The 71,853-nt window shown below is 45.1% G+C and overlaps 1 protein-coding gene and 1 long non-coding RNA gene across 3 annotated transcripts; both read left to right on the top strand.

Moving 5' to 3' along the window:
* The first annotated feature begins 21,697 nt into the window (after positions 1-21,697).
* Positions 21,698-67,555, top strand: LOC311603817. 2 transcript variants are annotated; one of them, XR_014781274.1, is made up of 5 exons: positions 21,698-21,848; positions 41,875-41,975; positions 48,081-48,246; positions 65,463-65,633; positions 67,459-67,555. It is a non-coding gene; the product is annotated as an uncharacterized lncRNA (long non-coding RNA). The 2 variants fall into 2 exon arrangements; XR_014781275.1 differs by lacking the exon at positions 21,698-21,848 and adding an exon at positions 39,474-39,539.
* Positions 54,332-59,081, top strand: LOC311604094 (uncharacterized protein). Its single transcript, XM_084793633.1, has 3 exons — positions 54,332-54,458; positions 57,305-57,881; positions 58,326-59,081. Exons 2-3 carry the CDS (start codon positions 57,407-57,409, stop codon positions 58,721-58,723), a joined length of 873 nt encoding a protein of 290 aa, XP_084649759.1. The 5' UTR covers positions 54,332-54,458; positions 57,305-57,406; the 3' UTR covers positions 58,724-59,081.
* Positions 67,556-71,853: the final 4,298 nt, after the last annotated feature.

Genomic DNA, 71,853 nt, shown 5'->3' with positions numbered 1-71,853 from the left:
AAGGCTTATTTTGTGGCCTAGAATGTGTTCTATTTTAGACAAGTTTTTATGGGCTACTGAGAATAATTTATGTTCTACATTTATTGGGTGGATATTTTTTGAGTCCATTTAGTATATAGTATATTTTTATCTTAGAAGTTTCTTTTTTTGTTGTTTTTCTTTTCTTCCTCCTTTTTTCTAGGAGGAAGCATTTCTGAAGATTCACTGTTACTTTTTAGTTTAGATGACACATCAAAAAATGAGAATAACATATTGAAATTATCCACTTTTGTTATATCAGGACCCATTTGACCGTTTAGGTTCAGCCTCTTTGTTTTACAAAATTGGGAGCTCCATTTTTCAGCACATACATATTTATAATTGTTAATCTTCTTGATGATTTGTTCCTTTTAATATATAATGACTTTGTCTCTTCTGACTAATTTTGTTTGACGTTTTCTTCATCATATGTCAGTAATAGTGATACCAGCTTGCTTTCAACTCGTATTTGCTTGATAATTTGACTTCCATCCTTTGCTCCTTAGTGTGTGTCTGTCATTGCCAGTGAGATGTGTTTCTTGGAGATACTAGCTTAGCTATTTGGTATGTTTTAATTTGGTCATCCAGTCTGCACCTTTATTTGTGAGTTGAAGCCATTTATATTTAAAGTTGTTACTGAGAGATGTTGGCTAATTTCTTTGATTTACTTTTTATACTTAGTTGGATTGTTATTTTTTCTTTTATGTATATTGTTTGTTTTTCTAGTTTTTGTTCCTTTACTTGTGTTGATGGTTTGCTAGCTTACTGTATTATACATGATAGAGTCTTCCTTACTCTCTTTTGTTAATCCATTCCTCTCTTGAAAATTTTTCTTATACTTCCATGATTGAGACTATTTGTCTTCCTAGTCTGTATATGTTCTTTTAAGTATCTGTTATAGTGTTGTTTTCATAGTCATGGTCTTCCTGTTCTTGGTCTTGTTCTGAAATATTCTCCTTTCTATTTCAATTGTAAAACATAGCTTTGTGAGATATAGCACTCTTGATGGCCAGTTATTTATTTTCACATTTTAAATATGTTATTCTATGTTTATCTGGCTTATAGGGTTTCTGATGAGGGGTTTGATCTTATATTGATGTATTTGCCTTTGTAAGAGAGTTGGCACTTTTTTCTTACAGTTTTGATATTTTCATTTGACTTATATTTTTATGTCTTGGTTATAATATTTTATGAGAATTTCTTTTCTGGTCATGACTATTTAGGGTTCTGAATGTCTCTTATGCTTATATATCCAACTCTCTCTAGATTTGAAAACAAATCATGGTACAGTTTTATGGAATAGACTATATCCATTGTTGCTTTATATCTCAGCTTCTTTTTATATCCCATAGGTTTTTAAAGTTTGGATTCATAACAATAACCCTTAATTCTTCTAAGTATATGATAAAGTATAAATACTACTAAAATATAAATAAAAAGAAAGCATAAGAGCCAAAAATAGATTAACTGAAGAAAAGACTGAAGTGTAGAACAGTCCCATGTCCCTCCTCTCCCCCAGGGAATTTGAAAATTGGAGACTAGTGGAATTGGACCTGTGGACTCTTATCTCTCCTATGGTTTATTATGGTACTGAGCCTGCATCAGACAAGTGTTCAATGTCTGCCAGAACTTCATTTACTTTAGCACTTCCTTTCTTTGCATACATGGGCTTGCTACTAGACACACTTAGTTTTCATTTTGTGCTGAGCAGTTCTCCCACTCTGTCAAGACTCCCCAGATCCTAATCCTCAGGATGGCTGATTGTGTGTGTGTGTGTGTGTGTGTGTGTGTGTGTGTGTGTGTGTATTGTCTTCTAAGCACACTGAAAGTAGAAAAAGCAACTACAGCACCCAGATCTGTCTCTGTGTCTTTTTAAAGCCCCCAAGCATTAATTACCCTGCTAGAGGTACACAGCTGTGGATGTAACATAGTTTTCTGGAGCTGAGTGAACTTCATGACAGATACGTGGCTACAGAGGTTGATCTAATCACTGACCTCAGGACAGGCTATGAGACACCAGCACTGTTCTCAGTTGAGGAGATCTACTGCTGGACACCAAGCCTGGAAATGCATTTTCCTACACCTTTCCAGTCTGGGATAAGCCTTCTGCCACCCTTACATTTTTGTTTGCCAGTCTCCCGCTCTCTACAACAGATTTCTGGGGTTGTCTTTCACCCAGGGCATGTGGCAAGTTCATTTCAGGCTCATTAAGTTGTGGCTGTACCCTGTTGTCAGGCTTCTGAGCCAGGCCATTTCTCTCTACTGTTGACCTTATGAGCCAGAGAAGTCGCTGTTTGAGCAAGCATGCAGCTGAGTTTAAGGCTTGTGTGGGCTGTGAGCTTGTCCTTTTGTAAGACTGCCAGTCTTTTCATAGGGCCACCAGCCTTAACTTCAGGATGAGCTTTCTGCCTTTCCACCCTTTTCTGAGCAGCCATGTGGCTGGAGGTGTTTTGGGCTCGGCTTTCTTCTTTTCACTGTTGTTCTTCCGTTTCTACGCACCTTTCAGCTGTCCTGTGGCTCATTTTGTGAATTTCCAAAGCTGTTTTTCAATTTCTTTCTCTGGATAGAGTTAACCTTTTCATAATCTTATGCTTTTGCTCCTGTAGGTCACAAAGCATCAGCATCTAGAACCAGTGTGTATATGGGGGGTAGTGGGGTGTGGGGAGTGGATGTGTGTGTCTCTATGTATGTGGTGTGTGTGTGTGTGTGTATTATATCTGTATGTGTATGTCATGTGTGGTTGTGTGTGGTTGTGTGTGTGTGTGTGGTGTCTGTATGTATATGTCATGTGTGGTTGTGTGCATACGTGTGTGTGTGTGTTGTGTGTGTATGTGGTATATGTACTTGTGTAGTGGTGTGCAGGTATATGTATAAGTATGTGTGCATATGTGTTTCCATGTTACAGAGGCTAGGTGTTGACATCTTTCTCAGTTGCATTCTCCCTTGTGTTTTGAGACAGGGTCCTTCCTGACCCTGAAACTCACCGATTAGGCTGCTTGTCTAGTAGATTGTAGGGATAAATCCATCTCTGCCTTACCAGAGCTAGGATTGAAGGCACACACTGCCACATCTGGTTGTTGTTGGGGATCCTAACTCAGGTCCTCATGGTTCTGAAGTAAGCCACATCACCAGCCTCTAGTCTGCCATCTTTACTCAGAAGTCTTGCTGGGAAAATTCTTGTATGTGTCTTGTGGTACATACACACCTGTGTTTTTATTGGTCTTATGCCTAGGAATAGAACTGCTGGCTCATGAGGATGTGTGTTTAACTTGAGTGGGTGTGGCCACTTTCTGAAAATGAATATCCTGGTTGACACGTTTGTCAGCAATTCAGGAGAGGTCCAAATGGTCCCCATAAACACCAGTACTAAGAATAGCCAGCTTCATACTTAAGGAGGTATAATAGCATAATATGGATTTAATGTGTATTTCCTTGAGTTTTATAGAGTTTCAGAAATGTTTGTATGTTTGTTGACCACTTGGATATTTCTTCTGTTAAGATGATCATTTGTTGTGGAGCTCTGCCCTCTGGGCAGGCTGTATGAGAATTGAACTTAGGACCTCTGGAAGAACAGTCAGTGCTCTTAACCTCTGAGCCATCTCTCCAGCCCCACAGCCACTCTTCTAAAGGAAGGAAACAGCAGCTTCTAATGTAGATGAGTTTCTTCTTCATTGTCCCTCATGGGCAGGGCTGTTTCCTTGTTTAGAGGTCCCAGCGTTAATTCTCCTACAGGGCCGCCTAGAAGCTTTCTGGTTTCCCTTTTCATATACAGATCTACAATGCACTTGGACTTGACTTTTATCAGTGGTGTGAGTTAGAGATCATTTTTTTTCAATATCATTTCCCAATCAATTCAGAAAATGGAAAGAACGGATGGTGCTCCCCTTGGCTTTGCTCCCGGTCTCAGAGGGAACGCCTTCATTAGTTCACACTTTACACTGTGTGTGGGATTTTCAGTCAGCAGCTTTCATCAGCTCAAGTCCTATTTTACTACTTCCTGGTAAAAAATGTTATTTTTTCTTCCTTTCAGTTATGAATTGGCCTTGGATTTTATCAGTTGCTTCTTCTTTTAGTTATTAAACTAACTGTGTTTTCTTTCACTTTTGTTATTTTAAATTGGCAAACTATACTGATGTTTTCAAAATGTTTTCTTTTGGTAAATGATTCTAACTTGGTTGTGATGACTTCTGACATTCTCTCTCTGCCTCTCTCTGTCTCTGTCTCTCTCTATCTCTCTCTTTTACTATTTTTTATTATAATTTATTCAGACACATCCCGATGTTATCCCTTCACTTCTAATATTCTTATATCCTTTAATTTTATTATTTTTTCTGATTAATCAATAAACCAATTTTAAATATTTATTTTAGGTGGTATCTTCCTGTCACATGTTTCAAATTATTTTGCTCTTTGACAATTTTGTAAATGCTCACAGTGCATTTTGATCACTTTAAGCCCCTTTTTACCTTCTTTTTTATTCCCTTCCCACTCCTGCTGAACCCCCTTCTTCTAAGCAGTCCCAATCCTGTTTCCACATTTTTTTGTTTTGTTTTGGGACACACTGAGTTTAACTTGGGTTATTTGCATGAACATAGGTGGGATTACTTATTGGTACATGGACAACTTAACAGTGACTACACTACCAAAGAAAATCATTGTTCTTTCCACTTGCCTGGTGTAATTTGTTTTATGCTTGTGGGTCTTGCTCCTGTGCCCTTCAGGATTGGAGTCTGCCTTGCATGGCCTTGATGACCTCTTGCAATAGTGCTGAACTACTTGTTGGATGTAAGGTGCTGTTAATCAGTGTGGAGCCACTTTTCTATCGTGCAGGAGAATAGGTTTGACAGTTCAGATGGTGTGATTCTCCCACTAGCTAATAAGCAGCTGAGGCATGCTAATGAACAACTTCCTTTGGTTGTCTCTTGTGAGTCAGCAAATGAGCTCTGTAACTTGGAGAGCCAGAAGTTAATTAGCGACCTGTTAGAGGCAGACCCAGATGGAAATATGAGACTTTAGGTCTGTCAGAGCAGGGAGCTGAGAAGCTTTGAATGTGAGGCCATGACTCAGGACATGAGGTGAAAAGCAAAGGGAAGCACACACTAGGTTCATGAATGGGTGTCAAAGCCAAGACCCTATAAAGGAAGCCAGGAGAGGTGCTCATGGCCTGCCTGGAAAGAAGAGCAGCTCAACATCTGGCTGTGGCTGACCCTGGAGAGAAGCTCTCAGTCCAGAGTTCTCCCTCGTAGCAGAATAAAAGGGAGGAATGCAGAACTGTGCACAGTGAGAACAGCTAAGTCACATCGCCCGCCAGCTGACCATGATGGAGGAGGGTGCGTAGGTGTCTTGTATCCCTTATTCATTTTTCTTTGAGACAGGATAGAAAATCTAAAATCCCATCTGCTTACAAGTTTACTACAATAACCCAATGGATAAGTAATTTGCCAGGCAATACTGTGGATAATGTCCTACAAAGGAAATCCAATAGGCTGTAGCCCATCAGGCAGAGATGAAAGGTTGGAGCTGCCCCTGTCACGCTGCATAAGTGATGTCCACCATATGCACTGCATTGGGCTCAGATGTGCTGGACAGGCTGGTGGTCCTGGGAAGCCAACTTTGGCCAGGAAAAAAAGTGTCACTCCCTTGGCTTAGGCAGGTACCTAATTAGGTTAGGAGAACTGCCAACAGGCAACCGATTGAAAGCTAAATGACTGCAAGGCATTGTGGGTAAAATATGCAAAATGTCACTGAGGCAGAAGTAAGGAAGCCTTCAGAACAGGTGTGACATAAAGCTAACCTGCCAGGGAAATTGTTAGTTTTGATTCCTCCCGAACCCCGTTTTATTGTTTTATTTCCCCACTGTGGAAGCTATGCTCTTCTTTACTGTTGGAGAGTCGGTAACAAATGCTCCTGTCGTATCTCCTTCTGAATTTCAATAGACCGACAGTGGAAAATGGCTCCTTGTTCTACCGTGTGTAGGGCCAGTGGTCCAGCCTTTCTGTGCTCACTGGGAAATGGTGCCGAATGGGATGATGCATTAAAGGCTGCTGAAGCCTGTTCTTTGGAATTTTAACTTTTTGAGTCTAACGTTCCTAATTCATCATACTTTCTTCTTATTGCAGTGGTAATCTCATTGTTGGTACCCCCCCAGGGCATCCACAGCCTGGCTGTCCACATGGTTTCTTCAGGGTCTTGTGGATTCACCCTCTTTGTCGTCTGAAAGCATTATTGGAATGGTCCGCTGTGATGCAGCCTCAGCTCACACCCTGAGTGCTGTCCAATGTCACTGGTGCACAGTGCCTTCCAGTGGGACAGGATGGCTGTGGGGAGGGGACCTCCTCCTCCTCCTCCTCCTCCTCTTCCTCCTCCTCTTCTTCCTCTTCCTCCTCATTTCAGCCTCTCACCAGCTTCCCAGATCCCCTTCTGTTGTCTACAGAGAAGCTATATTCATTTTCCTGAGCCTGCAGGACCAACCCCACAGGCTGAACATAATTCAAGGACGCTTGCCAGGGAGGTGGTCCTACGGAGGAGACTGTCCCTTTAAACACTTTGAAGTAGGCACCATGATCCCCACCTCACACTCACTGAGGCTTGGAGTGAGTTGCTTGAGACAATACAACAGGGCCCCCAAAGGAGGACAGTGGTGCCAAATTCCTTGCTGTCTGTTATTCATTCATGCTGTTTTTATGGGCCACCTGTGAGGATTTCAAAGCCTGTTGCTAAGACGATTTCTCTCGTGGTCAAGTTGATGTTAGGTGTCTCCCTGATGCTGGCTGAAGCTTGACTATTTGGCTAGAGTGGCTGGGCAGTGAGCCCAGAGGAGCCTCCTGTCTCCATTTTTTTCCAGAACTTAGATTCCAGGCGCACCCCACCGTACTTGATTTTTAGCATGGGTGCTGGGGATTTGAACTCAGGTCCTTACATTTGTACGGTAAGCGCTTGGTTGACTGAGGCTTCCCCTACCCCATGTGACTTGTCTTTAAAAAGAGAAGGCTGGAGTTCACCGAGAGACGTGCCTTGGCTGAAACCCTAGATCCAGGAGAGATTAGATTCCCATCTCAGACCTAAGCTTCCGCTCCCAAATACATCGGTGTTCTTTGTACATCAAACGGCAATGCTCACAGGGAGAAGTCGGGATTCGGTAGGATCTTAGTGATTTTGACTTGGCTTTTCAAGACAGTGTTTGGCTGGGACTGGGAAGGATAATTAGCTCAGCCACAGATTTGGACTTATCCTGCGCCTGCCCATGGCATTCAGCTCTGGTCTGACGCCAGTTCACATCCGGGAGCAGCCGGTGGGCCAGGAGAGAGCTGAAATGCCTGGGCCTTCACAGTTATTACGCACCCCCCCCCCCCCCCCCCCCCCCCCGCTTTCCTTGGCTTTATGTGGAGCTGAGCCTATCATTAATCAGGCTGTGAAGCAAAGAAAATAAAAAGCTGCCTTGGAAAGAACTCTTATTTATTTAAAATTGGAGGGGAAAAAGAAACCAATCCCAGAATAGACTGAAACATGTTTCCAATATACTGAATTAGATTATCTGGCTGTGAAAAAAAAGGGGGGGGGCCTAGTCATTTAAAATTAAAGTTGAGATATCTAGCACGTTTGTTTGACAAATCAATTGATGAAGGAGGGGTCCCCCACCTACAGCCTTGGTGAGACTTCCTTCTTCTTTTCTCTATAAACTCAGGGCATTTTGCTAATTTCTCTAATTCTCTTGTGCCATTGTCATACAAGCTCCTTGCTGTGGAGGGGGTGAGTCAGAGAAGCCCTGCCTGTTCCTACTTGTCAGGGCTCTACTGAGGGAGTCTCCAGGCTGCTGTAGTGGTGACCGCTACACCACCCAGCTCTCCGGCACAGTCGCTTTGACCTTTGATGTTGAGTCTCAGTCAAGGAGCAAAGCCGCCTCACTCAGATGCAGAACTGAACGGAGGCCAGTGGGAAGCACAGGGCATTATTGTTCCCCAGGGCTGTTCATTGGGTAGAAACTGGCAGTGAGCATGCAGGAAGCCATAACTGGAGGATGTAATCCTGGTAATATGAACACCGGGGCATATTGTTTATTTCTTTAGTCTAATTACAAAGAATTGGTGGGTAGGGGACCTTCGCCCCTTGGACATATGCCTTTTTCTTGTATGGCTAACTTCTAGTAGATCTTTTAAAAAGACATATTTATTTTATATGTATGAATGTGTTCTTTACATGCATGCATGCCACATATATGCCCGTTGGGTCAGATTAGGGGTTACAGATGGTTGTGACCCATCACTTGGGAACTGGGAATAGAATCTGGGTCCTCTGCAAGAGCAACAAGTGCTCTTAACCACTGAGCCATCTCTCCAGCCCTTGGAATAGGTTCTTTTTTACCCTGTTGCTGACTGCTTCTAAGGTACAGTTCTGATTGTGCCCTGACTTGTTGTGGTCCGTGGGGTTCCTTTTGTGTGTAGGAAGACTTAAGTTGCCACTCCATGAGTGGCACGGAGTGCATATCCCATGATTTCAGAGCCCCAGTGAGATGATGTCATCGCCTTTGATCCCTTTCTCCTTTCCACTTTAGACTTCACATTAGTGTTAACGGTATCGCCGCACAGCATGCATCACCTGCTGCTTAGTACTGTAATTTCTTGGTAGGGTTTCTTTCCTGCAGACCCTACTTTGTACACTCAGTGAAAGTAAGAATAAGTGATCCCTTGCTGGGTAGAATTCGGGGTATGCAGGATATTGTGGTAAGAAAAGGCGCCTGCCATGTGTGACGAGGTTTATTGAGACAAGGACTGGTTTTTTATCTGTTCATCCTTTCTCCCTTCTCTCCAGCTCCCCATTTCCCTCTCTGTTTTATCCTTTTCTTCTTTATGGCTTACTCACCTCCAGGTGGTGATATTTGACAAGGCCTTCCAGGGAAACCCTGACTCTCCAGACTGCTATTCCTGCTCCAGGTGGATCTTGCCATAGACTCACACAAATTTTGTGTGTGTGCATGTGTGTTTGGGTTGTGCATATGTGTGTGGAGGCCAGAGGTCAACACTGGATGTTTTGTTTTCAATGGCCCTCTGCCTTCAGTAGGAGCTCTCAGGGGGCTGGTAGCTCATTCATTCTATTTACTTGCTGGCCATCAAGCCCTAGAGAGCTGCCTGTCTCCATTTCCTTATTATAGGCTAGCACCACGGCACCCATCACACCCAGGTGTTTCTTCTTTCATTATTTAGAGTATACTTTATTAGTTTCTGTAATCAAATACATGTAGATAAGACTTTACATATTTAATGCAGTGCCTTCCCTCTGTACAAATGGAAAAAAAGACATTTAATGTTTCTAAGCCAACAAGGATGTTATTTCTGTTCCATGCCAACTCCACATAGTAAATTGGAATAGTTTCCCCCAAAGCTGGCTGCACAGCTGAAGTGTAAAAATATCTTTTAAAAATCTGGGTGCTGCAGATCAGTCTCGGGTCCCCACGTTTGTGTAGCAAGCACTTAACTTAATGGACATCACAGTCTATTATTAGGAAAGTAAAGACACTCTTCTCCTTGGTGCTTGTTTGCTTTGGAGATCGCTGCTTGAAAACATTTCTTTATGATACATTTCCTTTCTCATCTCTGAGAAGCGACAAGTGCTCTTTCCTGGCTGTGCTTCTGCTACCTTCAAAGGAGGGCTAAGGCTGAGGAAATCAAGTTGGCCCGGTCCTGAGTGGAAGCCAGGGTAAGGAGCTGTTTGGTTTGAAGATCTTTAGGGACTGATGGGATCTTTAGCATGATCTGGCTCACCAGATGGGTGGGTGTGATGCTTGCTTTTAATTGTGAACTTGACACATTCTAGAATCACCTAGGAAGACAGTCCCAATGAGAGATTGTCTAGGTCAGGCTGGGCTGTGGACATGTCTGTAAAAAAAAAAAAAAAAAAAAAAAAAAGCCTTGATCACCTTAGCTGATACAGAATGGCCCAGGTGGTGGCACCATGCCCTGGGTTTGGGTATAAAAGGAGAAGGCCAGCTGACACAGTCCTGCCTGTATCCATTGCTCTGGTCCTGATTACGGATGTGATATGACTAGATCTCTCAAGCTCCCGCCACTGTGACGTCACTGTTATGCAGCCTGTAACTTGGTATTATGAGCTAAAAATAAATCTTCTTTCCACTAAATTTCTTTTGTCAAAAAAAATTTTTTTAAATCACAGAAACAGAAAATAAATTATACATGGGGGAAGAAAGCTGAGACCCCCCCCCCCCAAGGTGCTTAGTTTCCTCTCTGCACAGTGGTTTTACGTTCAGCCTCGCTCAGACCATCCTGCTTCTCAACTTGGCCCTCCTGCCCTTTCCACCGGTCACCCACACCTCGAGTTACATCCAACGAAGGCCAAGGATAAGCTCTGTGCGTTTCCTTCTCTGGGATAGCTACTCCAGAATTGCTGTTTTGAGACTGCAGATCATCTGAAGAGTTCTGGCTTAGTCCAGCTGCATCCAGGAGGTGGCAGCACGCGCTCCACTCTGAGCACTGCCAGGGTTTGGACGGTGACTCCAATGGGGCCAAGTGTACATCATGCCTGTCTATGCAGGCTCTTCCGTTACGTTACGTTCCGCTGCAAATGGCTTATACTCTTCCAGGTCGGGCAATGGGCTTCAGGATGACTGCTAAGCTCTGGGCACAGGAGACACTTTAAAGCCGCCTCACTGTCTATATCCGACTTTACCTGCGGCTTAAGTACGTTGGGTCACACTAGTCCCCATTGAGGCCCTAGTGAGTGGCTCATATCCTGGCTGTTGCTGGCTGTCCTTGATGCAGGCTGGGGTCCCCCCTAGGGTGGAAGATTGCGTCATACATGAGCGACTGAATGTTTGCCTATTCTGAATGTGCCCTCCTGTCTCCACGCCTCCTGTGCTGCCTCTAACAGCTGTATTTGCTCAGGGCAAAATGGAAATGCGAAATAGGCGACGGCTGAGCCAAGCACAGAGAAGATGATGTGGAGGTGGTCCATCAGACTTTCACGGAGCTCCGACTGAGGAGGGATGGGAACGGATATTTCAGACACAATAAAATGTCTGAAGAGCGGGCACCTTTGGCATGATGCAGTTCTGTGGTTCTTAACGCGTCAGGACATCACCTTGGTAGTGTGTTAAGAAACACATGCTCCTGTGCCCAGCTGCAGCCCCGCTGAGTAAGAATTTTTCATTCTGGAACCCAGGGATCTGCACTGAATGAGCTCCTCAGATACGTTAAATGTCTGTATAAAGGCACGCGGTCCTGACCTGCTCTGTTTCTTCTATCTCTGTGCACACTCTTGGGTCCCATTCTGAGGAGTTCAGGAGTCCACTTCAGGATGGTAGCAGCACCCTGTTTAATCTGACTCCAGAAGTTTGCTTGGCACTGTTAGCTCCAATCCCAGGAGCTGCCTTGGTCCTGGACTGTTGGGTTGGCTTTATGCACTCTGAAGTTTAGGAGGTACTGGACGAAGTTCATTTCATTGTTGAGGGAACGGGGCCAGAGGTGTGCAGTGAGTTAATGAGAGGCAGCAGGATGCTCCAGCCCTGCGTTCCTGCTGCCCTTGAAACCTTGAAAGCATTTTTCTCTGTGAGGCGCTCTCTCTCTCTCCTTCTCTCTCTCTCTCTCTCTCTCTCTCTCTCTCTCTCTCTCTCTCCCTCCCTCCCTCCCTCCCTCCTTCCCTTCTTCTCTCTCTCTCTCTCTCTCTCTCTCTCTCTCTCTCTCTCTCTCTCTCTCTCTCGTTCTCCATCAGGAGCCGGTCCTGGAGGAGCTCATTATGGAGTGGCCATATTTGAGACAGATCATCTGTATGCAGTGGCAACACTGCAGTGAGGTGTGCAGCATTGGCAGGTGCCATTATACTTTAATGAATCCTTCCAGGGCTTCTTCTGGCCCACACGGGGAAGATGATTTACAATTTAATGTATTTCCCATTGGCCATAATCCCTGGACAGCAGAATCACTGAGATGGAGAATCCTCAAGAAGGCAGTATACACCAGGAGCTGTGGGTACAACTGAGTCAGGATCCCTGGTGATTCTGCTGCCTCCGGCATCTTCTCTCCAGGGACCCCGGAATAGATCCTAGCGTATCTCTGCTTTCTTTCATTGGCCACCTCAAATTTTCAGGCTGTGCCTGATTATCAGTTTAAGGTTTGGCTTGCTTATTTCAGGGTGCTGTTGTGTTACCCATTATCTAAGAAAGGCGTCAAGGGCCAGAAAGCTCATGTAATACAGTGCTTTGCAAACTAGATCCTGCACAGGAATCATCTGGACAGTGCCTTAAAGTACCCAGTGTTGGGTCCACTCCTAGAGCAAGCATAGACTCTTATCTGATGAGCTTTGCACTCTCTGTGGTGGGAGACTCATATTGATGCCGCCAGGCTGGGCACAAGATGATGTGTAGGGGGTTCCTCTAGCAACCGTGCTTTACCTATTTTGAAGAAGTAGGTATGGGTTTACGTGAGATGTAATGTTGACAGTGTTTCCCTCTTCCCAAGAATTACTGTATGGGGGCTAACATTTAACCTTCTCCCAAAACAAGAAAAGGAAATCTTTTAATTAAAAAATTTAATTTACTCATAGTAATTTTACAAAGAGAAACAACTGTACCATACATCACACACACACACACACACACACACACACACACACACACACACACACACACAGTATATATTTGTGTATGTATGTAGGTATGTATGTATAATGGAGTATTAAAACAGTCAATTTAGGTGAGGTATCCAAGACTCAGAAAGACAAATACCACATGTTTTCTCTCATATGGGATGTTATTTTTGAATTTTTGCATATGTGAGTTTACACTGGAGTACACATAGAAGGCAGGAAAACAGCAAGCGGCCATGGTGGGGGGGGGTTCAAGGAAATGGAGATAGATGCAGATGGTAAGAAGTGGGGGAAGGGGAATAAGTGAACCACAGAGGGGTCAGTGGGGAAGCAGGGCTGGGAATAGGAGGGGAAGCGTGGAGGAGGGAGTGCTGGGAAGGCTAACTTTGAAAATGCTGTATGGAAATCTACTGTTGCAAAGGCTTCTTGAAATCTCTACATCAATATCACACACACACACACACACACACACACACACACACACACACACACACACAGTTTAAATAGGACTACTCCTCAAGAGAGGAAGAGCAATTCTTCTCCCAGACACCACTACCTATCAAATCAAAAGCCCAGTGCCTAGGTATGGTTACCTCTTCCATTGGTCAGTGGGCCATGCAGCACCCTAAACATCACAGGCTAGTGCCATTGCTCTTGGTTAACCTCCAAAACTTCATGTTAAGATCCTATTGCTGTGGACACCACAAACCCAAATTATAGGGCATGGAGAAACCAGCTGGTGCTCACCTGGAAGCTTCATTCCTACTGGAAGGTTCTATGCATGCTACTGGGGTGGAGATCATTGCTGTCTTACTGAGTTATGAGCCTTGTAGGCTACAATAGGGACCAGCCTATCAAAAAATTCCCAGTGGATTGAAAGTGGCAGGAATTTTATAGGAGCAACCAACCTCTTTCTGGTTGGATTTAAGTCTGTTCCATAAGATGGACTCCATGTCTGTTACCACTAACTGGACCCCAAACCCATGTCTGGTTAGGTCATAGTCCCTAGGGGAAAACCTAGTACTACTATTTCACCAAATGGACACAGGAATGACCTGCTCACAAAGTCCTCATATTTATACCCAGACATTAGCAAACCTCTCAACACTCATCAGATAAACCCCTAGTACAGTAGATGGCAACAAGTGCAGAGAATGAGAGACTGTAGTGTGTGCACATAAAAATAGGATGTTTATAAAACTCTTCCACCAAAGGATCAAGGATCTTGGTGAAAGAGAGGGCAGAAACAGTACAAGCACCCAAAGGAGCGGATGTTTGTAGTGAGGCAGTATTTGATGAACATGATAATGCTGTTGCCCATGTGAACTCACAGTGGCTGGAATTGTGTATACAAGACTTGCACAGGATTAAGGCAGCCAAAATCTCAGCAGGAGGGGCTCGTGAAGACCCACCCCTACTTGAGGTGGTGGTTCCTGGCTACTGGGAGACAGAGAGTCATTCATTCTTGAGGAATGCAGCACCCAAGAGGCTGACCACCGTGCTCTAGAAGGTCCCACACCCATGCATATACAGACTCATGGACACTGTGCTAAAACAAAGGAGAACACCTGAAATTAGGAGATAATAGTGGGGAAGGAAGGGGAGGAGTAGGAGGGGAGGAATGGTAGATGGAATGGGTCCAGATACATTATATACATGTGTTAATAGTAAATACAATAGTCTATAAAAAGATGAAATTCTGTCATCTGCAAAAACCTGGATGAACATAGAAGACATTACGTTAGGTAAAACAAGCTTAGGTTTCAGGAAAGATCTCTTGTGATGTAATATCTTAGCTTCATTAACATATAAATATCTAAGGATAGAGGAGGAAATATCTAAAAGGTAAGGATATTGTGTATATGTGCGTTCAGCTGTCACGGAGACGAATAATTAAGCCTTATTAGTCATCTGCACTTTAAACCTTTCTGTTTGAATTCTGTGGCATTGGCATCTCCCTGTTTCCTTCACCTCTTCCCTGGCCACCCTTCTTTGTTTTTTTCAAAACTTTATTCATTTTTAATTTATTCACTTTACATCCCAAATGAAACCCTCTCCCTCATTTCCTCCAGGTCCTCCTCCCTCCCCTTCCCCTGCTCTCCTTCTCCCCTAGTCCTCAGAAAGGGGGAGCCCTCTTCTTCTACCCTCTGATCCCAGCCTATCAAATCTCATCTGGACTGCCTTCATCCTCTTCCTCTGTGGCCTGGCAAGGACACCCCACCAGCGGGAAGTGATCAGTGAGTGGCCAAGAGAGTCCATGCCATAGGCAGCCCCTGCTCTCCATATTATGGGACCCACATGGAGACTGTGCTGCCTATCGACCACATTTGAGCAGGGGCTCTAGGTCTTCTCCATGCATGGTCCTCGACTGGTGCATCAGTCTCTGCAGCCTGCTGCCATCCCCAGATTTGTTTGCTCGGTTGTCCTCCTTATGGAGCTCCTGTCCTCTCCGGGGCCTTCTATCCCCCAACTCTTCCACAAGACTCCCAGTGCTCTGCCCCAAAGTATGGCTGTGAGTCTCAGCATCTGCTTCGATCTTCGCTGGGTGGACTCTTTCAGAGTCCCTCTACGGTAGGCTCCCTTCCTATTCCCTCTCTTTGCTTCCAGTGTCTATTCTGTTTGCCCTTCTGAATGAGAATTAAGCATCCTCTCTAGGGTCCCTCATTGTTATGTAGCTTCTTTATGTGTGTGGTTTGTAGTATAATAATCCTGTATTATATGGCTAATATCTGCTTATAAGTAAGTGCATACCGTGCATGTTTTTATGGGTCTCGGTTACCTCACTCAGGATGATTGTTTTTAGTTCCATCCATTTGCCTGCAAGTTTCAAGATTTCCTTGTTTTTAATAGCTGAATGGTATTTCATTGTGTAAATGGAATACCACAGTTTTTTTTATCCATTCTTCAGTTGAGGGACATCTAGGTTGTTTTTCCAGATTCTGGCTATTACAAATAAAGTTATTATGAACATAGTTGAGCAAGAATCCTTGTTGTATGGTGGAGCATCTTTCAAGTATATGCCCAGGAGTGGTATAGCTGGGTCTTGAGGTATAATTATTCCTAATTTTCTGAAAAATTGCCAGATTCATTTGCAAAGTGGTTGTACAAGTTTGTACTCTCACCAGCAATGGATGAGTGTTCCCCCTTCTCCACATCCTCGCCAGCATGTGCTGTCATCACTTGAGTTTCTGATTTTAGCTATTCTCAAGGGTGTAAGATGAAATCTTAGAGTTGTTTTTATCTACATTTCCATGATGGCAAAGGACATTGAGCATTTATTTAAGTGTTTCTCAGCCATTCAATATTCCTCTGTTGAGAATTCTCTGTTTAGCTCTGTACCCCAATTTTAATTGGATTATTTGGTTTGGTAGTATTTAACTTCTTGAGTTCTTTATACATTGTGGATATTAGCCATTTGTCAGATGTAGGGTTAGTGCAGTTTGTAGGTTGCCATTTTGTTCTGTTGACAGTGCTTTGCCTTACAGAAGCTTTACAGTTTCATGAGGTCCCATTTATTAATTGTTGATCTTAGAGCCTGAGCTGTTGGTATTCTGTTCAGGAAGTTGTCTTCTGTGCCAATGAGTTCAAGGCTCTTCCCCACTGTTTATTTTAACAGATTGCATGTGTCTGGTTTTATATTGAGGTCTTTAATCCACTTAGACTTTAGTTTTGTGCAGGTTGATAAATATGATTCTATTCACATATGGATCTATTTACATTTTTCTATGAGTGGACATCCAGTTAGACCAGCAACATGTGTTGAAGATATTATTTTTTCCCATTGTATGTTTTTGGCTTCTTTGTCAGAAATCAAGTGTCCATAGGTGTGTGGGTTTATTTCTGGTTCTTCGATTTAATTCCATTGACCCACCAGTCTGTTTCTATGCCAGTACCATGCAATTTTTTATTACTGTTGCTCTATAGACAGCTTTAGATCAGGGATGGAGATTCCTCTAGAAGATCTTTTATTGTACAGGATTGTTTTTGCTATTCTTGTTTTTTTTCTTTTTCCATATGAAGTTGAGAATTGTTCTTTCAAGGTCTGTAAAAAACTGTGTTGGCATTTTGATGGGAATTGCATTGAATCTGTAGACTGCTTTTGGGAAAATGGCCATTTTTACTATGTTAATCATAACTATCCATGAACATGGGAAATCTTTTCCTCTTCTGATATAGTCTTCACTTTCTTCAAAGACTTGAAGTTTTTTTTTCTGTACAAGTCTTTCACTTGCTTGTTTAGAGTTACTCCTAGATACTTTATATTACTTGTGGCCATTGTGAAGGGTGTTATTTCCCTAATTTCTTTCTCAGACCTTTTTTTTGTATTCAAGAGGGCTACTGATTTTTAAAGAAATAAATCTTGTATCTGGCCACTTTCTTGAAGGTGTTTATCAGCTGTAGGACTTCTCTGGTGGAATTTTGGGAGTCACTTAGGTCCACTATCATATCATCTGTGAGTAGCAATACTTTGCCTTTTGCCTTTCCAATACAGATCCTCTTTTGTTGTCTTACTGCTCTATCTAGAACTTCAAGTACTATATTGAAGAGGTATGGAGAGAGTGAGTAGCCTTGTCTAGTCCCTGATTTTAGTGTAATTTCTTTGACTTTCTCTCCATTTAATTTGATGTTGGCTTTTGGCTTGCTGTATATAGCCTTTATTATGTTTTGGTATATGCCTTGTGTCTCTGATCTCTCCAAGACTTTAAACATGAATGGGTGTTAAATTTTGTCAAATACTTTTTTCAGCATCTAGGGAGATGATCATGTGGTTTTTTTCAGTTTGTTTATATGATAGATTACATTAGTGAATTTCCATATGTTAAACCATCCCTGCATGCCTGGGATGAAGCCTACTTGGTGATGGTGAATGATATCTTTGATGTATTCTTGGATTCAGGTTGCAAGTATTTTATTGAGCATTTTTTGCGTCAATGTTCACAAGGGAAATTGGTCTGAATTTCTTTCTTTGTTGGGAGTTTGCGTGGTTTAGGTATCAAGGTGATTTCTGGCCACCCTTCTTAGCCTTTCATTACCAGCTCCTGTCTGCCTGACTTGATAACAGCACAGCAAGAGCTCAGTCCTGGACTTACATGTCTTCCCTGGAGTGATAGCATCCATGTGCTTAGTTCATAACTCCTTTTGTGCCGGTGCCTCTGAACTTCCACCTCCTGTGTGGGCCTCTCCATGTTCCAGCTACCTGACAGCTTCATTTCAGCATCCAAAGACACCGTGAATTGAACATATCTAGAGCCACGCTATCTACAAAACTGAGGCAGAAGAGTAGGGTAGAGAGTGAGATGTAGAAGGCCTTACAAAATTACCATTATGAGAGAAACAAGTTGGCAAAAGGAAACCTGGAAACCCCTGGCTGCACAGGCACAAGAGCAGAAGCGCTCCAGACTAGAAATGACCTCTGCCTCTTTACACCAACGTGTAACAGGTAGAACATGGGTCCCGCTCAAACTATGGCACCAGCCAAGGACAATACAGGCCGTAAACTTCAAACCCCTACCCAGATCTAGCCAATGGACAGGACATTCTCCACAGTCGAGTGGAGAGTGGGGACTGACTTTCACACGTACTCTGGTGGCCTCATATTTGACCACGTCCCCTGGATGGGGAGGCCTGGTGGCACTCAGAGGAAGGACAGCAGGCTACCAAGAAGAGACTTGGTACCCTATGAGCATATACAGGGGGAGGAAGTCCCCCTCAGTCACAATCATAGGGGAGGGGAGTAAGGGGAAAATGGGAGGGAGGGAGGAATGGGAGGATACAAGGGAGGGGACAACCATTGAGATGTAATATGAATAAATTAATAAAATAAAATTTAAAAAAAAGAAAAGAAAAGAAAAGAAAAAAAACCACACACATTATGAATATGATCCAACCCAAGCATGGTCCTTGACTGGTGCTTCAGTCTCCACAAGCCCCTTTAGGCCCTGTTTAGTTGGCTCTGTTGGTCTTCTTTTAGAGATTCTGTTACCTCTAGGTCCTTTTATCCTTCCCCCCACTTTTCCACAAAAATCCCTATGCATCGCCCAGTGTTTGGCCGTGAGTCTCAGCATCAGTTTAGAACAGCTGCTGGGTGGATCCTCTCAGAAGACAATTCTGCTAGGCCGCTTACATGGATGTAGCCAATGGGCAGCTGAGGCTTCATGTGAGTCCTCTACTAATGGGAGCTGGGGTTGTCTCTGACATGGATTCTGTTGTCTGCTTTTTGATTACTTCCCCCTGACAGAACTGCCTTGCCAAGCCACAAAGGAAGAAGGTTTGCTCAGTCCTGATGCTACTTGATGATCTGGGGTGAGTGAGTGGCTCCCCTTTTCTGAGAAATAGGGGAGGAGGATGAGGGAAAGGAGGAGGAGGGTGGGGTTGGGGGGAAGAGGAGGAAGCGGACAACAACCGGGATGTAAAGTGAATAAATAAATTAATTAATTAATAAAAAAAGAAAAGAAAAGAAATTGAAATGATCCAAGAGCCACATGGTAAGGTGACAGGGATGCTCCTGCCCTCTGTGCAGGGGGCCGCTGAGCTGCCGGAACTCTCCTGCTCCAGTTTCCATGCTTCCTTTCCCCTCCAAATGCACTATCCCTGCTTGGAAGTGCATCCTCTCTCAATAAATTCTCCACCTTGTTCCTCACCATCTATATGTCTGCATCCAGATCTTTATTCTGTGGTGCTAAAAACTAGATACCATTGTGTAAATTTCAGTGTCACCATCATTATCTGTTTTCTGGATGACACGCTGGCCTCTTACTGGTTTATTCCACACAGCGGGCAGAATAATAACCTTGAGATGAGACGTATACTGTCTCTTCTCTTCTGGAAAGTTTCCAGAGGCATCCCATCAAATCCTCGCCATGGTTTACAAGGCCCTGTGTCATCTGATCTACCCCTTACCCATCAAGTTACATTCTCCCAAAGCCTTCATTCTCCAACTATGTGCTTCCTTTTGATTCCTGGAGCACAGCAAGCTGTGTTCCACCTCTGCACTCGCTGCTTCCCTTTAACTAGTGATCTGTTCTCCCCTCATCTCAGCTTGGCTGGCTCCACGGCATCCTCAGGTTTCAGCCTAAGCATTACATCTCAAGACGCCTTGCGCTGACTAACCTACGTAAGGAGGCCTTGCCTCTCTCTTCTCTTTGTGTTTATCTTTGAACTTAGACTCTGGAATTGTTTTCTGCCTCTAGTCTGACTCCTTATCTTATTCTCCTGCCTGGGCTGTGAGCTTTGGAAGGGCACTGGTGCCCAGCTTGGCTCTGCTTTGCTGGGCGGGAATGGTAGGGAAGATGCTGACTGCCTTCCACGGAACAGATCTTGGCGAATGTACATACTTCCATTTGGAAAGCTAATAACCGTGCTCGGGCATATCACCAGAGCCAGGAAGGCAGGAGAGAGGTGGAAGAAGAAAAAGAAAGTTTAGACTTGAGGAATCACAAATATGGGTGACAGACAGACAGTGCCTGGCTCAGGACTCTGTTTCAGTCTAGCCTGACCTGCCTATCACATAGCAAACACTCAGGAAGTGATAGCCGTCATCACTATTGGAGTAGATATTATAATTGACTTCAGTTATTTTCCTCTCCTTTCCTGGCATGCTAATTAAGCATCCTTCTCATTGCCATGTGACTCAGCGTCTTCCTGATGAAGAAGTAAACATCATATCCTCAGTCCAACAATGTCAGGACTGTCCATGAGACATACCATGAGACATAATAGAAAGGGAGAGGATATGATGTGTACTTGGTCCAAACAGAAGTTTTAAGGGTATCCGATACATTTCTACCACGAGAATGCCATGTCTGAGAGTGGAGATGCTCCATCATCAGCCTGCATCCTAAAATGAGAAGGGACACAGAGAAGAGCTGGCATGTAGCTGCTGACATGAAACATCAGAAAAAAAAGTCGGTGCTCGTAATTATACACCACAGAGATTTGGTGATTGTTTGTTATGACAGCAATGCTAACTAACAATATCATCATCTCATAGGAAGAGAGAGCAAGGAAAGACTTTTGTTAGTATTACCTAGTTAGGAAGATTTTTTAGGAGTATTCCTAATTTGATCCCAATGATGATATAAATAAGATAATAGAGATCTGAGTGGGTGATATTCCAGGTAGAAGATAAAGACACAGAAAAGCTCATGCATTCAAGAGAAAGTGTTGCTTGGTGGAGGGATGGAAGGTAAGTTTAGAGGTAACAGAAGTTAAGAGGAAAACGATCCTAAATACAGCTGGAGAGCTACTTAGGGCGGGTCACGGAGGGCCGTTCGAAGCAGCATAAAAAACATTCCACTTCATCCAAGTAACAGTGTGACACCATCTTAGGATCTGTTTTTGTCTTTTAAAAGCCTCGCTCTGGCTGGCTATGGAGACCAGGTCAGAGGGGGCAAGAAGCCCCTGGAGAAGGCAGGCAGGAGTGCAGGTAAAGATGGAAAAGGGAGACGTGTAGGAGGTGTTGGGGAAGTCTCGACAGCCCCTTTCCTGAGGCTGGAGGACAAGAAGTCCACACTAAAAGCTGATATGAGACTCAGGTGGGTGTGTGGATGGCGAGCGCTGGAGGGGAGCAGCTTTGGGGTCACAGAAAAGAGTGTGTTTGGGGCCTTTGGAGCTGCAGGCACCTGAAAACACTGTGACATCTCTTCTGACAGTGTACCCAGCTAATGTCCCCAGCTTCCCTTGCAGCTAAGGGAAACCACTAGAGTCTTACATCCATTAACGGAGTCAAGATTTTTTAGAGTTGAGGAAAAATTTTATTATCGTTGTAGGAACCACCACGACGTCTTCTTTCCCTTCCTGTTTCCTGCAATGAAAGCTAGTGAACTAAAGCAACAAGTAAAAAAAGTCAACAGGGTTTCAGCAACCTTGAGCCTGATGTCTTGGACTTGCTCAAACTGAGCTGGAGATATAAACTTCAAGCCTACAGGTGGTCTATAAGTTTAGAAGAGCAGGCAGTGTGTTTGGAAGGAAAGTTGAATGAAAATCTCCAAGAGAAAAGGACAGAACCCTGATGATTATCACCATAGCATGATATGAATAACCTAACAATATGTGGTTTTTTTTTTTTTTTACCTTTTACAGAATAAAGTATTATAAAAATAAGGCCTGGGTTGGAAAGATGGATGGTAGAGTGAGTTCCTACCCTGCAAGTATGAAGACCTGAGTTTGGCTGTTCAGCATCCATGTTAAATACTGGCTAACACCAGAGTTGGGGGAGCTGGTGGGGGTGAAGACAGGTGAGGCCCAGGAGCTTACTTGCCAGCCAGCCTCACCTTATAGCTTGGCTCTGTTCCCATGAGGCACCCTGTTTATTTAAATAAGGTAGGTTGAGGAGGCCATTGACCTCTGACACCCCACATGCACACACATGCATGGATGTGTAGACATAAGCACAACATACACATACACACATGCATGCACATGCACATGCACCTACATGCATTAAAGGGCTTTCAAGAGCCATCTCAGATCTTAATCTTCTTAGATTACCTTGTATTCTTTTAAAAATACATTTCATTTCTATTTTACGTATATTGGTGTATGCAGTGCCAGAGATCTGGAGTTACTGATGATTGTGAGCTGCCATGTGGGTGCTGGGAATCAAACTCAGGTCCTCTGGAAGAGTAGCCAGTGCTCTTAACCACTGAACCATCTCTCCAGTCCTGTGGTTTGTATACGTCACCAACACATCACTTGGTTCCATATTTTATGATGACAGTAACAGGTGTCAGGTTGTGGTTTTTGTTCAAATGGTATACTATCTGTATTGTTCTGTGTTTTCTTCGAAAAAGGTTTCCTTAGGCTATCCATGGTATCACACAGACTAGATCACTTCTTTGAGCTGCTTCATGGTCCTTCAGTGTGATGTGTATCTGTCCATCCCCTTCCATGGGATGCCCCAGCGATCCAGTTCTTCCAACTAGGCCATGCCTCCTAAAGCTTCTTTTATCTCCCAGTAACACCAGCAGTGGGGGGACCAAGCTTTCATAAACGCAAGTCTTGGGGAGACAACTAAGATATTTCAGATCCATTATCTGCCCCCTTTCAGTCTGCCCATGGCTGTCCTATTTGGACTATGAAAAGTGCATTGAGATGCTCTCTAGCCCTCGGCCTTGCCACTGAGAGATCTGTGGTGGAAGATGCCGTAGTAGCTGAGGGCATGAGGCTGGGTGTGTTGAGATAGTCACTTTTGTGACTTGGCCTGCGGAGTCACTTTGGGATGGCCGTGTTTCTCTATGAAGGGACATGTCTTTTCATGGTAGCCATTTTTTAAAAAGTTTTTGTTTTTTTGTTTTTTTGAGACAGGGTTTCTCTGTGTAGCCTTGGCTGTCCTGGACTCACTTTGTAGACCAGGCTGGCCTCGAACTCACAGGAGGCCTCTGCCTCCCATAATGCTGGGATTACAGGTGCCACTGCTCTCGGCTCACGGTAGCCATCTTTACCAACTCCTTTTCTGGATTCTGGTAACTGCTCTCTCCTCCTTGTCTCATTTCTACCCTCCCTTCCCCTCTACTCCCCTTCCCTCCCCTCCCCTCCCCTCCTCTACTCTCCCCTTCATCCCATTGTTGCTTACTCTGGGGCATGGCACGATTCCTTATGATGTCCCTAGACTTCCCCATAGGGCATGTGAAGACACCTTGTACTAAACCTCTTTGAACCATCCTCATCCCAGCCCGCTGTTACTTTCCCACTGGGATTCCAGCAGACAGCACATTGAGATTTTGATTGAATTGTATAGAATAGATCGTTTGGTGGGGGGCGGGGGGGGGGAGAGATGAACACAGCATTGAATATATCTCCTTCTGGTTTATTCATGACTAAAAAAAAAGTCTTTTAGGCAGTGCATGCGATACACACCTGTAGTTCTAGCGGAGGCAAAAGGGCTGCTGTGGTTATGAGGCAAGGCTGGGCTGCATAGCCAGTCTTCATCTCAAAAGCAAAACAAAGACAGACGGAATGCACAGAGAAGTTCAATGAGTGGTTTTTTTTTTTTTAAATCATTTTTAAAATCACTTTTGTTAGATTTAGTTATGGATTTTGTTTCTTTTAATGTAGAGGACATCTCTGCTATGCTGTTAGCAGGTAACGCTAGCTTGTGGGAAAGCCATTGACTTGGGGAGACGCGATGGTCTTGCCTCTGAGCACTTGGCAGAGCACTAGCCATTTCCAGCTCATGTCCTCCAGGTTTGCGGCAGTTTCATGCCCCCTCCAATAGTTCCTATAACTTTCATTTCATTGTCTTGTTTATATGCCTGTTTTAGGGTTCAATTCACAGGCTATGCTGGAGAATACTGTTAAACATGGATTATTCCCCTCCCGCCCCCCGATACTGATAGTTGTCTGCACAAAATTAAAAAAAAAACTTCAGCTTCTTATACCCAATTTATTAAAAGTTTTAAGGATAATAAATAGCTGCTGGAATTTTATCAAATGCCTTTTCAGCAATTTCGGGGCACAATCATATGTTTTAATTTTAATTCCTATTGAGGTTTTACACACACATTTGTTAAAAAGAAAAATGGTCTATACAGCTTTTAATAAAAAATGGTCTACCCTAACTCTCTACTCTCACAATCCTTACTCTTCTGATTCAACCATTTTCGGTTGTTTATTTATTTTTTTAGATTTACTTTATGTGTCAAAGTACTTTGCCTACATGCATGTCTGTGCAGCACATGTGTGCCTGGTGCCCTCAAGTGTCAGAAGAGGACATTTGGTATCCTAGAAACAGGGTTGTGGATGAGCCACAGTGTGGGCGCTAGTGAATAAACCTGGGTCCTCTGTAAGAGCAACAAATGCTCTTAACCCCTGAGCCATCTATCCAGCCCTCATTTTAAATTTTCCTTTTGATTATCTGCCTTGAACATTTTAATTTCATATGTAATACTCTTGCTTTTAGTTTTGAAAGGTTTCTTCTACCTATTAGAGGCTAATACACTTTATTTTGATTTTTCTAAGTTCTTCTCCCATTGTGACATAATACACAAGGAAAAGATTTCCCTAATGAAGTTTAAAATTAATTAGTATTTGTAGTATCTATCTGCATAGAGCCAAAAGAGCGTGGCTTTATTTGTCTTTGCATTATCTGAACCCCATGTTGCTATTGATTCAAATTTCATGTTCAGATTTTTATTAAAGCCTTTCTTTATGTTTTTAAAATTCAATACTTATTTAAGCCTAATGATAAGCTTTTTTGATTTGTTTCTTTGATCTTTCTTCTTTTTAAAACATTATTTAAAGTTTTTATCAAATATTAAGTATACATTTCATAATACTTATAAAATATGTATAAAGTACAAAATGAAAATTCAGTGGCTGCATAAGTACCCCAAATCCAGCACAGGCAAAGGAACATTGCATTACTTTGGAATCTCCTTCAGGACATCCTCCTGTTCTTTTTCTTTTCTTCTTTCTTTCTTCACTTTACATTCCAATCATAGGCTCCTCCCACCTTCCCTCCCAGCTCTAGTCCCAGCCAGCCTCCCTCCCTCCCTTTTTCCCTTGACCCCCTTCTTCTACCCCTCAGAAAAGGGGAGCCCCACTCCCAACCCACCCCAGTACATCACGTCGCATTAGGACTGAGTGTGTCTTCTTCCACAGTGGCCTGGTAAGGCTGCTCTGCCAGAGGGAAGCGATCAAAAAACAGGCAACAAAGTCCATTTGAGAGACAGTCCCTGCTCTCCTTATTAGGGGACCCACATGAAGCCTGAGCTGCCTGTCGGATGCATCTGTGTAGGGAGCCTAGGCCTAGTCCACGCATGGTCCTTGGTTGGTGCTTTGGTGTCTGCAAACCCCCTGGGCTCAGTTAGTTGGCTCTGTTGGTCTTCCTGTGGAGCTCCTGTCCTCCCCAGGCCCTTCTATCCTTTCTCCAAGTCTTCCACAAGGCTCCCTGTGCTCTGCCTTATGTTTAGCTGCTGAGTGTCAGCATCTGCTTCGTCTGCTGCTGTCTCAGAGGACAGCTATGCTAGGCTCCTGTCTGCAAACATAGCAGAGTCTTTTTATTTTCTAGTGCACTTTTTTTAATTAGCACGTTTGCTATTCCCTTCTCAGCTGAACTGTCTTATTTAAGTAAGTGGTAAGTTATTGTTACTTTTTATTTTATTTTTTAAAAACTGATTCATCATATTGGTGCATATACACAGGACAGAGCATGCCTATAACTCAGTACCTGTGTTCAGTACGCAGTGATCAAAGCAGGATGCTTAACATTTACAAATGGAGCATTTACCATTTTTGTGTGTAGAGAACTTTCAGAGTCCTCTCCTAGTTGCCTTGAAATACATAATAAATTGTTGTAGAATGTAGTGAACTCACTGCACTATAGGAACTTACAACTAATTATCTTTATGCTTTTTACTCACTCAAGCTTTTATCCACATTTTATGTTATCATTTTCTTCTTTTCTTTTATTGATTTATCATATATAGTTTATGAGACAGGGTCTTGATGTGTACCCCTGTCTGGCCTCAAACTCTTAGAGATCTACATTCCTCTGAGTCCTCAGATCTGGGATTAAAAGTGTGTACTGCAACAGTGGGATCAATTATATATTTATATATAATCTACAAATTACATGTTTCCTAGGTTTCATTTTAGTATTTAGGTAAGGAAAGTTATCTTTTAATATATGTTTTCATATTTAAACCTTCTTCAGTTTTATAAGTTTTACAATTTTGGTAAACGAATTTCATAGGATATAGTCTTTTACAATGAACTCTGCTTGTTTAGCGTATGGTTCGCAGCTTATCAGTATTTTTATGTGTAGTCACCTCATGCATTTACACTGCTGCTTATATTGTATTCCGTGAACCAGCACTCAGGAAGCAGGCTAAATTAGGGATTTAAGAGTACAGACCCTATAGCTAGCTCTCAAGTCTTGGTGTCTGCTGTTTGTTTATTGTTATGATTCATTTTTATTTCATGTGTTTTGGTGTTTTCCCTGCATATATGAGCATTACCCCTCCAGAGGACGGCTGTGGATCTCCTGGAACTGGACTGAGGAGCAGCTGTGAGCAGCTGTGTGGGTGCCGGGAACCAAACCTGAGTTCTCCGCAAGAGCAGCAAGTGCTCTTAACTGCTGAGCTGTACCCATGCTCTCCACTGTTTGTTAACTCTGTGGCAGTGGACGGAGTTTTTAGCCTCTTTCTCTTGCATTGTTCTCATCTGTAACATGCACATAATACTGTTCACCTCTCTGGAGTGTGGGGACTGATTTAAGAATGTAATAGTAGTTAGAACAATTCCCTGTACTGTTGTTCACCCTTATCCATGGCTTTATTTTCTGTGGCCTCTTTTATTCACAGTCAACCAACCACAGTCTGAAAATATTACATGCAAAATTCTAGAACAGAACTCATACAGTGTTTCAGAGCATATTGTAAAGAAAGAACTTTGAACATTGGATTTATCGCTTAAGAAAGATCTCAAAATACTCTTTTTTTCAAATATGGTACTTAGGAGTCAGTGATAATCATTCTGACAGAACATTTAGAATTTTAGCATATCAACTATTTTCTTTCTCCACCCCCCCCCCCGCCACCTTGTTTATTCATTTAATATCTTTACAGCCTGATCCCATCTCCATCCCTCATGCTCTCTCTCCCCTCCCTCCTCCTTTTTCTCAGAGAAGGGGAAGCTCAAGGGGTGTCAATCCACTCAGGCACCTCACATTGGCAGCAGGGGCCAGACAAGGCAGCCCAGCTAGGGGAACGGGATCCAGCAGCAGGCCACAGGGTCTGGGACAGCCCCTGGTCCAATTGTTAGAGGACCAAATGTTGACCACACTGCACATCTGCCACACATGTGCAGGTTAAGTCCATGCATGCGCTTCGGTTGGCGGTTCAGTCTCTTTGAACCCTCGTGGTCTCAGATTAGTCGACTCTGTATGTTTTCTTGTGGTGTAGGTGACCCCTCCAGCTCCCTTTATCCCCTCCTCCCACTGTTCCACAGAACTCCTGAGCTTGGCCTATTGTTCGGCTGTGGGTCTCGGCATTAGTCTCCATCAGCTGCTGAGTGATGCCTCTCAGAAGACAGTTATGCTAGGTTCCTGTCTGTAATCATATCATTAGGGTATTATTAGTAGTGGCAGGGGTTGTCTGTCTCCCTTGGGATGGGTCTCAAGCTGGACAGTCACTGCTTGCCATTCCCCCAATCTCTGCTCCATCTTTACCCCTACACTTCTTGTAGGCAAGACAAATTTTGGGGTTTTTTAATGGGTGGTATCTCCCTTCCTCCACCAGAAGTCCCACCTGGCCTCAAAAAGTGGTCACTTCAGGCTTCTTAGACTCACTTAAAGTTTCAGCTCATTCACCCCCATAGACTCCTAGGAGCCTCCCCTCTCCTGGAGATGCCCCTCCACCAATTTCTATTCTTTTTCCCGGTTCTCCCCGCCACCCTTCCACCCCTGCACCCCAAACACCTGATCTCTAACCCCATTACTCTCCCCCTTCCCATCTACTTCGATCCCTCCATCTACTTCTGTTTTATTTCCTGTTCTGAGTGATACTCAGCACCATCACTTGGGCCTTCCCTGGCATCTTTGGGTCTGTGGATTTAGCATGCTTATACCACACTTTATGGCTAACATCCACTTCTAAGTGAGTACATACCATATGTGTCTTTCTGGGTCTGGGTTACCTCACTCAGGATGATCTTTTCTAGTTCCACCCATTTGCCTCTAATTGCATGGTTTTTTTTCTTGTTTTCTTTTTCTTTCTTTCTTTCTTTTCTTTTCTTTTTTTGACTTTTTAAATCTGAACAGTATTCCACTGTGTAAATGTACCACAGTTTCTTTATCCATTCTTCAGTTGAGGGACATCAGTGTTGTTTCCAGTTTCTGGCTATTACAAATAAAGCTGCTGTGAACAAAGCTGAGCAAGAGTCCTTGTGTGGTAGAGCATTTTTTGGTTATATGCCAAGGAATGATATAGCTGGGTCCTGAGGTAGAGCTACTGCCAATTTTCTGAGAAATCACCAGATTGATTTCAAAAATGGTTGTATCAGTTTGCACTCCCACAAGCAATGGAGGGGTGTTCTTCTTGCTCCACATCCTCACCAGCATGTGCTGTCACACGAATTTCTGATCTTAGCCATTCTAACAGGTATAAGATGGAATCTCAGAGTCGTTTTGATTTGCGTTTCCCTGATGACTAAAGATGTTGAGCATTTCTTTAATTGCCTCTCTGCCATTAGAGATTCCTCTGTTGAGAATTCTTTATATATTTATGAGTTCTTTATATATTTATGACATTATCCCTCTGTCAACTTTTTTTTCCATTCTGTAGGCTGCTGTTTTATCCTATTGACGGTGCCCTTTGCCTTGCAGAAGCTTTTCAGTTTCAAGAGGTCCCATTTATTAATTGTTGATCTTAGAGTCTGAATTATTGGCATTCTGTTCAGGAAGTTGTCTCCTGTGCCGGTGAGTTCAAGGCTCTTCCCCACTCTCTCTTCTATTAGATTTAGCGTATCTGGTTTTGTGTTGAGGTCTTTGATCCACTTGGACTTGAGTTTTATGCAGGGTAATAAATGTGGATCTATTTGTGTTCTTCTACATGTAGACATCCAGTTAGAGCAGCATCATTTTTTTGAAGATGATTTCTCTTTTCTATTGTATGGTTTTGGCTCCTTTTTCAAAAATCAGATGTCCATAGGCATGTGGGTTTATTTCTGGGTCTTCAATTCAATTCCACTGATCAGCTTGTCTGTCTCTATGCCAGAGCCAAGCGCTTTTTATTACTATTACTCTGCAGTACAGCTTGAAATCAGGGATAGTGATGCCTCCAGAAGTTCTTTTACAGTACAGAATAATTTTAACTATCCTGGATTTTTAATTTTTCCATATGAAGTTGAGAGTTGCTCTTTCAAAGTCTGCAAAGAATTGTGTTGGAATTTTGATGGGAATTGCATTGAATCTGTAGATTGCTTTTAGTAACATGGCCACTTTTACTATGTTAATCCTACCAATCCAGGAGCATGGGAGATCTTTTCATCTTCTGGTCTCTTCTTCAATTGTTTTCTTCAAAGACTTGAAGTTCTTGTCACACAGTTCTTTCGTAGAGTTATACTAAGATTTTTTTAAAAATAATTTTTGGCTGTTACAAAGGGTGTTGTTTCATTAATTTCTTTCTCAGCCCATTTATTATTTGTTTAAAGGAGAGCTACTGATTTCTTGTTTTAGTTAATTTTGTAAGCTACTCTGCTGTAGGTGTTTATCAGCTGTAGGTGGTCCTTGTAGAATTTGGGGGCTCACTTATGTATAGTATTATATCATCTCTAAATAGCAATACTTGGACTGCTTCCTTTCCAATTTGTATCCCCTTGATGTTCTTTAGTAATTTTATTGCTCTAGCTAGAATTCCAAGAACTATATTGAATATATATGGAGAGAGTGGGCAGCCTTGTCTTGTCCCTAATTTTAGTGGAATTACTTTAAGCTTCTCTCCATTTAATTTGATGTTGGCTGTTGGCTTCCTGTATATCACCTTTATTATATTTAGGTATTTGCCTTGTATCCCTGATCTCCCCAAGACTTTTAATGTAAAGGGGTGTTAGACTTTGTCAAAGGATTTTTCAGCATCTAATGAGATGATCATGTGTGTGTGTGTGTGTGTGTGTGTGTGTGTGTGTGTGTGTGTGTGTGTGTGTGTTTAATTTCAGTTTGTTTATATGGTGGATTATATTGATGGATTTCTGTATTTTGTACCATCCCTGGGATGAAGCCCATTTGATCTTGGTGGATGATGTTTTTTTATGTGTGCTTGGGTTCAGTTTGTGTGTGTTTTATTGAGTATGTTGCATCAATGTTCATAAGGAAAATTGGTCTGAAATTCTCTTTCTTTCTTGGATCTTTATGTGGTTGAGGTATTAGAGTGACTATGGCCTTATAGAATGAATTTAGCAATATTATGTTTCTATTTTGTGACACAATTTGAGAAGCATTGGTTTTAACACTCTTCTTTGAAAGTCTGGTGAAATTCTGGTCTGAAACCATCTGGCCCTGGGCTTTTTTTGCTTGGGAGACTTTTAATAACTGCTTATATTTCCTGTGAGGTTTTAAGTCCATTTAGAGTGTTTATCTGATCTTGATCTAATGTTGGTAAGTGGTATGTATCTAGAAATTCTTCCATTTTGTTTAGATTTTCCAATTTTGTGGAGTACAGGTTTTTAAGTAAGACTTAATGATTATTTGGATTTCTTTAGTGTCTGTTGTTATGTCCTCCTTTTTATTTCTGATTTTGTTCATTTGAATATGGTCTCTCTGTCTTTTGGTTAGTTTGGCTAAAGGTTTGTCTATCTTGTTGATTTTCTCAAAGAGCAAGTTCTTGGCTTTGTTGATTCTTTGTGTTGTTCTCTTTGTTTCTAATTTATTGACATCAGCCCTGAGTTTGATTATTTCCTGCCATATACTCCTCTTGGGTGTGCTTGCTTCTTTTTCTTCTAGAGCCTTCAGGTGTGCTTTTAAATTGTTAATATGAAATCTCTCCAATTTTTTTATGAAGGCACTTAGTGCTATAAACATTCCTCTTAGCTCAGTTTTCATTGTGTCACATAAGTTTGGATATGTTGTGCCTTCATTTTCATTGAATTCTAGGAAGTCTTTAATTGCTTTCTTTATTTCCTCCCTGACCCAGTGGTCATTGACTAGAGAGCTGTTCTGTATCCATGAGTTTGTAGTCTCTCTCTGTCTCTGTCTGTCTGTCTGTCTGTCTGTCTGTCTGTCTGTCTGTCTGTCTCTCTCTCTCTCTCTCTCTCTCTCTCTCTCTCTGTGTTCATTTTACATTTTAGTCATTGCCCCACCCCTCCTCATCTTCCAAACCTCCTCCCCACTCTCCCCCCTATTCCTCATAAAAAGGGGAGCCTTCTTTCCCATCCACCCCAGCACCTCAATTTGCATCAGGAATGAGCATGTCCTCTTCTCCTGTGGCCTAACAAGGCAGACCTGCCAGGGGTAAGTGATAAAAAATTTGGCAACAGTCTATGTTAGAGACAGGCCCAACTCCTCTTACTAGAGGATCCACATGAATCTTGAGTTGCCCATAGGTTGCACCTTTGTAGGGGGCCTAGGTCCAGTCCATGTATGGTCCTTGGTTGGTGCTTCAGTCTCAGCAAGCCCCTCTGTGCCCTGGTTAGTTGGCTCTGTTGGTCTTGTGAAGCTCCTGTTGCCTCCAGGTCCTTTTCTCCTTCCCCCTACTTTTCCACAAGATGCCCTACAAGTCACCCAAAGTTTGGCTGTAAGTCTCAGCATCTGTTTCAAAGGGCTGGTGGGTGAAGCCTCTTAGAAGACAGCTCTGCTAGGCTCCTGTTTCTATTGGTTTTGAAGTCCAGCTTTAATCTATGGTAGTCTGATAATGTACAGGTATTATTTCAATTTTCTTATATCTGATGAGGCTTGCTTTGTGACCAACTATGTGGTCAATTTTGGAGAAGGTTCGTGAGGTGTGGAGAAGAAGGTATATTCTTTTGTGTTTGGGTATAATGTTCTGTAGATATCTGTTATGTCCATTTGATTCATCACGTAGGTTTATTTCTTTATTTCTCTGTTTAGTTTCTGTTTCGATAATTTGTCCATTGGTGAAAGGGGGGTGTTGAAGTCTCCTACTATTAATGTGTGGGGTTTGGTGTGTAATTTAAGCTTTAATGATTTCTTTTTTAAGAAATGTAGGTACCCTTGCGTTTGGAGCATTGATGTTCCGAACTGAGATATCATCTTGGTGGATTTTCCCTTTGATGAGTATGAAATGTCCTTCCCAATCTCTTTTGATTAATTTTGCTTGAAAATATTTTATTACCTATTAGAATGGCTGCCCCAGCTTGTTTCTTGGGACTATCTGTTTGGGAAACCTTTTTTTCCAGCCCTTTACTCTGAGGTAATGCCTATATTTGTTGCTGAGGTGTGCTTCTTGTATGTAGCAGAATGTTGGATCCTGATTTTGCATCCATTCTGTTGGCCTGTATCTATTTATTCAGGAATTGAGTTGATTGATGGTGAGAGATATTAATGACCAATGATTGTTAATACCTATTATTTTGATGGTAGTGGTGCTGCTGTGTGCATATGCGCATGCATGTGTGTGTATATGTGTGTGTGTGTGTCTATGTGTGTGTGTGTTTGTGCATGCATGTTTCCCTTCTTTTGTTTTTGCTGATGTGGGATTATTTAGTTTCTGTCTTTTCTTGGGTGTAGTTTTTTCCCTTGGGTTGGAATTTTCCATCTAGTATTTCTGTAAGGCTGGATTTGTGGATAGATGTTGTATAAATTTGGTTTTGTCTTGGAATATCTTGTTTTCTCAATCTGTGGTGATTGAGAGTTTTTCTGCATATAGTAGTCTAGGTTGGCATCTGTGATCTTTTAGAGGATGAAATACATCTTTGCCAGTCCTTCTAGCTTTTAGATTCTCTTTTGAGAAGTCAGGTGTAATTGTGATAGATCTGCCTTTGTAAGTTACTTGACGTTTTCCCCTTGAAGCTTTTAATATTCATTCTTTGTTCTGTGGACTTAGTGTTTAATTATTATGTGGCAGAAGGATTTTTTTTCTGGTCCAATCTATTTGGTGTTTTGTATGCTTCTTGTATGTTTATAGGCATCACTTTCTTTATGTTGGGGAATTTTTCTTCTATAATTTTGTTAAAAATATTTTCTGGTCCTTGGAGCTGTGACTCTTCACTTTCTCCTATTCCTATTATTCTTAGGTTAGGTCTTTTCATAATATCCCAGATTTCCTGGATGTTTTTTGTCAGGAAGATTTTAGATTTAACATTTTCTTTGTCTGTTGTATCAATTTCTTCTATTGTATTTTCTTTGCCAGAGATTCTCTCTCCCATCTCTTGAATTCTGTTGGTGATGCTTGCATCTGTTGTTCCTGTTCTCTTCTCTAGGTTTTCCATCTCCCGGATTCCCTCAATTTGTGTTTCCCTTATTGCTTCTACTTCCATTTTCAGGTCTTTGACAGTTGTATTCATTTCCTCCACCTGTTTAATGTGTTTTCTTGTATTTTTTAAATTGATTTATTCATTTCCTTATTAAAGGTCTCAACCTGTTTGATAGTATTTTCCTATATTTCTTTAAGCTATTTCTTCATCTCCTCTTTAAAGGCTTCTATCATCTCTATAAGGTTGGATTTAAGGTCGTCTTCTTGTGCTTCAGCAGTGTTGGGATATCCAGGGCTTGCTGTAGAAGAACAGCTGGGCTCTGGTGGTACCACATTGCCCTGGCTCTTGTTGATTGTGTTATTATGCTGGCCTTTAGCCATCTGGCTGCTCTTGGTGTTGGCCAAATGTTCCTGATGCAGGACTCCTCAGTGAGTCCCGCAAAGCCTTGGGCCTGACAATGGAGTTCAGGGAAGAGCCTGCTGCTCACCTCTGGTAGCTGTGCCTCTGATGGACCTGAATGTTCCTGGGGTCCTGCAGACATCTGCTCTCCTGACTATGCCCCAGGTGGATCAGGAAGGTATGGAACAGGTAGCAGGGGCTCTGTGCTGACTTGCTACACCGCTCACCCTCCCCCAGGCCTCCTCAGGATGCACCTCACCTCTGCTGCCTCCACTGGCTGTGCCTATCAGATTATTTTAAAAGCATTCTTACATTACACCTGTACATAGCTGGAAGGTCAGGAATTTAAACTCATCCTTTGGCTACAAAGCAAGTTTAAGGTTAATCTGGGCTATATGAGACATTGCCTCAGTAACATCAAATAAGCATTCCATGGTTTTAAAGTTTGGCTAATAAGCACAAAATATAATAGGCTTTTGCCTGACTGACTTTCTGCTTACTCTTTGTATACTTAATTATAGTGATTTATTGTAGATATATAATTTCAGAGTTATTTTATTTAACATCTGACATGGGAAAATTATTCTTCATTATTAATTCATGTTCACATAATAAAAAGGATTAAACTTTTTTTTCTGAGAGAGAGGGTGTCTTAGTTAGGGTTTCTATTGTTGTGAAGATTAACCATGACCATGGCAACTCTTGTGTAGGAAAACATTTAATTGGGGCTGACTTACAATTCAGAGGTTTAGACCATTATCATCAGAGCAGGAAGCATGGTGACACACAGGCAAATATAGTGCTGGGGAGGCAGCTGGAAGTTCTCCATATGGAGCAGTAGGTAGCAGGAAGAGACAGTGAGCCACTAGCCTGACTTGAGGTTCTGAAACCTATAAGCCCACCCTCCAATGACATACTTCTAACAAAGACACACCCACTACAACAAGGCCACACCTCCAATTATTCCACTCCCTATGAGCCTATGGGGCCCATTTCAGACCACCACACAGGGTTTTACTATGTAGCTGTGGTCAGCCTGAAACTACGTATATCAGGCTGGACTTAAACTCACAGAGATCCACCGGCCTCAACCTCTCAAGTGTTGAGATCAAAGGCATGTGTCACTGTACCTGGCTTTTTGAAGGATTTTTCTCCATTTTTATGTGTTCAGGTGTTTTGTTTGCATATATGTCTGTGCAGCATTCACATACAGTGCCCACCGAGGCAAGAAGCGAACATCCGATCCCCTTGCACTGTGATGTAGACGGTACAGTAGACAGTGTTCCTAACCACAGAGCCATGTTGTCTGTAGCACCTAAACATTTACTTACTTATTTATTTATTTATTTAGTCTGTTTTTGGGTGATAGGAGTAGCAAGCATGATATGGCACATGTGTGATGGTCAGAAGACTCAGCAGAAGTTGATTCTTTTCGTCCACCACGTGGGTCACAAAGATTGAACTTAAGTCATCAGGTTGGCTGGTGGGTGCTTTTACCCACTGAACCATCTTAATAGCCCAAGAAGATTAAATTTTATTATAGGCATTGCTCTGCAGAGCATAGGGTGGCTCACGGCTTGCTCCGCAGAGAGTTTGTCTCTTAGGTGTGGACACTTAGGACCTGGGTCCTTATGGAAAGCCCCTAGGCTATTGAAAGAGTTCCTTCCTGGAGACTATGGGACTTCAGGCACCCTCCTTTCACTTTCTGGCCACAGGCTAAGAAGTTTTTGCTCTTCTGTGCATCCCTAATGTGGTGAGCTGCCTCACCACCCAAAGCAGCAAGGACCACTAATCACAGACAAGATGTCTAAATCTGTGATGTAATTGTTTTCTCTTTATGAACTATCTCAAGTATGGATATGCATATAGAGGAAAATAATAGGTTAGTAGGGTTTGGTATTACTTGCAGATTTTGGCATCAACTGAAAGTCCTAGAACATATGTGCCACAGATAAAGAAGATTACTGTGTGTCTTATAAACATTGTATAAATAGAGGTATTACCATTTGCATAACTAAGCCAGGTATTTATCCATTTAGCAGCCAATGAATACTTTTTACTCTCTCAGTGCTCCTCTGAATGTCCTTACATATGTCCCATGGTCCACACGCATGTTTAAACATAATAGTTTAACCATGGAATCATAGAGGGGAATATTCTCAACTGTGTCATGTCACGTTGTCTTCTCTGTCTTTTTAAACTGTGAGTCCCAACCTTGTCCAACTGAATGTGGGAGTCAGAAATAACTTGGCATAAGCAAAGGTTCTGAACATAGACCGGCTAAAGATTAATTTCCAGTCAGGTGTGTGATGACTCTGAAGCATCTCTGGAAGTGCATGTCTGTGTGGTATCACATTGCTTCACAACAGCCTTGTATGTGACAGAACAGACATGTAAACTCTGCATTGTGCATGACATTGTATCATATGGTGTTGACAAATGCTGCCAACACCTTAGTCCAGATGTTTTGTTTTCTCTTGTTTGTTTTGAGACAGGGTCTCACTATGTAGCTCTAGCTAGCCCAGAGATCACAGAGATCTACCTGTGTCTGCCTCTCAAGTACCAGGACTGAAGATGTACTTCTCCATGGCTGTCTGCCTCATTCAAGACTATCATATGCTATGGATTCCAGCGTTTTCAGTATTCAAGAAAGTTTTTGCTTTTACATGAACATAATAGTTTAACAGTGGAAAACAAAGACCTTTTAGTATTTTTACTCAGCATGCAGTTATCAAATTAGTATAACTTTGGGTTGTATTATGTTAGAATATTTGAGTTTAAAAATTACTTTTTGAATTGCTGGCCTGAGTCTCACACACACACACAAAATGTTAAATGAGTCTTGGCTTGGTATTAGGATAGAATTTCCAGCAATTTCTGGAATGGCCCTAAACACACCTGTCATGCTGCACCATCCATTTGTGTGGAGCAGCACTCTCAGCTTTGATGATTATAAAATGAAAATATCGAACAAGTCAGAAAAAAACATCAGAGATGTTCTGTGTCCAACAGTATCAAATATTGAGCCAAGACTTAGTAATCCATTTTTAAAAGATTTAACAAAAAAATATAATCACTTCCCCCACTCTCTCTCCTCCCTCCTGCCACTCGCACGTCCCTTCTTTAACCATTGTTATTACATGTACATATAAACAATAAATGTATAAACGCAACCTGCTGAACCTGCTCAGCAGTGGCTGTGTGCGTGTTTCTAGAGCTGGCCACTCGGCCCTAGAGAACCAATCATCTGCCTGGTTCATCCCTGGGCAGAGCAATTCTCTCCTCAGCTAGGCATGGGGACCTTGTTGACAGCTTCTCCTTCTGTGTTGGGACATCAACTGTTGTTGGAGTTGTTCAGGTCTTGTTTAGGCAGCCATGTTGTTAAGATTTCATGGATATAGCTTCCCTGCCACAGCTAAAGGCACAGTCTTGCAGTTGACTTTCTAGACTGGCTCCTACAAGTTTTCTGTGCCCTCTTCCTTGATATTCCCTGAGCCTTAGATGCAGCGGTTGTGTTCTAGATATGTCATTTGGGGGTGGGCACCCCGCATTCAGTTGTGCTCTGCATTTTGACTACGTTTAGCCTAATTCTATAACATCCTTTTTCTGGCACAAAAAGAAGCTTCTTTGGCAAGAGGTGAAATCTATACTTATCTGTGGGTGTAAGTGTTCAGAGTGAGGCTGGGAATCATATCAGCTTGGGAAAGTGGGGATAGTAGGTTCTTCTCTCAGGCCTATGACCTATCCAGCCATAGATAGCTCACTAGGTTTACAGCACCAGGCATGATTTCCTTCTCGTTGAAGGGGTCTGAAATCCAATTAGACAGCTGTTGGTAACTCCCAGATGAAAGAGTCACCATTTCATCACTGCGGAAATGTTTCCAGGCCAGTCATTGCTCTGGTTCATGGCCTTTGTACCTGGGTAGGACTAGCGAATGCTCTTCTTCCTCATCAACTTGCACAGTACCTCTTGATACTCTAAGAGCTGATTCTCAGGCATGAGGCTTCGGGGTTAGATTGCTCCAAGTTCTGTGTTCATGGTACATTATGTCTTCAGTGATAGGGCTTATCTTCACATTCAAAGAGGCCAGCAAGGACAACGACAATAGCCTATATTGTTTGGGGGACTTCTTAGACTCCCCGGCCCACAACTTGAAATGAGCTTTCTCGTGCATGGCACTGTGGTTTTTGTTAGATAGTCCATGGCTCTTGTGGGGAGCATTATCATCCCAAGTGGCATAAAAATATATATGCACACATTATATGTGTATTATATGTAATTTTAGTTAAATATAAAATAATGATCCCTTGTATCCTCTTTAAGCATGCTTAGTGATATTTAGCCTCCCTCCCTCCTTCCCTCCCCCCTTTCTTTCTATATTTATGTCTCTCCTTTTTTTCCAGTTAAAAGCCCATTTTCCCTATTTCTCTCTTCATGGCCCCTATGTCCTATTATTCTCCACTCTGTAGTGCCACCCTGACCAGTCCCTCTGTAATTTTCTGGGTATTTTCCTGTGTTTACTCTAGGTTATATACTGGCATTTAAAGATGTAGAACTAAGAACTACAAATAAAAGCGAACAGGAAAAGCGTGTCTTTCTGGGTCTGGACTATCCCACTCAGTACAGTATATTTTTTCAATTCATTTTATTTACCTGAAAATTCTATTTTTCTTTACAGCTGATTAGTATCCCATAGAATATGTGTAGCACATTTTCATTATCCATTCTTTAGCTCGGAGACATTTAGGTTGTTTCCGTTTCCTAGCTATTGTGAATAGAGCAGCAACGGACATGGCTGAGCAAGTTTCTGTGGAGTAGAATTTTGAGTTCTTTGGATGCATGTTGACCCAGGTCATATGGTAGATAAGTTTTTGGCTTTCAGGATTCTCCACACTGATTCCCAGAGTGTCTGGAACAGTTGACAGTCCCACCAGTAGTGATGGTTCCTCACATCCTTACCATCGTCTGTTTTGTTGATCTTAGCCATTCTGAGTAGGATGAGATGGGGGCATCTCAAGAGTTGTTTTAATTTGCATTTCCCTAGTTGCCAAGGATGATGAACATCTTTTGAGAGACTTCTTAGCCATTTTTTATGAGGTTCCACTTGTCAACTTCTGGCCTTGGCTACTGGATCAATAGAGTCCTAGTCAGAAAGTTCTTTGCTAAATCTGTAGGGAACTGCTTATGTTTTATTCTAGCAGATTCGGATTTTTTGTTGAAGCTTTTGATATATTTGGAGTTGGTTTTTGTGAAGTGATAGATATGGACCTGATTTCATTCTTCTGTATGTGGATATCTATTTTCCCTGGCATGGTTTATTGAAGATGCTGCCTGTCTTTTCTCTAGTGTGTGCTTTACACATCTGTGCCACGTATCTGATTGCCGTCATTACGGTCACTCATTTGGGGGTCTTCTGTTTTGCTTCATTGGTCTACCTGCCTGTTTTTGTGCCAGTACAGTGCTGTTTCTATAACAGTAGCTCTATAATATAGCTTGGTCATGAGCCGTGGGTGTAGAGAATGCTTCTCTTGAATGCTTTCTCTGTACTGTGCTGGGCATTATTCTAAGAGATTAAATGTTTTTACCAACAGGGACAGTTTTGCTTACAAGCCTAATGGCCTGAATTCCACCTCTAGAATGCAGATAAAAATGGAAGAAGGTAACCAACGGCACAAAACATCAACATTAACTACTACTAACTACTATATAATGCTACCAACTAATATAATTTACTACTAATACTACTAACTACTAATACTACTGTGTGTGGGGGTTTGAATAGGTGGCCTCCACAGGCTCACATGTTTGAATGTTTGGCCCACAGGGAGTGGTACTATTAGGAGGTGTGGCATTATTAAGAGGTGTGGCCTTGTTGGAGGAAGTGTGTCACTGTGGACGCAGGCTTTGAGGTGTCATGTATGTTCAAGTCTGGCCAGTATGACACAGTCTCTTTCTGCTGGCTGCAGACCCAGATGTAGTACTTTAAGCTCCTTCTCCAGAACCATGTCTGCTCGCATGCCACCATGCTTCCCTCCATAACAATAAGAGACTAAACCTCTGAGACGCTAAGCTCCCTCAGTCCAATGTTTTCCTTTGTAAGAGTTGCTGTAGTCATGGTGTCTCTTCACAACAATAAAACCTCAACTAAGACACTGTGTATACTTGTGTCACTGACACTTAGCAATTCTTGCTCTTATAGTCATTTAAAAAAATATATAAAATTCTTCCCGAAGTTCTGGAATGTGCTAGTTTCTTTCTAGGTGGTGCTTTCAAGTGTTTCTTGGTGCATCATGTAAGAAAACATACTGGGCCTGGCAGGTGGTGTAACCTGTAATCCCAGCACTCAGGGAGACAGATGCAAGGAGACCTCTGTGAGTTCGAGGAGGCCAGCCTGGTCTACAAAGCAAATCCAGGACAGCCAAGGCTACACAGAGAAACCCTGTATTGAAAAACCAAAATACAAAACCAAGTAAAAAACAAACAAACACACAAGAAAGAAAGAAAGAAAGAAAGAAAGAAAGAAAGAAAGAAAAAGAAACCAATAGCAGTTCCATTGGTTTTCTGACATAGTGAGCCATCAGCTTTTCAAGTAGCTGATACTCTGGAATATTAAAGAATAGCATGATTCATAGGTTTAGATCCACAAATTTCTTTCCTTTTTCTTTTTCTTTCTTTCTTTCTTTCTTTCTTTCTTTCTTTCTTCTTTCTTTTTAAATAGGGTTTCTCTGCATAGCCTTGGCTGTCCTGGACTTGCTTTTGTAGATTATGCTGGCCACGAACTCACAGAGATCTGCTTGCCTCTGCATCTGTGAGTGCTGGAATTACAGGCATGCACAAAATTTTTATTTATGTGTATTTATGTAAAAAACAATGTAGGAGTTTGGCATAGTATTTGGGAAAATCAGCACTGATGAGAACTTCAGTATGTGCTGTGCATGATTCCAAGTGCTCCCCATGTATGAACTTACTTGTTCCTTAAGGAACTCCCATGAGGCAGGTACTATCATTATCCCCATTGTATTGATCAACATAACAAGGCCCAGAGCTATCAAGTGGTGTCCTATTTTCAACTCTATTGCTGTGATAGAACACCGTGCAAACAGCAACAGCAGGAGGGAGCAGGCTTGCCTAGCTCACAAGTCCATGTTCAAGTCCATCACTGCAGGGGTTCAAGGCAGAAACCTAAAGCTCCTTGTCCACTGTCAGGAGCACAGGAAACAAATATGTGCATGCTTCCTGCTCAGATGGATTTCTCTACTCTTCTACAGTCCAGGACACAAACCCAGGGACTGGGACCACCTGTAATGTGCTGAGTCTTCCCATCTTAGTTCAGCCACATGGGCATGCCCACCTGGCAACCTGATCTAGGCAGTCCTTTACTGTGCCTACCTTTCCACGTGGTCCTAGCTTGTATCAAGTTGGCAATTATATTACCCACTGTGAGCAGCTGCCCAAGATGACAGAACCAGAAGTACTGCTGAACAAAAAAAAAACCTTCAGTTTTCGTCTATACATGAAACTACCTCTCCATCCCTCTCCTCATCAGTGGACCAGATTCAACAAACATGGCTCCCTAGAGCATCATCCACCACTCGGAGGGCAGCCCGAACTATGGAGACTGCCACAGCTGAACGCCAATTAGTCCTGCTAACAAGACCCTTGTGACCATCAGCATACAACTAGAGAGGAGGACCTGGGATTCACGCTTTCCCCAGATCTGCTTCCTGTGCCAACCACTGCTACGGGATTCTGCTGTTGAGATTAGACAGTTATGAGCAAAAGTCCCCTGGAAGATGTAGGGCCAGCAGTTTTTCCACCCAGGGCTTGCCTCTCCGTCTGTAAATACATAAAGGCCTATAGGCACCCATAGAGGAGAGGCCAGCTAGAGTCTTTCCCAGTGCTATAGATCCTCTGAGTATAGTTCATGGATAAGTGTTGTTTCAACTTGTTTTTAAATCCCTCTCATTTACTTTTCTCTTTGTTTGTCTCCACAGGAAGAAGATAAATCAATGTTCGTGGTTAACAAATTGAATAATACACAAGTATTCAAAATGAGAGTGCACCCTGCTGTCCACCTAGATAGAGTTCTCTGAAGGCAAGCACTTGTCCTGTCTCTGGCTTTAGTTTTCCTGCAGCTTATTGAACGCCTCTAAATAATGCCTGGGTTACTGCTTCCCGAGTTATGAACCACAGACACCATCCATTGACTCCTGCATTGAAAGATGGACACAGATCTCACCTATTATGTGAGAGCCCTTGCTCCGTGTCTGATCTTAGTTCAATCCCATGACCACGCAGCGTCTCTGCAGGGGAGGAAACTGACCCAGGAGGGCTGCTCTGCACTGCGGTGACTTTATTCATGTTTGTAGAGTTGAAATTGGAGTGCAGGGGAGCCCTGGCAATGGCTCATGATTTACTCCAAGGAGGGGCCTTGCTACTCCTGGGGATAGTGGCTTGGATTTTAAAGAGGTTAATCAAGAGAGAGTGAGGTGATTGTCTTAGATGAGCACACAGTTTATTGCTCCCAAGAGGGCTTTTGTGGCATTGGGGAGCCAAGAAATTGGAGCTATTTTATTATAATTGATGTATTCTATTGTTCCAGGCAGTGGGAAATAGCAAGGTCACTTGAGACAGGAAGAGCCGAGTGCCCAGAAGACCTGTGGCCACATCCAATAATTGGAAAGGAAAAAATTGGGAAGTGACCTATATTGTTATACCAGGAAATCTCCTCTTTCTGGGCATCAGGAGAGAATCAAGTGGAGTCCTTGGGGACAGGGCAGTGGGTGAGAGGCTAGGAGCAAGTGGCTGCTTCCCAGATACCTGTGCCACGGGAGAGGCTTGTAGGGAGTGGGCGCTGGAAGGGAAAGCCCAGCAACTCTCACCTGTCTTACCAGATGGCTTTGGAGTTCCCAGAGTATGCTGTCACTTACTTGTCACTAGGGACTCCATGCCGAACAGCAGGAGCAGAAGGCACAGGGACACTTGGAGGAATAATTTAAGGTGGGGTAGGCATTTCAAGATACAACAGGATTCCCTCTCCCTCCATCCCTCCATCCCTCCCTCCCTCCATCCCTTCCTCCCTCCCTCCCTCCGTCCCTCCTCTTCCTCTCTCCCTCCCTCCCTCCTCTCTCTTCCTCTCTCTTTCTGTGTGCCTATGTATGCATATGTGTGTAGGTGCATATGTATACATGATTGTGGAGGCTAGAGGACGCCATTAGCTGTTGCTCCCAGATGTACTCGAGGTGGTGAGCCAGTTTCCATCTATACAGTGCTCACCACAGTGGTCCCCTGAGGACGGACGCAATCCCCACATTTTAGATATCAGAGAGGTTTCCAGGGCTTTTTGGACTTTCCAGGTCAAGAGTGCCTGAGCCAGGATGTAACTTGGATGTCACAAGTCCAGGTTTATAGTCTTCCTGTCCCATTAACATAGCAGAGAGCACACAGGGGTGAGAGCTCAGCCAGCGAGGTCCTTGCAAACACAAGGACTGGAGTTACAGCTCCAGAAACCATATTGTGTGAAAGTAGTCCAAATATGGCGGTGCACTGGTTAGCTAGCCTAGCCTGATTGCTGAGTTTCAGGCGAGTGAGAGACCCTGTCTTAAAAAAACTAGGTGAAGGTGAATGACGCCTGAGGAGGATGTCCTCTGGCTTACATATGCACTTGCTCAATATCCAAGGGAGACTGAGGAAGAAGGGCTTTTTCTCTAGTCTCAGAAGTGTTATTTTTATACTTTTGTAAAACTTTTCATCAAAAACTTCAAGAGGATTGTAGGGTTTTTTATAAAGCTGAAGATAAGACAGATTGTCTGTCTACTGCTTGGTCCTTTCCAACTTGAGCATCTGGGACACACACACACACACACACACACACACACACACACACACACACACACACATTATGACATATGATGGGAAGTGAGGCTGGTGACTTCCTTTATCACGTGGCAACTTGGAATTGGCCTTACTAGAATCTCACAGCCAAGCTTGTGACCTCACAGCCGGGTCGTCAAGTGACCCTCTGTCTCCAGCTATCGTAAGATGTGCTTGATTCTGCCTTGGTGGGGGATGACTGGCCATTAGCAGGAGCAGAGAAGTCATATCACATTCTCTGGGAGGTTAAACACATGTTCAGATGAGACACTTGGCATGTGAAAGGAAGCAGAAGTGGGTCAAAAACTGCTGTCAGCAGACACCAGAGAACTCAAGGAGGCCAGGCAGCTGTGTGGAGTGGGGCTCCCCATCAGCACGAGGGATGGGAATTTGAAAAGGTCAGCATTGTGTTTGTACAAATGAACTATTATCTGCGAGGGTGATATCTGGGGACTTAAATTGATAGGAAAGAACAGACTCATTTTGAGACTGGAGGCAAGTTTCTGTGACAGTCGTGCTGTGCATTTGATTAATGACCAGACATAAGCACTTGGGTACTTAGGGACATCTTGAGCTATTTTGAGCATTGGGCTTCCCTGTCTTGCATACCCTCACAGTGGCTGCAGTCGTGTGTTTTACTAAGTTATGTATTCAAGGGTGTTCTCTGCTGCAGGGTGTGTGTGTGTGTGTGTGTGTGTGTGTGTGTGTGTGTGTGTGTGAGTGCAAGCACACACACACACATATGCCAGAGGACAACCTTGGCCAATGTTCTTCAGGTGCCATTCACCTTACTTTTTAAGACAGGGGCTCACACTGGCCTGGAACTCACGAAGTAGGTTAGGATAACTGCCAGCCGCTACTCTGTATTAGTGTGGATGTGGAAAAATACTTTTGAGGGAAATGAGCCACACAATGCCATTTATTTCTGGTTCAACTCTTAGTTGACATACATCCATAATCCTCTTTACATTATTTATTTACTTATTTGTGTGAGTGTGTGGCCAGTGTTTGAGCGGAAACCCTAAGGCAGTTTGTGGCAGTTGGTTCTCTCCTTCTACAGTGTGGCTCCTAGGACGCCAGCTCAGGTCCTCAGGCTTGTTGGGAAGTGCCTTTTCCAGCCATGCCGTCTCAAGGACGCCCCCTTCCCACCCCCCACCCCCCCCCCCGCACCACCTGCAACTCTTGATCTGGAGGTGCTTTTCAGGAAGGAGATAGCAATACCTATCTCACAGATTAGTCCCAAGAGAGGTGATGCCTGTGAAGGGGCCAGTAACCCCATAATCCATCACCCATCACCCCAGGTTGTATGTATGTTTTAGGCAGAGTGGCATCCTCACCAGAGCTGTACTTCACTGGGGGTGTGGCTAGAGTGCTCATCCAGCATGTATAAGGGTGTGTGTTCAGTCCCCATTGCCACAGTGAACAAAACCAAAAAAAAAAAAAAAAAAAAAAAAGAAAAGAAAAAAATCTTCCTTCATTAATTAGGCTGCATGGGATCTAACGTCTTCTTTGCTACCTCAGGGCAGAGTCTCACCTTTCTCATCTGTAAAATGGGAACTGCAATGCTCACCTCACACACACGTGTGTGTGTGTGTGTGTGTGTGTGTGTGTGTGTGTGTGTGTGATAAAGCCAAAATCAATATCGCATGGTTAGACCTTGTAGCTGCTACTGCTACAGCCCTGGACAGTGAGAAGTTATGAAGGAGCTTGTTACTGCTTGGGTCCCCAGCTATGGGACCGAAATGCAGCTGCGCCTCTGTGACAGCTGCGTGGGAACACATGAATAATTACCTCCAAAGTATACTTTTTTTTCCTTGCCACCTATCAGCAATAAATATTTAATTCACATTTGAAATCTGGCAGCTCTGAAAGCCATTAATCCAAATAAACACTCCCGAGCTCTGCAAAGCAGCCTGTCTCCCAGCCCGCCGCCGCAGCCCCTACCTGCTCTGTGATGCGAAAAGGCCCGCTCACCTGCGCTGAAGCGCTCACTCACTGTACTTGCAGCCCGGGGCCACTGTGCAGGGGCATTCTTCAAGAATCTCTGGCTATTACCAAGAGAATGGAGGGACTGCGCACATTGGACCGGGTCTCTGTCAAGAGGAGGGGGTGGGGATGGACAAGAGAAAGACAAGTTAAAGGCATGGCAAACCGAGAAAGTGTGTAGTGGACAACACTTGGCTCTGATTGTGCAGGCCTCTCAGTATCCTCCTCTGGTGGAAAACAAGGAAATGAACAGCAGTAACAGAAGACAGCGGGGGATGGAGGGGAGGGGGGCGGGGAGGACTGGGGGAGGGGGGGGAATTCTGTTCTTACAATGAAGCTGTCACTCTCCTTGCCCCGTCACTGCCTGTGTGGTGTTTAGCTGGGACTGACCCTAGCTCCCTGCTCCAGGAATAGGCACTCCAGCCATAATGCCTGGTTCTGAGAAAGGCAAGAAGGCACTTTGGTCCAGGCCTAGAGATCTCACTCACATATTATGGAAAAAGTCTTCTGGAGCGAGCTTCAAGCTGTCAGTCAGTAGCTTCCCCCGCACCCCCCCCCCCCCCCCCCCCGCCCCAATGCTTCTGAGCATGAAGCTCCCTTTGCTTCCTCACACCCCAACTGATGGGTTTCTTTGTTTAGTCTCTCCAAGGATTAACTAGTGCCTGTCCCAGCTGCGCAGCACCTGGGGAACCTCCTTGAGTGCCTGTGTGGATAAGGAAGGCACAGCCCTTTCTCGCCTAGAGCTTGCAAGCTGCTAGGAGGGAGAGCCGCAGACTGTTAAGCTACAGAGAAGGGATATGCATAATATACTTAGGAGAACGAAGTGGAACGGCTGTGAGTGGGTCAAGCATGGAAGATCCGAGAGGGAAAAATATAAAGCACTCCACTTCAGAATATATTATCCTTAATACACAATACACAAGCTAATTTTAAAGCATACTTTTTGTGTATAATAGATAAGAAAGGGAAAGGGGGGGGGAAAGATAGAAAAACAAAGCAAAGCTGGGCCCAGTGGTCCACACCTGTAATCCCCTCACTCTGGGAGGCAGAGGTAGGCTGATCTCTGTGAGTTCGAGGCCAGCCTGGTCTAACAAAGTGAATCCAGGACAGCCAAGGCTACACAGAGAAACCCTGTCTCGGAAAAACAAAACAAAACAAAAAAGGAAAGAAAAAAAAAAACAAGAAAAACGAAGCAAAAGCAAAAGAGACTTTGGGGCAAAGTAAGAGCAAAGCCACATGAAGATCTGTCTTAGGAGGAAGCAGGAGGGGTGGGAATAGACATTTCACAGTAGAGAGGAGCGAGAGAGGCAAATGCGCTGAGTGACACACATCGAGCAAAGGTGCAAGGCAAACAGTGCAGGCTGCCCAGAGACGCGAGGGAGGGTTAGCCTCAGCACTGCAGTGGCAGGGCCTTTCCTAAACCAAGGCACAAATGCTAGGGCATCCTTTGCTGTTTTCCTAGAGGCCGGTGACACACAGATAGCCTGCAGGCAGCCAGAGGAAGGCTGACCTTGCATGTTGCCTTGAGTCAGGTCCTAGCACTTCTGGGTCCTCTCTGCACAGACCAAGGGAGAAGTAAATTGACTTTCTAGAACCCAGGAGTTCTGAATGGGTCCCCACCCATTTCCTCATATGAACCGTAAGACATGAGCCACAGTTCTCGGTCCTCACTTCACAGATGAGGAAACAGGTTTAGAGCACACTCAGTCACGCAGGTGTGGTAAATATGGCAGCAGGTTCATAAACCAAGGACGGGTACACTGAAGGTTTTCTCTTGTTCCTATGCTTGTTTCTATTCCTCCTGTTTATTCAGGGGCTACCTCTCCTCCGGCTGAGATGGGATGCAAAGGATGGAAAGATAAATAAGATGAGCCAGCCCTGGACTGGCTGCGGCTGTAAAAACATATATAAATCTCAAATGGTGGCATCCAGGCCCAATCCTGGGTTCCTTGCCTAATGGCTGTGTTCAGGCGTGGGGCTCTGACAAGGATGAAAACTGTGGCCTGTGAAGGGGAAAGTCCTCAGTGGTGTCCATAGAATCTATTTTCCAAGATGAATACTATGCTGTAGGGTCCCAGTGATCAACGCGCCTGCGTGGTTTCGTTACTGTTGCTTTAAGATAGGGTCTCATCATCTCAGGCTGGCCTAAAACTTGCCCTCCCCCTGCATCAGCCTCTTGAGCGCTGGAATTGCAGCCACTGTGCCCAACATGGGGGTATGGTTTTGATTGACCCACTTCCCTCTCCTGCCTGTGAGAGGCAGAGTCTCCTCTGGGTAGGGGTGGGGGTCAGCTTAAATAAAGTGAAAAGCCAGAACTACTGGGGCTTGGTTTCTCTCTCAGGTGATTGACAAACAGCATTGTCAAGATGGAGATAGTTTCAGTGCGTCGGGGACTCACCGGCAAACTTAAACACAAAGAGAAAGGAAGAATAATTAAGATGTTCAAACTTCCAGAGCAATGGAGGATGACCTAAGAGGGCAGAAGCATCTGTAACCATCATTTCCAGGTAAGGCTGTAGGGACAGAGCCCTCATGGGTCCCTCGCTTAATGATCCTGAGAGCAGGTCACAGTGAGAAAGGCAGGCAAGCTAGAGAGAGCGTGTGGTACACTCTGAGTGTGCCGACGTGTGGGAGAACAGTGGGGAGTCGGGTGCTGGGGGCCAGTGGGGTTTGGGAGAGCAGGTGTTTGGCCTGGGAAGAAGGAAAAGGCCTATGGTTGGCAGGTGCATTGGCTTTGGCAGTGTGCTGAATTGCAGAAATTCAGGCCTAGTCTCCCCCAAGTCTGACAATTCAGGAGAAGTTGGAAACTTAGAATTAATATAAAAATCACACAGTTTTTAAGGCATAGATGCCCAGTTAATGTCTAAAATATGAGGTATTAGTCTGCAGGCCAAATATGGTAAACCAATAAGCCAGGAGATGTAACTTTTGGCAAATCATTTTGCAGTTAAGTCCTAGACACATTTTGTCTTTGGGGACCAAAGTAGAAAAGAGCCTTAGAGATCTTTGTCCCTTGTGGGGTATGAGAACTCTATGCTGGAGTTGGAGGGGGTTCTTCATACTGGATGTGGTCTCACTTGCTGTTCCTAACTCCTGTGTCCCCCACATGATTAATGGTTCATATTTCTTCAGAGAGTCTTTTCTTCATTTGCTCATACACCTAAAGTCCAAAGCTCAAGAACGCCTAGAGATCCCACCACAAACATGCAGACATTATGCTAGTCAATCCATACATGTGACTCGCTGCCATCAACTGAGATGAAGTTGTTCATATTGACATTCGGCATGAATATAAATATGCAGAGGAGGAGCCCTTGCTATGAGCATGACTCTAAGATATTTCAATTTTGCACTGTGTGTTCAAACTGTGATGCTTTGTTTTCAAGTTAAGTAAAATATGTTACTATGATTAGTTTTCTAAAGCAAGGTTGGGATTTATTAAGAAAAAGACAGAAGCTCACATCCAAGGGTAGACCTGGGCTTCTCAGGAGAGAGGTAGGGAGATTAGCTCAGTATGTTTGTAATATACCATAGCCATTGTAATCTTTAGGATCGCATTTGTAGCTTCCCTTATGTGTTTGGATGTTGCTTTCTTGGTTCCCGCCATCCCCAGGGTAAGGTGGGTAAGGACATTCACTTACTCTGCCCCTGTCAACAGCTATGCTGGTGACATAGTGGGGATGAGTAAACAGACCTGTAAACTTTGAGCACCAGTACAGGCAGCTGCCCTCTGAAACGGGTGAATACGCACTCGGAGATGGCCACTGAACTCTGGGAAGACTCAGTGGTCTATGGAGACCAGGCTAGGCACTCTGCTTGCTTCCTGTGAACCTATCTGATCTCTGACTTCAGATTCTGCTTGGTACCTTTTCTTAGGGGACCTTTTCAGTCCCACACGTTTGGATTTATGTATGTGATTTTGCTGTGCAGTCAATGGAGAGGACAGCCAAGTGCCATTAGAGGTCCTTTGAGCAGCTTTCTGTCACTTTGTGGCTAGCACACCAATACTGAGTCTCCTGTCCTGGCTGGTGCTGGAGGCTGGATGGAGGCTGCATAATAGTCCCTTGGAAACCTGACAGAAGCTAAGGGTCTGAGAAAGGGACTCTACCTGCTTTTGCCATCATGGGCAAGCTATGATCTGCACCAGTCTGTCTCATGACTGGTGAAAAGTACTTGCAGCACATGAAGGCCACAAGTGGGATATGCCAGCGAGAAGCCAAGGCAGTAAAGACAAGGTGCAAGTGTTGCGTGAAAACATCAGAAATCACCCACAGGAACGGTGCGCCACGTGCTGTACGCAGTGCTATCATGGAAAGGTCCTCTGCTCTCTCTGTCCCCTTCTTTCCTTTTTCTTAACCCTCTCTTCCTGCTTGCCTTTCCCCTTCCCCTCTTCTGCCTTTCCTTTTTTCTCCTTCCTTCCCTTCCTCTCTTCCTTTTAACTCTCTTTATACTGGGGCACGAACCTGCCAACCTGTCTTTGTATCTATCAGAGCCCTGATTTATGCCGCTTTGAAGTTTTGCATGGCTGTCACCTCATTAAAGTATTTATGTCTTGGCAGCACCTGAACTTGAATCTACCTTGAAGGTGTAATTGTGTGTTGCTAATGTAATGGCTGGAGTTGCCCATGCAAAGAGCAACATGAGAAAGGTCATTGGGAGGAATGCAAGGTCACAGAGCCACCTGAAGCGTGCTCAGGGTTGATTTGCTCATTTCTTCCAATCCCAGGGAGGGGAAGTTTCCGGATAGCAGGTGAGGCCTGGGGAGGGAATGACTCCAGCATGAGCTGTGCAGATGGCAGTGGCAGAGTTTATTGTGCTTTCCAAATGGCTGAGAGCCTCACTGACAATCCAAGCTCAGGCACAGCAGTAGTCCTGGCCCAGATGCCTAGAAATGTTAATGGACCAATGGGATAGATGGCTGCCACTCCTTTACAAATAGCTTGCTGTTTCTTTCACACTAGGAAATTTACCTGCAAAACAATGTAAGTAGAAGATATCTTTTGCGAGAACAGATAGAAAATCACATTTTCTCTCTAGCGATTGATTCACTTCTCGATTCTGAGGGCGTGAGAGTCATGGCTGGATTGACTATTGTAATGTTTCTCTGTCCCTACTCTGTGTGTGTGTGTGTGTGTGTGTGTGTGCGTGTATGTCTCTCTCTCTCTCTGTGTGTGTGTGTGTGTGTGTGTGTGTGTGTCTAGGATGGCTGTACCCAAGGGCCTCTGGCCACTGTGTTGGGGGAAGTCGGGGGTGGGGGGAGGATGGATGGCTGTACCCAGGGGTCTCTGGCCCCAGAATTATATCATATTTGTAATCAGCAATTACTTAAGAATTATCTCAGATTCTGGGGATACAATCAAGGGGCAAAATAATATGGCTTCACCCTGGTGGAAGCAATAGATTGGGTGAAAATGAGGGCAATGCAAACAGTGTGATGCACAGCAGAGGGAAGGACAGAGCCAGGCCCTGGGCTGTGCAAAGAAGGAATAACTCACTGAGACCTAGTGGGGCAGGGAAAGCTCCCCAGAGTCCAAAGATCCACAAATGCCAGATCTCAGATTCTTGGAATTTACCTGGCTCAGTATTTGTAGCAATAAAGACAAAACACTAAATCCTGGAGCTGTGAGGTAAAAAGGAAGGCTCACACAGCACACAACTCAGGCTGCTTTGCTTTTATCATTACTCTAAAATGATGAAATTCTGGAAGGTGCTTGCTTTAAAAGCACAAGGACCTATGTTTGACTCCCAGAACCCATGTAGGACATATGCCTGTAATCCCAGTAATGGGGAAATGGAGGTTGGGGGATCTCTAGGGCCTGCTGGTCAGCCAGCCTACCCTATTTGGTAAATTCCAGAAGGAGGAAGGGGAGGAGGAGGAGGAGAAACAGGTGGTAAACAGCAACCAAGGAACTATACCAGTGTTGTCCTCTGATGTCCACTTGCATATACATACGTGTGCACATGTATGTTATATAATTGTTTTTTCATAATAGTGAGGATATCTTAATTAGGGCTTTTATTGTTGTGAAGAGACACCATACCCATGGAAACTCTTACAAAGAAAATCATTTAACTGGGGCTGGCTTCCAGTTTCAGAGGTTTAGTCCATCGCTGTCATGGCAGGAAGTGTGGCGGCATGCAAGCAGACATGGTGCTGGAGAATGAGCTGAGAGTTCTACATCTTGGCCCTCAGGCAGCATGCAGAGAATGAGGCACACTTCCTTCAACCACGCCACACCTACACCTCCTAATAACACCACTTTAATGTCTGCTATATAAGGCAGGAGATACGGTAATAAGGTAAGAAAGGTACCAGAGGCCAGATATTATGCTATAGAGGAGTTTATTAAATGAACATGGGGGGTAGAAGGAAAAGGGAGAGGGGTACCCCAGAGAGAGACAGAGACTAGAAGAAGAAGAAGAAGAAGAAGAAGAAGAAGAAGAAGAAGAAGAAGAAGAAGAAGAAGAAGAAGAAGAGAGGGAGAGGGAGAGAGAGAGAGAGAGAGAGAGAGAGAGAGAGAGAGAGCTCGAAGAGTAGAGTTAGTGGAGGGTCTATTGTTTTATATGGCCCTGCGCAGGGCCACGCCCCCATGGCAGGTAAGCAATGACATCACAGGTAGGCAGACTGAGGCAGGATCCTAACAGCCACACTGATCGACCTTGATGTGCCTATGGGTGCCATTTAATTCAAACTACTACAGGGGCTTGTCTCCTTTAAGACATGGGAAAACATATCTTGTGAGGGACAGGTGTCAGTGTGAAAGACCCCACTTCTAAATGTTGTTTAGTCAAGGCTTGCTATTTTGTAAATGATTCTATTTTGTAAGGCTTGTACAATGGTTAAGGGAGGTCACCTGAAAGGCTCAGTCAGACTGGAAAAATACCACCATGTCACAAGGCTCGCAGACGTCACAAGGTTCATGGTCACCCACCATTTCACAAGGTCTACACAAGCGGTTCTGGCCAAGTTATTGGAAAAACAGGATGTATGGTCAGTGAATAGGCTAGCCTAACCATTTCCTGATTCCAAAGCCCTAACCAGAGCTAAATCTAGCCACATTAAGTTAGCCAATCAAGACCCTGTAACTATGCTTCTCGCTTCTGTAACCCCCGCTTCCTGCTTCCCACCCTATAAAAGGGTCTCCTCCCCTTCACTCGGCGCACCAGTCATCCGATAGACTGTGTCGCCCGGGTACCCGTGTAATCAATAAAGCCTCTTGCATTTGCAACCCGACTTTGGTTTCGCTGGTTCTTGGGGAGGGTCTCCCTGACGAAGGACACTCCGTGAGGAGGGTCTTTCATTTGGGGGCTCATCCGGGATAGAGACCCCCGCCCAGGGACCACCGACCCAAAATCGGGAGGTAAGTTCTCTGCTGCTGGCATTGTGGGTATTGTGTGTCTTGTTTGTCTCCTGGTTGTCCTCCATCTCTGTGCTACTCTGAGACTCAATTGGGTCATTAGTATCTGGTGGAGGCTAGAAGGAGTTGACGAACTCGGACTTCTCCTCCACACCCCTGGGAGACGTCCCACGGGGGTATCCGGGGTCCTTAGGACCCATCTGAGAGGACGATCCGACTCGGCTTGGTTGGGGCTTCGCCCCTGGTCAACGGATACGCTCCTCATCTGGGAGACGGGGAAACCGGAACCCCAACGCAGTCTCCAATTGGTTTACTTTCATTTTGGTGCCGGCACCGCGCAGCGCGATCCATCTCTTTTGATTTGTTGTTAATCTTTCTTGTCACTCTGTGTACACTCCCTTTCTCTGCAGACATGGGCCAGACAGTTACCACCCCGCTGACCTTAACCCTTAAACATTTCAGGGAAGTCCGGACCATTGCACACAACCAATCTGTGGAGGTCCGTAAGGACCGATGGCAAACGTTCTGTGCCTCCGAATGGCCAACCTTCAATGTTAACTGGCCACCGGAGGGCTCTTTTAACCTGACTCTCATTTTACAGGTTAAGGCAAAGGTGATGGACCCAGGCCCTCATGGCCACCCTGACCAAGTCCCATACATCATTACTTGGGAGACTCTGGTCCGCGACCCACCCCCTTGGGTTAAGCCTTTCCTTTCCTCGCCACCTCCGTCGGCTCCACCGGCCTTACCACCCCCTTTGACTCCCACACCCACTCCCCAGACGGGACTATACCCCGCGGTCCTCAGACCCCCTCCCAAGGTCCTTCCCCCCGAGGACAGGACCCTCCTAGACCTCCTGTCCGAGGAACCACTCCCTCCACCTTACCAGGGCCCTCAGCCCCCGGCGGGTGCTGCACCTCCCGCCGCTCCGGAGGCACCTCCCCAATCCCAAGCAGCCGCTTCCTCCCCTGTGGCGGGCCGCTTGCGGAACCGCCGGGAACAAACCCCGGACGCCACCTCCCAGGCTTTTCCCTTGCGAGCAGGCAATGGAGGACAAATTCAATATTGGCCTTTCTCTGCCTCAGACCTCTACAACTGGAAAAATAATAACCCTCCTTTTTCTAAGGATCCCACTAGACTTACTTCCTTGATCGAGTCTATTTTAGTGACTCACCAGCCTACCTGGGACGACTGCCAGCAACTCCTGCAGACGCTCCTGACCACCGAGGAATACCAGCGAGTCATTCAAGAGGCACGGAAAAATGTCCCAGGAGAGAACGGGCGCCCAACCCAGCTGCTCAACGAGATTAATAGCGCTTTTCCCTTAGAACGCCCTGAATGGGACTTCAATACACAGGAGGGTAAAAATCACCTACGCCTCTATCGCCAGTTGCTTATAGCGGGTCTCCAAAAGGCTGCTAGGCGGCCCACGAATTTGGCACAGGTCAAGATGGTTACACAAAAATCTGATGAAACCCCTTCCACCTTCTTAGAAAGACTGAAGGAAGCTTATAGGGTCTATACACCATATGACCCTGAGGACCCCCTCCAGGCTACCACTCTGGCCATGTCGTTTGTTTGGCAGTCAGCCCCAGATATAAGGCGGAAGCTAGAGAGATTAGAAGAATTAAAAGAGAGCACAGTACAGGATTTGCTGAAGGAAGCTGAGAAAGTGTATAATAAGAGAGAGACTCCAGAAGAAAGAGAGGATCGGATCAGGAGAGAGAGTGAGGAAAGGGAAGAAAAACTGAGAAAAGAGGCAGAGGAAAGAGAAAATATTCGGGACAGAAAAAGGAACAGGGAAATGAGCAGATTGCTGGCCACCGTTGTAACAGGACAGACACAGGGTAGACAGGAACCTGGAGAGCGGAGGGGGCCACGGGTGGATAAAGACCAATGCGCCTATTGTAAGGAAAAAGGCCATTGGGTCCGAGACTGCCCCAGACGGCCAAAGGGAACCAGAAGACCCCGGACCTCTACCACTCTCTTGAACTTGGAAGATTAGGGCCGTCAGGGCCAGGAGCCTCCCCCTGAGCCCAGGTTAACCCTTAATGTGGGGGGGCAACCAGTGACCTTTTTGGTTGACACAGGGGCACAGCACTCGGTCCTTACATCTACACCGGGGCCTTTGACCAACAAAACTGCCTGGGTGCAAGGCGCAACCGGCACAAAGACATACCGATGGACCACCGAAAGAAAGATCCAGCTTGCGACCGGTAAGGTCTTGCATTCTTTTCTACATGTCCCTGACTGCCCCTATCCTCTTCTGGGCAGAGACCTTCTGACTAAGTTAAAAGCACAAATTTACTTTGAGGATGGGAAGGCCCATGTAACCGGGCCACAAGGGAAACCAATCCATGTCTTGGCCTTGGATGTGGAGGAAGAATATAGGCTCTACGAGGCTGAATCCGAAAAGCAGCCACCCTTAACATGGCTGGAGCATTTTCCCTCGGCCTGGGCTGAAACTGGTGAAATGGGGCTGGCGTCTAACCAGCCCCCCCTGATGGTCACTCTAAAAGCTACGGCAACCCCAGTTTCTATAAAGCAGTATCCCATGTCTCAGGAAGCCTACCAAGGCATACGGCCCCATATTCAGAGATTGCTGGACCAAGGGATACTGGTGCCATGCCAATCCCCCTGGAACACCCCCTTACTTCCTGTTAAGAAGCCCGGGACTAATAACTATCGCCCTGTCCAGGACTTAAGGGAAGTTAATAGGCGGGTTGAGGACATCCACCCAACTGTGCCAAATCCCTATAACCTCCTGACCAGCCTGCCCCCATCACACATCTGGTATACAGTCCTAGATTTAAAGGATGCCTTCTTCAGCCTAAGGCTCCACCCGGACAGCCAACCCATCTTTGCCTTCGAATGGAAGGACCCAGAAAAGGGACTGTCCGGGCAGCTAACTTGGACTAGACTACCCCAAGGATTTAAAAACAGCCCTACCCTGTTCGATGAAGCCTTGCATAGAGACCTGGCGGACTTCCGAGTCCAACACCCAACCTTAATCTTGTTGCAATATGTTGATGACCTCTTATTGGCCGCCCAGACTGAGGATGATTGTCGGGCTGGGACAAAGGCCCTCTTGAAGACTCTTGGACACTTGGGATATCGGGCCTCATTTAAAAAGGCCCAAATCTGTCAGCCCCAGGTAACTTATTTGGGATACCAGATCAGAGAGGGAAAAAGGTGGCTAACCCAGGCAAGAAAGCAAGCAGTCCTCCAGATCCCCGTGCCCAAGACCCAGAGACAACTCCGGGAATTCCTGGGTACAGCAGGCTTCTGCCGGCTCTGGATCCCAGGATTTGCAGAGATGGCAGCCCCTTTATACCCCCTCACCAAGCAAAGTACCCTCTTTACCTGGGAAAAACCCCAGCAGCAGGCATTCGATGCCATCAAAGAAGCCTTACTTTCCTCCCCAGCCCTGGGACTTCCAGACCTGACCAAACCCTTTGAACTGTACGTTGATGAAAGGTCTAGGTATGCAAAAGGAGTGCTCACGCAAAAGCTCGGGCCATGGCGGCGTCCCATCGCTTATCTATCCAAAAAGTTAGATCCAGTAGCCTCAGGATGGCCACCATGTCTCCGCATGGTGGCAGCAGTGGCCATCCTGGTCAAAGACTCTGGCAAGTTGACAATGGGACAGCCTCTCACCATCCTGGCTCCTCATGCCATGGAAGCCTTAATCAGGCAGCCGCCTGACAGATGGTTGTCTAATGCCCGGATGACCCATTATCAGACTCTTTTGCTGGACCCTGAAAAAGTCACTTTCGGACCCCCTGTGACTCTGAACCCTGCCTCCCTACTTCCCTCGCCCGAGCCCCCCGATAACCATGATTGTCTGCAGATACTGGCTGAGACTCACGGGACCCGCCCTGATCTAACCGACCAGCCCCTCCGGAATGCTGACTGCACCTGGTTTACGGACGGCAGCAGTTTCCTGGAAAATGGAGAACGGCGAGCAGGAGCCGCCATAACAACCACCAAGGATGTAATTTGGTCCAGCCCTCTCCCCCCGGGGACATCAGCCCAGCGTGCCGAGCTGATAGCTCTGACCAAAGCACTGCAGCTGGCCAGCGGTAAACGCCTCAACGTATACACCGACAGCAGGTACGCCTTTGTCACAGCCCATATCCATGGAGAAATTTACCGGAGGAGGGGCCTACTGACCTCGGAGGACAAAAAAATTAAAAATAAGACTGAGATACTGGCCCTGCTAAAAGCCCTACACTTGCCCCGTGAACTCAGCATCATACACTGCCCCGGGCACCAGAAAGGAACTTCCCTGGAGGCAGAGGGAAACAGGATGGCCGATAAAGCCGCTCGCTTGGCAGCACTCTCCGGGAAAAGGGCTAGCAAACTTCTGGTCACCGCCGACCAAACCTCCGAAGGCTCCCAGTCAGATTCCCAAGCCCGCCAAGGCTGGGAATACACGGAAAAAGACATTCACCTGCTACAGAAAATGGGGGCCACCTGTGCTACCCCTGATCAATGGACCTACCAGGGCAAGGTCGTGGCCCCGCTCAAGGCCACTGCCTACTTGATTGACTTTTTCCACAAGCTAACCCATCTGAGTGCACGGAAAATGAGCACACTCCTGAAGAGGGAAGAGACTGGATTATTCCTATTAGGAAAGGAGGAGGCCATCAAACGGGCAACAGACTCCTGCGTGGCCTGTGCCCAGGTCAACGCTAGTAAAAACCCTCTTGCGCAAGGGGCTAGACTGAGGGGGCACCGCCCCGGCACCCATTGGGAGATCGACTTCACTGAGATCAAGCCCGGTATGTATGGCTATAAGTACCTACTCGTTTTTATAGATACCTTCTCCGGATGGATTGAAGCCTTCCCCACCAAGCATGAGACAGCTAAGGTGGTCTCGAAGAAGCTCCTGGATGACATCTTTCCCCGGTACAGAATGCCCCAGGTAATAGGGTCGGACAACGGCCCCGCCTTCATCTCCCAGGTAAGTCAGTTGGTGGTCCAGCTATTGGGGATCGATTGGAAATTACATTGTGCCTACCGCCCCCAGAGTTCAGGTCAGGTAGAACGAGCTAATAGAACCATCAAGGAGACTTTAACTAAATTAACGCTTGCAACTGGCACTAGAGACTGGGTGACCCTCCTCCCCTTAGCATTATATCGTGCCCGTAACACCCCAGGGCCACACGGACTCACACCCTTTGAAATCATGTATGGCTCACCCCCTCCTATTGTTAATTTCCTAGATTCTGAAGTTGCCGATTATGCCAACAGTCCCTCCCTATGGGCCCACCTAAAGGCTCTACAGATGGTCCAGAAAGAGGTATGGAAACCTCTAGCAGCAGCATATAGAGAACAGCTTAACAAACCTTTGGTTCCTCACCCCTACCAGGTGGGGGACTCTGTATGGGTCAGACGACACAATTCCAAGACCCTGGAACCACGTTGGAAAGGACCCTACTCAGTTCTCCTGACTACTCCCACCGCACTCAAAGTAGACGGGATCGCCGCCTGGATCCACGCTTCCCACGTAAAGGCAGCTCAAACCAGCCCGGACAACCCGGCCCCCGGGGAACCAACTGAGGAGAGATGGCATCTCCAGCGGACTCCAAACCCGCTCAAGATAAGACTCACTCGTTCTTAATCCTCCTCTATATTGTCTTGTGGATCCCAGGGGCCTTAGCTGGCCCGCACGTGCCCAAGTCCCAAACCTGGGAAGTTCTAAACAACCAGGGAGATGTCATATGGTCCACTTCTGGAACTCACGCCCTATGGACTTGGTGGCCGGATTTGACCCCAGACCTCTGTAAAATGGCAGGCGAGTCACCTGTCTGGTTCCCTGGCCCTAATCTCCCTGAACTCAGTGAGACTTCATGCTCTAAGGACAGCCCTCCATCAGGCACCCTCCCCATCCGTATACCATCCGATCTGTATGGATGTTCAAATCATTACACCCGGACTAACCTCCGGTCTGCTGAGTTCTATGTATGTCCAGGGCAAGGTCAATCCCGACAGTTTAGACGTCAATGTGGAGGGATTACTAATTTCTATTGTGCTTCATGGGGATGCGAAACTACAGGCGAGGCCTCCTGGAACCCTTCCTCTAGCTGGGACTTAATTGTAGTAAAGAAAAATCACACCAATGACCCTAACTGCCCTCAACCTTGCTGGAATAGCTATTGCAACCCTTTGGTCATTAAGTTTACAGACAAAGGAAGACAAAATCGTCACTGGCTCCAGGGAAACAAGTGGGGACTGCGATTATATGCCCCGGGAAAAGACCCTGGATTGACTTTTATAATCAAATTATCCCTAACTACAGCTTCCACTCTGGCTATAGGCCCGAATCCCGTCCTCACTGAGCCGCGTCAGGCCCAGCCAAAACCACAGGTACTACCCCAACCCACACCATCAAGGTCATATTTAGTACCTTATTCCTCTCCTGTACCTGACTCCTCTCCTATGTCCACCCCCTACCCAGGGACAGGGGATCGCCTCCTACAGGTCTTAGAAGGGGCCTTTTTAACCCTAAACTTTTCTGACCCTCGTAGAACCCAAGAATGCTGGCTGTGTTTGAGCTCAGCCCCACCTTATTACGAGGGAATTGCGGTAACAGGAAATCACTCCAATTACACCTCGGCCCCCTCAAGCTGCTCTCAGAACAACAGACACAAGTTAACCCTACCCGAAGTTACTGGAAAAGGGCTCTGCTTAGAAAAAGTGCCCCACTCCCATCAGGCCCTATGCAACAAAACCCTCACGATCTATCCCGGCAAATATTGGCTCACCGGGCCTACTGGGACTCAATGGGCCTGCAACTCGGGACTAACCCCCTGTGTGTCAGCCACAGTGCTTAACCAAACCAGTGACTTCTGTGTTCTGGTCGAAGTCTGGCCCAGGGTTACCTACCATCACCCTAGTTATATATACTCTCATTATGAAGGAATGACCAGACATCCCAGAGAACCTGTCTCCCTCACCCTAGCCTTGTTGTTAGGTGGTCTCACCGTGGGAGGAATAGCTGCAGGAATAGGAACAGGAGCCACCGCCCTAGCTGAAACATACCAGTTCAGACAGCTCCAGCAGGCCATGCACACCGATCTTGTGGCATTAGAAGAATCTATATCGGCCCTAGAAAAATCATTAACCTCACTCTCTGAGGTGGTCCTCCAGAACAGGAGAGGACTGGACATTCTGTTCCTTCAAGAAGGTGGACTCTGTGCAGCTCTGAAGGAGGAATGCTGTTTCTATGCGGATTATACTGGGCTAGTCAGAGATAGTATGAGCAAATTAAGAGAGAGACTAAAGCAGAGACAGCGTCTCTTTGAGTCAGGCCAGTCATGGTACGAGAGATGGTTTAATGGGTCCCCCTGGTTTACCACCCTAATCTCCTCCCTGCTAGGACCAATCATTATTATACTCTTGATTCTCCTATTTGGACCCTGCATCCTCAACAGATTGGTCCAATTCATGAAAGATAGGTTATCCATAATCCAAGCGATGGTCCTCACCCAGCAATACCATCGCCTGAAGCAGGAAATGGAAACTGAAATAGAATGAAAGATTCCATTCTAGTTCATAGAAGAAGAGGGGAATGAAAGACCCCACTTCTAAATGTTGTTTAGTCAAGGCTTGCTATTTTGTAAATGATTCTATTTTGTAAGGCTTGTACAATGGTTAAGGGAGGTCACCTGAAAGGCTCAGTCAGACTGGAAAAATACCACCATGTCACAAGGCTCGCAGACGTCACAAGGTTCATGGTCACCTACCATTTCACAAGGTCTACACAAGCGGTTCTGGCCAAGTTATTGGAAAAACAGGATGTATGGTCAGTGAATAGGCTAGCCTAACCATTTCCTGATTCCAAAGCCCTAACCAGAGCTAAATCTAGCCACATTAAGTTAGCCAATCAAGACCCTGTAACTATGCTTCTCGCTTCTGTAACCCCCGCTTCCTGCTTCCCACCCTATAAAAGGGTCTCCTCCCCTTCACTCGGCGCGCCAGTCATCCGATAGACTGTGTCGCCCGGGTACCCGTGTAATCAATAAAGCCTCTTGCATTTGCAACCCGACTTTGGTTTCGCTGGTTCTTGGGGAGGGTCTCCCTGACGAAGGACACTCCGTGAGGAGGGTCTTTCAAGTGCATAAAGCCTGCTTTGTTGTTCGTCAAGTATGCTTGATGGAGCCTCCGTGTCCAAAGCAAGTCACGTGCTTGTTAACCCTTCACTAGATGGCTTGCCTCCTTTCTGTGATTCACTTTCCATTCTCATTTTGCTGCTTACTGGAATAACCAAACAAAATACTTGCAGCTACATTATTATTATTATTATTATTTTTATTATTATTATTATTATTATTAATTATAATTACCATTACTTACTATTATTATCATTATTATTTTAAGGTTTCATACATGCACATAGTGGATTTTAGTAATTTCCTCTCCATTACTGTCTCTTGGCCTGTTCACCCTCCCAATAAAACCTTTCTTCTTCCCCAGAGTGCCCTTCTACTTTCATGTGTTCCCTATCATTAGTGCTGGGTTTCAGGAAAACAAACTTACTCTAAGGACAATACCCTCTTACTCTGAGTCCCTTCCAAACTCAGAGGCCTGTGATATCAGTCAGCTATATTCTGAGACAGAGTCTTGGCATTTTTGGAAGAAATAAGCCAAAGCCTGGTGGCCCTTCCTATTGGAGGAAGATGGAGAAGGGACTGTCGCACACTGTAATGGGACCAGGAGGGACATAGGACGTGACTGTGTAAGGGAACCACCTAGCAGCCATAACAATGAGGGAAACAACTAATTGCCCCACTCTTTCTGTAGAAGACGATCAGTTCCTTCTCAGCACCCCGAGGTGGTGATTAGGATAGGCACTATTAGAGCAAGTGATGCCACCTGTGAGTTTTCTTTACCAGACACAAAGGACAGAAAAAGGCTCTTTGTAGATGGGCGGATGCTCTTGCTTGGAGTCTGTGAAATCGCACCTCCTGTCCTAACGCTAAGCTTCAGGAAGCTGTGAATGCATCCATGACTGAGCAGATGATTTCTTTGGAGCCAGAGGCCCATCTTCTTTCATCTGTGAATCACCTAGCACAGGAGAAGAGGAGCTCAGTGACGTGTTTGATGAACAAATGTGTGTGTGTGTGTGTGTGTGTGTGTGTGTGTGTGTGTGTGTGTGTGTGTGTGTTTTGGAGGTCCCCCCCCCCTTGCTGGTTCTCTTGTGGTTCCATTGCAGCCTCTTCTGTCTGCTCTCTCACTGTGCTCAGGGGAATGAGTGGCTCATCTGAGCAAAGTGTTTGAAATAATTTGGGAATCCAGTTTTCTCCTCTACCCATAGTGCACTTGTGGACCCAGTGGCTCTGGGAGAGGGCAGGCAAGTCTGCGGAATTCTGAAGCTCAGCTTTTAACTAATACGATAACCACATTCTTCAATATTAGTTTCATTATAAATAATAGCAATATTTTTGTTCCTATCAACTCTCTGAACTGCAGGCCTACTACAGAGAGAGGTGGTCAGAAAATGTCCCAAATCAATGCAAAAAGCCCTCTCTGCTGATGGAGTAAGCTGAGGTGTGAGGTCTTCATCCATGTCTCTATGAGTTTCAGTGTCACTCTTGAAAAATATTACTATACCAAACCTTTTCATTTTACATTAGTTTATATGCCTGCTGTTGATCTCATTATCTATCTATCTATCTATCTATCATCTGTCTATCTATACCTTGATATGCATGGAACCTAGGAAAGCCGCAATAAAATTTTTATATACAAGAACAAATGCTCCAATGAGAAATTCTGTGCCCCAGATGCATCTTTCCATTCTTGGAGTATATGTGCACCTACCTCCCAATCCTCAGTTGTTAGAAGGAGAGGAAGAAGGAGGCTGTAAACCATGCCTGATTCTAGGTGATTCCCCCCCCTAGAAATCACTGTAGGAGCAAGGCATGCCTGGAGTTCCATCACTTTGCTCACCTAAAGATCTTTTCCATGGCTCACTCACCCATGTGACAAGTATCACGTGCTCATGTGGACATCACACTATATCTATAACCATAAAAAAATACAAGATATACAAATTTTGCCTTTATAGTTCAGGTCCAGGCTAAAAAGAGCCCACTCTATTAGCAAAACAGCATATAGTCAAGTAATGGAGTGGGTATTTCACACTGTTTGTGGGGCTCAGAGTCACCCGTGATTTAGTGTGACAAAGGGAAGCAGAGCAGACTGTGGACTCGCAGCGAAACGCTGTTTGAGGATCCTTTGTTTCGTGTCTGGACTGTCAGCTTCACAAGGGACAGGGCAGCGCTGATTAAGGAGGCAGCGATATCCAGATACCTCGCAATATCCACAGCCCATACAGGCTGCAGGAAACATGGACAGAACGGATGGCACATATGGTATATATGGTACCCAGGCCTCAGGTCTGGTTGGGTTTGGCCAGTGGACAGCCCAGGAGATTGGAGCTAGGGAAGAGTGGCATTTCACAGACCCATCTCACGTCATCTTGATTGGCGTTTTATACTCCGTCCCATGCTTTTCTTCTGGGAGCTGTTAACCCAACCTTCAGTTTCATCCCTCCCCATCTCTGCTAGACCTGGGGTCCCACACTATCCCCTGCATCCTTCCCACACCTCTGTATATCTAATAGTCCCTTTGTCAGTTAAACAGTTTGCATCATCTGATTTCACGGAAACATCTCTCTCCTGCTGGGACCTGACGTCTACAGATAAACCCTCACCCCGTCCTTAAGAAACTCAGTCTAGTAAGAGAGCAAGGCCCACATGAAACCACCCCTAGCAAGGGGAGGGAAGAAGGCAGGGTGTTGTGGGGGGGGGGGCATAGAAGAGGTGTGAGGACTCAGGTCACAGGCGACCCACAGGGCTGTCCAATGGTCCTATGGGAGAAAGGGTGATAAGACTCCTTAGAGCAGAGCTTCCCTCCGACAGCCATAGTAATTTGGTTGTGGCACCATGAGTTACCGCCATGGCAATGGTGTGTGCTTCAACCCCACGCATTTAGCATTTTCCTCCCCCAGGCATCTGTCCCCTCACCCAGGAGCAGCAGTCTCAGGTCCCCAGGAGATGACAGTGGCTCTCTTGGCTTTTGCTTTGCTAGCAGGTAATTGCTGAGCTCCACGGGGAGAAGCGAAGGTGGATAAATAAGTGCTCGACATCCAACAGGTTCAAGATACTGAAGCTGCCATAGGAAGAAGAGCATGCTCGGGCATCCTCCATGACTAAGAAATAAAGAAAATGTTTGGGTTTAGTGGGTGGAAGGCAGCAGGGCCTCGTCACTGAGGGCTCATGGTGGAGGTGTCAGGATCTCATCAGAGAATGACTGAAGCGTCTCAAAGGCCGGACCTGGCCTCTGGCCACTCAGCCTTGGCCACGCGCAAAGGGCTGGGTTGGTGCCCACTTATTGGGATTGGGTGGCCTTATTAGTGATGGCCCATGGGCAGGGAAGCAGTCCCCGAACGGCACATAGTATGTCATATCCTGAGTGAGCACAGGATGCCTCATTAGTGACTAAACTTAAAGTTGCCACTGACACAGTGAGGTAGGGACTGAGTGAAGATTAGGGATCCCAGTGGACACATGTGGGCACTGTAGACTGATAACTGTCACAGCTGTGGGACCATTTGGTTCTGAGTCAATAATTCTTTTGGAACACTGGTGGGCAGGGATTAGTGTGAATGCCTTGAAGTCACAGCTGATGTGGGAACATCATGTTTCAGAGATGAAATCAGTTTTCAAAGAGTTCTAAAGAATGCTTTAAACCTCTGGCTTGCTATTAGAGGGCTGAGCAGTGTTTGGAAGGAGAATACAAGATGGCCTATTTATATCCCCAACTGTGAACATTTCCCTGCAATTCCAAGGAATAGGAAGAAGAGTTAAGTGTATAGAAAGAACACTTCAAAAACCCTATGTTCAATTTTATTTCTAAACATAAACAGATGAGCAAACAAAATGAACTTTTTTTTTTTCTGGGACAGAGAGATACCAGAGTCCAGGAGGGCCACAGCCCCCACTGAGCAAAAGTTAATTAGTCTGAGGGCAGGGTGGTTCTTTGCGGTTGGGGCACATGGAGCATCAAACCATCACATGGCTGGAGACAGGAAGCAGCCTGTGCCATACTTGATGAGGCCACCAAGACCAGAGCAGACTTATGCTTATGTGAGGATAGGTCATGAAAATAGAGAGGGCATCATGAGAGAATGAAAGGAGAATGAAAAGGATATGACACGTGGGAGGGGCGTGGAGAGGGAGGGATGGAGAGATGATGGCTCAGCAGTTAAAAGCACTGGCTGCCCTTTCAGAGGACCTGATTTAATTTCTGTCACACACATTGTGGCTCACGGCCATGCTTATCTCTATTCCCAGGGGACCCAACACCCTCTTCTGCCTTGTGATACAGATACATACATACAAATAAAATAAAAAACGAGTAAATTGAATTAAAAAGCAAAAATGTAAAAAAAAAAAGGGGGGGAGATTTGGAGAAAATAAGAATCTATGTGATGGGAAAATGGAAACGAGGACCTGGGATAGAAGGTATAATGGGGGTGGGGAGAAGGGATAGTGGGGGAGGGGAGAAGGGATAGTGGGGGTGGGGAGAAGGGATAGTGGGAGAAGGGAGAAGGGATAGTGGGGGTGGGGAGAAGGGATAGTGGGGGTGGGGAGAAGGAATAGTGGGGGTGGGGAGAAGGGATAGTGGGGGTGGGGAGAAGGGATAGTGGGGGTGGGGAGAAGGGATAGTGGGGGAGGGGAGAAGGGATAGTGGGGGAGGGGAGAAGGGATAGTGGGGGAGGGGAGAAGGGATAGTGGGGGAGGGGAGAAGGGATAGTGGGGGTGGGGAGAAGGGATAGTGGGGGTGGGGAGAAGGAATAGTGGGGGTGGGGAGAAGGGATAGTGGGGGAGGGGAGAAGGGATAGTGGGGGAGGGGAGAAGGGATAGTGGGGGTGGGGAGAAGGAATAGTGGGGGTGGGGAGAAGGGATAGTGGGGGAGGGGAGAAGGGATAGTGGGGGAGGGGAGAAGGGATAGTGGGGGAGGGGAGAAGGGATAGTGGGGGTGGGGAGAAGGGATAGTGGGGGTGGGGAGAAGGGATAGTGGGGGTGGGGAGAAGGGATAGTGGGGGTGGGGAGAAGGGATAGTGGGGGTGGGGAGAAGGGATAGTGGGGGTGGGGAGAAGGGATAGTGGGGGTGGGGAGAAGGGATAGTGGGGGTGGGGAGAAGGGATAGTGGGGGTGGGGAGAAGGGATAGTGGGGGAGGGGAGAAGGGATAGTGGGGGTGGGGAGAAGGGATAGTGGGGGAGGGGAGAAGGGATAGTGGGGGTGGGGAGAAATGAGGAATGGGTGGGGTGGGAAGAAAGGTCAACCACGACATAGTTCTTATGAAAATACATAAGGAAATGTGTTATTTTGTGTCTGAATTAAAAAGAAGTCTTCTATCAGATTCCTATGGATTCTACAACAGATTATTTTTTAAAAATCTAGAGGCTTAAACCATCACCAATTATCATCTTAAGTTCTGGGGGTCAGATGTCTCAGATGGGTCAACCTGTATAAAATAGGGGTCTCACCAGTTTCACCCACCTCTGCAGAAAGGATCTATTTTCTCTATGTTTTCTGCTTCTTTTGTCTTTCCTTCTTTTCTTTTCTGAGGCAGGGTTTCTCTGTGTAGCCCTGGCTGTCCTGGAACTCACTATGTAGCCCAGGCTGGCCTTGAACTCACAGAGATGGACTTGCCTCTGGCTCCATTGGGTCCCATCCTTTCTTCCACCCTCCAGGCCAGCAGACCTGGAGTCTCGCCTTCCTTTCACAGTTATTTCTCTGACGACCGCTTTGTTCCCCCTTCCACATACCAGGAGCTATCACTGAGGTCACGTTGAGCCATCCCACAGGCTGCAGAGTGCTCTCCCACCCTCTCCTGTCTCAGTCTCAGGCTATCCAGTCAGCAGGCTTCCTTCTGTGTGCAAACTGGGCTCTCCATTTCCATAGAAACATCTCTATGCACAGGAATCTCTTGAGAATTCAGATGCACAGGACTTGGGTGGAGGTTATCCTGCCTGCCCAAAGCTCACATTAGCTTTACCACCAAGTACAGTAAGAGAGTGGAAATATTCACTTTCAGTCCTTACAGTGGATGAGAATATCTTATAGAGTTTGAAGCCATCTTGGTCTACAAAATGAGTCCAAGACAGCCAAGGCTACACAGAGAAACCCTGTCTCAAAAAAGCAACAAAACAAAACAAAAAACCAAAAAAAAAAAAAAAAAAAAAAAACCAAAACAAAACAAAAACCACAAAATGAAACAACCCTACCCCCAAACAGAATATCTTATAATTCTGCGCCTGTTTACAATGTTGCCTATTGTAGAATCTCTGGAAACTTCTCTTAGCCGCCACTCCCATAAGACGGTCCAGTCATGGAGGTAAGCAGTGTCACACACCAGCTGTATTGTCCCCCGGGGAGAAGGAAGGATTCCAGTGGCAGGTGGAGCAATCTGGGCGTCCTTTGTGGTGTAATAACCTGTCCTTCCTACTCTGGTGTAAGTCACTGAACTCTAAGAGGGTGGAGTTGGGAGAGGGCTGGAAGCAGGCCTGTTACCTATATTTTGCAGGGGGGAAGAGAACGTGCTCTCTAGTGTCACAGGCCACTGTCATGGCAGAGCCAGCCTTGGGCACACCCAGCACCTCTCTGCTCCATGCCGGCTTATTGTTTTTAAAATTATATGTATTATCAGTATTATCTGTAGGCCCGGCTAGTAATCAATTAAGACACAGACACTTGTTATATTTTAAAATAGCCTTGGTTAACCTTGGGGCAGGGCAGATATCAATCCTTTAAACTACCTCCCATAGTGGGGCGGGCATGGGATTCCTGCCTCAATCCCATGCCGTCTACTTCTAATAACTTTTATCAAGCTGCCTCTCATCCGAAGTCCCAAATACTTGTTAATGTTTTTCATCTGGGCTGGATTCTCCATCCACGCTGCCGGCCATGTGTTTCTCCTCCAGCTAACCCATGGCGGCCTTCCTCTCTTCACCTCTGGTCTCTCTCCTTTCTCCTCCTGGGGGTCTTTTTTTCCCCCAGAGTTCCTTTCTCTCTAAGCCCTACCTATATCCTGCCCTGCCCAGGTGGGATGGCTTTTTATTAAGGAAAAAGTGGGTCAGACAACAAGCAGTAATTAGCATTAAAAATGTATCAGATTATCCCAACATCTCCCCTTTTCTGTCTAAGTTAAAAAAGCCATTTTTATATACACTAAGTACAATTATGAAAAATTATAAAAACCAATAGGTAAGACTTATATACATATAATTTTTAATCAGAATGTATTTGGCAACCTTGTAGGAAATGTTATCTATTTTATTTTGGTAAATATCAAGTTTTTAACATAAATCAACATCTATTAAAGTTTAAATTCATCAACCTAAAAGTATCTATTTAGACTTAAAAGTATTTTTTAAATTTTTAAACAACTAAGCTTAATTTTAAAATTAACTATTTGGTCTTTAACCCCATCAGAGACTTGAGAAGGAGTAAATTTAATTACCCGAGTAAAAGTTAAGTGTAAGGGCCCAGGGGTCCCGCTCAAACTAAGGCACCAGCCAAGGACAATACAGGCAGTAAACCTTAAACCCCTACCCAGATCTAGCCAATGGACAGAACATTCTCCACAGTAGAGTGGAGAGTGGAATATTACTTTCTCACATACTCTGGTGCCTCACCTTTGACCATGTCCCCTGGAGGGGGAGACCTGGTGGCACTCAGAGGAAGTACAGCAGGTTACCAAGAAGAGACTTGATACCCTATGAGCATATACAGGGGGAGGTAATCCCCCTCAGGAACAGTCATAGGGGAGGGAATAAGGGGAAAATGGGAGGGAGGGAAGAATGGGAAGATACAAGGGATGGGATAACCATTGAGATGTAACAAGAATAAATTAATAAAGGAGAAAAAAAAAAAGAAAAAGAAACCACCACACACACACACACACACACACACACACACAAAAAGTTAAGTGTAGGTTAGCTGCTTCCAAAATGGAAAAATGACAGAGACAGTTTACTGTCTGAACAGACACCCAAAACTATATAACGTTGGAGTATCATCTTTAGCCTTTAGGCCCAGTGTATCTGACAGACATATTTGTGAAGCAGCAACTATTGAGGACTTGCTTACCCTGACTTGGCAGAGTCTGGCCATCAACTCTGTCTGTATTTGACCTTGTCCAGTGTCTTACTATGCAGGGGGGTGGTTCCTAAATGTGTGGAAACCTCCTGTGCTCCTTTCCCCCCTCCCTCCCCCCTCCCTCCTTCCCTCCCTCCTTCCCTCCCTCCTTCCCTCCCTCCTCCCTTTATCTTTTGGCTTAGGGGTACACTTTGATCCCCACCTTGTCCTGTGATGTAATTTCCAGCTGACTCCTGGAAATCAGGTTAATTTTTTTAGATTTAACTCTGGTACCAGACAAGGACAGCCCACCCAGACAGAACAGGCATTTGAGCCTGACCTTTACTCTTCTTGCAGGCATGTGTTCTAAGCCCGGGGTTTTTGTCCCGCAGCAGCTGGGCTGGCAGCTTCTGCTGCTGTGTGTGCTCTCTCCTAAGTTCTTCACTAACTCCCAAGTGCCGTAGATGACCAGACGCACAGAGGGCCGATGTAATCGACAGATCCCTCTGCTGAGTGTTCAATAATCTGTGCGCCCCTTGACTTAAAGCTCCCTGTGGATATGTTCTGAGAAGAGGGAGTGTTCAAGGTCGCTCAGCCAGATAGTGGCTGCTAGAGGGTCGCAAAGTCCTCATTCCCCAAGCTACATCTGCCGCCATCATCAAATCGTTAGCGGAGGAGGAGGACACTGTAGCAAGTCAGCGCAGTCAGGCCATGAGGGCTGTTCAGTGGCTCTGATGTGCCCCAGATGCCATTTCCTTTCCTAGCACTTTCAAGTCCACGGCTTTGTCCACTCTCAGAGACTCCACGGTGCAAAGGTGGGGGCAGAGTTGGGACTGAGAACCAGTCGCTGACTCTCAATTTTGCTCTTAGTAGTCCAGGACAGGTAAGGTACATAATTCCAACTGTGCATTCTTCTTTTGTTCTTATTTTTCTTAATTTTCTTTTTTTTTCTTGGGAGGGGGGGAGGTGGGGGTACCGAGGATTAAGTCCAGGGGTTAGTGTATGCTAGGCATATACATACATACTCTCTATTTAAAACATGCTTTGTTCTTTCATAATTTAACACATACACCCACATTACTTTGTTAATATTTTCATAATTATTCTCTTGCCCCTTTTTCCCTCCTATAGAAGCCTTTCTTTCCTCCCATAAGTCTCCCTGCTACTTTCATGTCTTTTGTTTCTGTAGCCCACTGCATTTATTTAGGACTGCCTGCATGGGCATGGCTGGGGGTTATTTATTGGTGGCTATACCACAGAACAGCCCCCCTGTGCAGCAGCCACTAAATGCATATCGCTCCACAGGCAGGGATAGGACCTTATGAGTGCCCCTCCCGCCCACGATGGGATGCCGGGGAGCCCAGTCTTGTGCAGGTCCTGCCGCTGTGAGTTCATGGGCGCAACAGCCTATCAGCTCCAGGAGGCAGCGTTTTTATACACTCCTCCCAATGTCCTAGTTCGTATATTCTTTCCACCCTCTCTTCTATGATGTTTCCTGAGCCTTGGAGGGGCGTTAGAGCAGTCCTGTGTTTTATTTTTACCTTTATATTTTTAATTATTTAATTAATTTATTCAGATTACAACTCAATTGTTATCCCATCACTTGTATCCTCCCATTCTTTCCTCCCTCCCTCCCGCTCTCACCCTATTCCCCTCCCCTAGGTCTAAGACCGAGGGGGACCTCCTCCCCCACTATATGGTCATAGGCTATCAAGTCTCATCTTGTTAGCCTGCTTATTCTTTCTTTGAGTGCCATCAGGCCTCCCCCCCCCCCCAAGGGGAGGTGGTCAAATATGGGGCATCAGAGTTCATGTCAGAGTCAGTCCTCTCTCTCCACATAACTGTGAAGATATAATTGGGTACTAGCCCAAAAGGCATGTCCCACGAAAGTCTTCACTTACTAGGAGATTGGGACAGATGTGAGGACATCCTACTGGGACTCTAGGTAAGATAAATATAGGAGATGGAGAAATAGAAGGACCCAGAGGGTCCTAGAAACCTACAAGAAGAACATCGTGATGGGTGGATCTGGGCCCAGGAGGGTCTGCTCAAACTATTGCACCAACCAAGGACAATACAAGTAGTAAACATAGAACCCCTACTCTGATTTACCTTTTTATTTTAAGACAGGGTCTCACAAAGTTGCCCGAGATGGCCTAGAACATCCTCTGTTACCCTGCTAAGCCTAAGGCGTAATAATCCTCTTGTCTCAGTCTCTTCAGTAGCTAGGGTTACAGGCCTATGTCACAAGACCAGGCTCTTCTACTTTACTATATTTCTGTGTAAGGAGAATAATGATAAGTATCTAAGACCAGAATAAATAATAGAATTCACCAGAAGACCTTCGACTAAGCATGTGACATAGCAAATGCTTAGCACATCTCCCCTTGCTATCCTCTTCCTGCCTGCCATGCACTGATGATAGGAGCGATGAGAAATCCCAGGAGCACAAGCAAAGGTTACCAAGAAACTGAAATGTAAGCTTGGACCTGCTACCGCTGCCCTAGATACAATGTATTGTATTTCAGTATATTGTATTTTTTCCATCCATTAAAATGTGGGTAGTGAAAACTACTCCCTCCTAACCTCATGAGGCTT

The sequence above is a fragment of the Acomys minous genome, assembly GCF_964271855.1.
Source record: "Acomys minous genome assembly, chromosome: 8".
NCBI lineage: Eukaryota > Metazoa > Chordata > Mammalia > Rodentia > Muridae > Acomys > Acomys minous.
The sequence above is the reverse complement of the archived record's forward strand: the minus strand, read 5'-3'. Positions and strand labels throughout refer to the sequence as shown.

Coding starts and splice junctions, on each gene's coding strand:
- LOC311604094 (XM_084793633.1), top strand. CDS start 57,407: ATGGCCGATAAAGCCGCTCGCTTGGCAGCACTCTCCGGGAAAAGGGCT. Junction 57,882..58,325: donor CTTCACTGAGATCAAGCCCG/GTATGTATGGCT, acceptor TTAATTTCCTAG/ATTCTGAAGTTGCCGATTAT.